Genomic DNA, 71,395 nt, shown 5'->3' on the forward strand with positions numbered 1-71,395 from the left:
TTCATAATTTTATATGTTTCTATAAAATCCCCCCTCATCCTTCTAAATTCCAACGAGTACAGTCCCAGTCTACTCAACCTCTCCTCGTAATCCAACCCCTTCAGCTCTGGGATTAACCTAGTGAATCTCCACTGCACACCTTCCAGTGCCAGTACGTCCTTTCTCAAGTAAGGAGACCAAAACTGAATACAATACTCCAGGTGTGGCCTCACTAACACCTTATGCAATTGCAGCATAACCTCCCTAGTCTTAAACTCCATCCCTCTAGCAATGAAGGACAAAATTCCATTTGCCTTCTTAATCACAATAGCCTGGGTAATGTCTACTTCATAGAACATAGAACAGTACAGCACAGAACAGGCCCTTCGGCCCTCGATGTTGTGCCGAACAATGATCACCCCACTTAAACCCACGTAACCCGTATACCTGTAACCCAACAATCCCCCCATTAACCTTACACTACGGGCAATTTAGCATGGCCAATCCACCTAACCCACACATCTTTGGACTGTGGGAGGAAACCGGAGCACCCGGAGGAAACCCACGCGCACACGGGGAGGACGTGCAGACTCCACACAGACAGTGACCCAGCCGGGAATCGAACCTGGGAACCTGGAGCTGTGAAGCATTGATGCTAACCACCATGCTACCGTGAGGCCCCAATGACCTTTCCTTGGTAAAGACTCTACTTCCTTGGAGAGTCAGTACTGAGAGAGCGCTGCACAGTCTTGGGGATAGTACTGAGGCAGTGCTGCACTCAGAAGGCAGTACTGATGGAGTGCTGCACTGTCAGAGGGTCAGTACTGATGGAGTGCTGCACTGTCAGAGGGTCAGTACTGAGGGAGTGCCGCACTGTCAGAGGGTCAGTACTGAGGGCGTGCTGCACTGTCAGAGGGACAGTACTGAGGGAGTGCTGCACTGTCAGAGGGTCAGTACTGATGGAGTGCTGCACTGTCAGAGGGTCAGTACTGATGGAGTGCTGCACTGTCAGAGGGTCAGTACTGAGGGAGTGCTGCACTGTCAGAGGGTCAGTACTGATGGAGTGCTGCACTGTCAGAGGGTCAGTACTGAGGGAGTGCCGCACTGTCAGAGGGTCAGTACTGAGGGCGTGCTGCACTGTCAGAGGGACAGTACTGAGGGAGTGCTGCACTGTCAGAGGGTCAGTACTGATGGAGTGCTGCACTGTCAGAGGGTCAGTACTGATGGAGTGCTGCACTGTCAGAGGGTCAGTACTGAGGGAGTGCTGAACTATCAGAGGATCAGTACTGAGGGAGTGCCGCACTGTCAGAGGGTCAGTACTGCGGGAGCGCCGCACTGTCAGAGGGTCAGTACTGAGGGATTGAGGGGCAGCACGGTGGCGCAGTGGGTTAGCATTGCTGCCTACGGCGCTGAGGACCTGGGTTCGAATCCCGGCCCTGGGTCACTGTCCGTGTGAAGTTTGCACGTTCTCCCCGTGTCTGCGTGGGTTTCACCCCCACAACCCAAAAAGATGTGCAGGGTAGGTGGATTGGCCATGCTAAATTGCCCCTTAATTGGAAAAAATAATTGGGTACTCTACATTTATTTAAAAAAATTTTTTTTAAAGTACTGAGGGATTGATGCACTGTCGGACAGTCACGACCGAGGGGGAGCTGCAATGTTGCATGACTGTCTTTCAGTTTAAGCTGAGGCCCGGAATGTCCTCTCAAGTGCACATGACTAACTAGTTGTTTGTGGGATCTTGTTGTTCATTCATTGGCTGTCATGTTTCCTGTGGTATAACAGGGACTACACGTCAAAAATACTTCACCGGCTGTGAAACACTGAGATCAGAGGATATGAAAGGCACTATATAAATGCAGCGCTTTTCTTTAATCACCTTGGAATGTTATATTATTAGTGGTGCTCGATAAATGTAAGTTGTTGATGATCAAGAGTATAAATGCTGGATATCTCTGGCTGTCTCCCCCTCCCCTTCCATTCATTACCCAAATGTAACAGTTCTGTTGAGGTCCCAGCTTTTTAGTATCAGGAATCACAGCGCAGGTGAGGAATGTAACAGGGGTCCCACCCTCACAAACTCGACCCCAGCTTTTCCCCACGCATATCTCACTCTTCAGGGGCCATACTCTGAGAGGACTTTGATGACCATGGATTTCCATTGGGTTGGAGATGCTTGACAAAGTACTGCAGTGATTTACTGTTACCTTCTGCAGCCTGGCTGATCAGGAAACTCCCACTCTTTCCGCCTGCCATCAGCTGTGTTGGAGTATCTACAGGCTTATCACATGGGGAAGATATTAGGAAATTGGGTCCAGATGTAGTCGGCAATTTAGGGGTTAAACAGACTGCGGGAGGGAGGGGTGAAACGTACTAGCATAGAGTCAGGATAAGCTTGGCATGATTAACATTGTCCCATTCAGACTTAAGCTTCAATAAGTCCCCCCATATCCTTCTAAACTCCAACGAGCACAGACCCAGAGTCTTCAACCGTTCCTCGTATGACAAGCTGTTCATTCCAGGGATTAACTTACTTAACAGTCTCCTATGCAGCACCTTGTCAAAGGCGTTCTGGAAATCTAAATAAATCACGTCCACTGATTCTTCTTTGTCTAACTTCCTTATTACCTCCTCAAAGAACTCTTAACAGATTTACCAGACATGACCTCCCTTTGACAAAGCCGTGCTGACTCAGTCCTATTTTACCATGCATTTCCAAGTACTCCACGATCTCATCTTTAATAATAGACTCTAAAATCTTACCAATGACCGAAGTCAGGCTAACCGGCCTATAATTTCCTGTCTTCTGCCTCTCTCCCTTCTTAAACAGTGGTGTTACATTAGCCACTTTCAGTCCTCTGGGACCCTTCCTGCCTCCAGTATTTCCTGAATGATCATCATCAATGCCTCCATAATCTCCTCAGATATCTCTTTTAGGATCCTGGGGTGTAGTCCATCTGGTCCAGTGATTTATCCACCTTCAGATCTTTCAGTTTCCCCAGAACCTTCTTAGTAATGGCCACTGCACTCACCTCTGCCCCCTGGTTCTCCTGGAGCTCTGGCATCCCACTGGTGTCTTCCACCGTAAAGACTGATGCAAAGTAACTATTCAGTTCCTCTGCCATTTCTTTGTTTCCTATTATTACTTCTCCAGCCATGTTTTCCAGTGGGCCAATGCCTATTTTTGCCTCTCTCTTACCTTTTATATATTGAAAGAAACTCTTCCTATCTTTTTTTATATTATTAGCTAGCTTGATATTTCATCTTCTCACCCCTTATTGCTTTTTTAGTTGTCCTCTGCTTGCTTTTAAATCCTTGCCACTTTGTATGCTTTTCTTTAGCTTTTAAGCTGTCCTTGACTTCCCTCGTCAGCCATGGATGCCTTGTCCTGCCCTTAGCATGTTTCCTCCTCCTTGGAATTTCTGCTGTGCCTCCCGAATAACCCCCAAAACTCCTGCCATTGCAGTTCCAGTTTTCCCTGCTCGTCTCCTTTTCCAATCAACTCTGGCCAGCTCCTCCCTCATGTCTTTGTAGTTACCCTTATTTAATTGTAATATTGTTACATCTGATTGCAGCTTCTCACTCTCAAACTGCAGGGTAAATTCTATCATATTATGGTCACCGCTTCCTACGGGTTCCTTCACCTTAAGTTCCCTAATCAAGTCTGCCTCATTATACATCACCAAATCCAATATTGCCTGTTCCCTAGTAGGCTCTGTCACAAGCTTCTCCAAAAAAGCATCTCTAACATTCCACAAATTCCTTTTCTTAGGATCCACTACCAATCTGATTTTCACAGTCCACGTCCATATTGAAGTCCCCCATGATTATTGTGATATTGCCTTTATACATGCTTTCTCTACCTCCTGATTTATTTTCTACCCCACATCCTGACTACTGATCGGGGGCCTGTACATAACTCCCATCAGGGTCTTTTTACCTTTGCGATTCCTCAACCCTACCCACAGAGATTCTATGCCTTCTAATCCTATATCGTTCCTTGCTATCGATTTAACTTCATTCCTCACTAACAATGCAACCCCGCCCATCTGCCTGTCCTTTCGATAGGACACATATCCTTGGATATTTAGATCCCAGCCCGGTGTTCCAGCACCTTCCCTGCGGGAGTCACCAGCACGGGCTCCATCACCTCCTCCCCCCTCAGGGTGCTCGATGACCCCCCGGGCTACTCCGTTGGATGGGGGTGCGAGCGGAGCTATCCCCTGAGGCTCCCCTGCCACCTGGTACTGTCAGTCCTGGAGGCCCCCTGCCATCTCAACCAGGTCTGCATGCTCGCCGTCATGGAGCAGATCATCTGTGTCTGTGCCACATTGGCCAGTGCCTGGGCAATACCACTGATGCTCTCAGCCATGGCCTGCTGTGACTGGGCCACGCTGAGGAGCTCCGCAGCAATGTCCAAGTGACCCTGGCACATGGCTGCCCATGAAATGAAATGAAAATCGCTTATTGTCACGAGTATGTTTCAATGAAGTTACTGTGAAAAGCCCCTGTTCGGGGAGGCTGGGAAGGGAATCGAACCGTGCTGCTGGCCTGCTTTAAAAGCCAGCGATTGAGCTCAGTGAGCTAAACCAGCCCGTGTGAGTGTGCAGCCTTCCTAGGCCTTGGCCACTCCCGCACAGAGTGCCTCTAGCCTTGGATATGCTGATCCATGGCCGAAACCCTCACCCCCAAGGCCTCCACCATGGACACCACCCGTGCGGTGTTGGCCTGGGTGGAACATTGTCGGCTCCACCTCCTGCTGCTGCACCCGGTTGGACTCCTCCAACTGCACCTGCAGGTACTAGTTGCTCGCTGACATCCTCTCATGTAGTCCCTCGCTCTGCGACTGCATCTCCACAATGAATTGGACTGTCCGTTCCAGAAGTCCGAAACCCATCTGGACGGCAGCTAGTCCCTGGCATTGACCTGCCCTCCGACCATCCACCCCTTCGGGTGTTCCTACCTCCACCTTCTATATCGGATCAGCTGTGTGGTGCGCCCCAGGAGCCGCTTCACTAAAGTGTTAAATCGCGGTGAGAGTCTCTGGGATGGAAGAAGATGTTGGAGACAGCTGTGACGGAAAATCTGCATCTTCCTCGGACTCGAGCTCTGGGTGTCAGATCTATGACTCGTGCCCGTATCATTATCATTGTCGCTGGTCAGCACCTGGGGTTGTGGCTGTGGGTGGGTTGGGGGATACCAAAAGGGCCCGTCCCACCAACAGCAAGTCCTGAAAAACAGGACGACGCATGATTAGACCAGGGGCCAGTGTTTGGGAGGGGGGAATAGGGGTGGTGGAGCAGGATGACAAGGGTGGAGCAGGCGTGATGTGGGGGTGAGAAGACTTCCGCCGCAGAAACATTTTAAGGATTTTATTTGTGAGGGTAATGTTTACTCATGTGTACAAGGTGGAGTAGGTCAGGAGATTAAGATACAGGAACAAGTCAATCTTTAATGGTGAGCGATAAGGAGATGTGGGGTTTGGAAGGCACATTGTCAGAAAAGGTGGTAATATGTGGGGCTGGTGGTGAGAGCAGCAGTGTGTCACTATGTAAGGTAAGATTAGAGAGTCTGGTGAAAAGTAATGAAGTGGTAGTAGGAATAGTAGAGAACATATCAGTGACGGGTACAATTCATCCTGGGTAATGATGTAGCTCGATCACAGGTGGGAGTCTGCTGTAGTTGAAAAGCTGGTGGAAAGTCAAACAACAGAGATGTTGCAAGAAGTGTATCCAGGAGTATTTCCTGATTTTGTGGTCACCCGATCACAGGCTGAGACAGGAGGAAGAGAACTCCAGGATTACTGATAGGCTGAGATCCAATTGTCAGACACCAACTTTTATGTCTTTAGTTTAAGCAAGTTGGTTGAATTACAACAAAAACATTCAGAGATAAAGAAGTTATACCAGAAAGCATACATGGAAATGGAATGTGAGTGTATACTGGAATGTTATTACATTATAAATAAGGTATTGATGTGAAAATGGAGACCTGTACATAATCAAGCAGATGAAAAATGGGCAGAAGTTCATCAAGTCAGATTATTAGTGGTTATAGAAAGGAAGTTTTGAGTGGGGCACATGAATTCCAGTAGAAGGTCATTTAGGGGTGAGGAAGACTGAAGCAAAAATACAAAAAATTTCATTCGCCTGGACTGCATAAGGATGTAGTTGAATTTTTCCATAAATGTCACGTCAGGTAATAGGGAAACCTCACTCGGTATTAAAACCAGCACTTTTAGTGCCCATTCCGCATTTGATGAACCATTAAAAGATTTAGTGGACCTTAGCAGATTGAAAGAAATCTGAGTGAGGTGAGTTATTTGAAAGAACGCCAGACAGAATGAGGTCGCACAGTGTGTCAGGTTCATAAAGTTATTTTGATAGAGAAAGGACGGAGGAAGTATTCATCGTTGTAACTTAGGGAGGAGATAAATCAAGACAATTCTGAATTTCACATTCCTCAAATTAGATTGGAGAATGAGGAAACATTCAAAAATTGGGATAGATTATGGAGTTACCTTCTGGAGGAAAATCAAAATGACCTAAAACAGTCATTAAAATCACAGAGCTGTGTGGGGGGAGGGTAACCTGGGATGTACAAAAGTAATTACGCAGGATATAGTTATCTGAAAAGATGTTCCCATTAAACAACACCTATGCGAGCTCAATCTGCTAATCAGGTACAAACAGAGCTGGCTGATTCGCGTAAACAAAAAATAGAACTCCTTGACAGAGTGAATGGAGAACTTGAAGGCTACGGAAGCAGCTGACATAGGAACTTCATCCAGTAGGGTGCTGTTTCCAAGGGCCAGTGCAGACCCGATGGGCTGAATGGCCTCCTTCTGCACTGTAAATTCTATGAGAAAGCTAGTCTGGAAAGGTAGATTCTGATGAAAGCCGAGATCCAGCACCAGATTGCACAGGAACTCAAACCTACCAGCAATGACCTGCATGAGATCGAAGAGCAGCAACCACAGCAAGATGGAGAGCTACTCTCAAGGTAGCAGGTTGTAATGAAAGGAATTGTGGAGCTCCAGGAGCACTCAAATTCCGATCATATTGGTGACACAGGAAGTGATGAGACTGGGATCTGGTCAGGAGGAACGGGTGAAGGATTAAAGCTGTCTTCCCGTTTCAGTGAGAGCCTCGTCCGTGGTGGAATACCGAATCTGGAGGCTGAAGAGCTGATACAAATGTAGCCAGAATAATCAGCAAACCTTTCAACATGCAATGACTGGTGTTTGACACTGTCCAAATAGACCACCTTTCATCAATTATTTTGCTTAGCCTCAACGGACAGCAAAAGAAGCTAGAAACAAAACCTTTGATGATTGTGATGGACTGATAATGAATGCTGCAACAATGATCAACAATGTTATGCGATCAAGTGGGAAACTCAGCTGGTAAAACCAGACAACTGTATGTGACAGAGTTATTGATGAAGTTTTGTTGAGTAAAAGTATGGAGACTGTCACCGAGACCACGTTTAGGTCTGATAGCACCAAGAGTACGTGGACAGAATTAACGCAAAGTGTCTGAAAGAAAATGTGATTGCTGATACCCTATCATGACAGTGAGATGGAAAAAGACTATATTGGACTATATTCATGTGAAGTTTGCTTGTTTCAAAATGAAAAAAATAATGCGTACTGTATTTGCCACGCTAAATTGCCCCTTAATTGGAAAAAATAATCGGGTACTCTAAATTTAAAAAAACAGAAAAATAATTGATGGTTCATTTTTTCCTCTAGGAAGGGAGGTATTAGGAAATTGGGTCCAGAAACGAGATTCCAACGTAGCAGGCAATTTAGGGGTTAAACAGGCTGGATTGGGGGGGGGGGGGGGGGGGGGGGGGAGAAGAGAAAATCTGCTAGCAGTCAGAGATATACACCCACACCCCAGTTACACAGTCCCGTTCAGATTTAAACTCGTTAGTGGGAATACACGGGATGGCCTGGTTCAGAAATGGTGAGTCACTCGAGATCCATTGTTCTTCGGGACACGCCTGTCTGACCAGCCATTAGTCTATTACAGAGTCCGATGGCATGTTTGTCCATCAATGGGAGGTTAGTTGCATATCAATAGCATGGCTCTGTTGTATATATGGGAGTAGGATATCAGCCAAGATAGCGATAATAGGTTCAAGCTTGGAAACCCCAGAGAACCTTTGGTTGAGGGGCTGGGCAGAGCTTAGAGAGAGAAGGAATGCTGTTTTAAACAGTTACAGGAGAAGGCTTCGGAAATCAACCAAGAAGGTCATGAAAGCTTTGGAAAAGGGGTTCAGAACGACTGTCCCGACCGCAAGAAAAATTGCTTTGGAAATGCAAGTATTGCCTTTGTCTACCTGTGAAAGTGACACGTAAGCTGCATGTTCTGTTACAGTGGTGTTTAATGGGAACTAGTGTTACGATTAAGAAACTGCATGTAATTTGCTATTGTCAGGGTTGAAGTTTGAAAGTTTAAATGTTTTATTTTTTTTTAAAATTTAGATCTTTTTCCAATTAAGGGGCATTTTAACGTGGCCAATCCACCTACCTGACACATCTTTGGGTTGTGGTGGTGAAACCCACGCAAACACGGGGAGAATGTGCAAACTCCACTCGGACAGTGACCCAGAGCCGGGATCGAACATGGGACCTCGGAGCCATGAGGCAGCAATGCTAACTACTGCGCCACCGCGCTGCCCTATTTTCTTTTGTTTTAATAAAGTTTGTTTATAAAATAACCAAACCCTCTTTCTTATATTATCACTCCTGGAACGAATCGATCTTTCCACTCCAGCTTAAAACTTAAAAACGTTGGGGTCCTTGATCAGTCTCGTGGCCACTGTTGAGAGCTGACCAGACATCCATAACAGGCAATGTTATGTTTGCTGCTCCCCATGCTGGTTCTTCCTAACCAACCCACATTTCTCCAGGTGGCTTCTAATTCTATCCTGAATAATTGTTTCTCGAAGCTAGTCTGCTACTAATGTTAAACTGACTGGTCTGTAATTACTGGGGCTAACCGTACAACTTTTTTAAACAAGGGGGTAACATTTTCAATTCTCCAGTCCTCTGGCACCGTTCCTCAGTCTAGAGAAGACCAAATATAATAATCTTTATTAGTGTCACAAGTAGGCTTACATTAAGACTGCAATGAAGTTACTGTGAAAATTCCCCTAGTCGCCACATTCCGGCGCCTGTTCGAGTACACAGAGGGAGCATTCAGAATGTCCAATTCACCTAACAGCACGTCTTTCGGGACGTGTGGGAGGAAACCGGAGCACCCGGAGGAAACCCACGCAGACACAGGGAGAACATGCAGCATCCGCACAGACAGTGACCCAGCGGGGAATCGAACCCGGGATGCTGGAGCTAACAGTGCTAACCACTGTGCTACCATGTCACTCACAGGTAAACAGTGATATGCATCATACCCAGTCTTTGGCTTTCAGTTCCAGAGACGATACATCTGCAAACACTATGAAACCAGTTTCTTTAATTATTTGGAGAAGGGCAGCCACTAACCACAGGAAGGATATTCAGCGTTTAAATGGTTTCTCAAAGATATGTCCCAAAAGGTCATTTGTATTTAAGACATGTCCAGACCATTCAGCTGCAATGGTGCAAAATAGTTTTTTTAATAAATAATTAATAACAATTTAAAACTTTTATAAAGATGCTTATTGGATTCTGACCCAGGCAATTCCAAGACTCAACAGTGTCAGCGTTTTTCCTTTCACGATTCCGGAGCAGACGCAAAATATGCAAAGGCACCGTCTGATAATAGAATTCAGACACGACCCCCTGTCTCAAGCTGGGATATCGAAGGACCATAACAGATCCCCAACCCTATTGAAGGGTCAGTCAGTCGCACAATGACAGGGCCGCACTATCGAGGCGCCAGTCAGTCAGTGACACAGTGACAGGGATGCACTATCGAGGGGGTCAGTGACACAATGACAGGGCAGCACTATCGAGGCGCCAGTCAGTGACACAGTGACAGGGTCACACCATCGAGCGGTCAGTCAGTGACACAGTGACAGGGCAGCACTATCGAGGGGTCAGTCAGTGACACAGTGACAGGGCCGCATTATCGAGGGGTCAGTCAGTCAGTGACACAGTGACAGGGATGCAGGGATTGAGCAGGAAGCCGAGAGATTATCAGGCTGTGTTATGATCCACCCAATGCCAGACGTGGAGGGAGCAGTCATCTGCGGTTGAGAGTAGGACTCGCCGCTTCCACGGGTGCCAGGCGTGTCTCGTGATCAGTGGGATCTTTTCCTCAGCCTCTGGAGCGATGACACTGTGACCTCGATGGACAAAGGTCGGCTCCGCCTGGCCGGCTCCTGCCAACCACGAGCTGGTGTCGTAAACGTGAACTGTCCCATTGAAACCTGCGACAGTCAGAAAAATAACAATCACCATGACTGAACGGAGACATCAAATGTTCATGAACAAAGAACAAGAACAAAGAAAAGTACAGCACAGGAACAGGCCCTTCAGCCCTCCAAGCCTGTGCCGACCATGCTGCCCGTCTAAACTAAAATCTTCTACACTTCCGGGGTCCGTATCCCTCTATTCCCATCCTATTCATGTATTTGTCAAGATGCCCCTTAAATGTCACTATCGTCCCAGCTTCCACCACCTCCTCCGGCAGCGAGTTCCAGGCACCCACTACCCTCTGTGTAAAAAAAAACTTACCTCGTACATCTACTCTAAACCTTGCCCCTTGCACCTTAAACCTATGCCCCCTGGTAATTAACACCTCTACCCTGGGGAAAAGCCTCTGACTATCCACTCTGTCTATGCCCCTCATAATTTTGTAGACCTCTATCAGGTCACCCCTCAACCTCCGTCATTCCAGTGAGAACAAACCGAGTTTATTCAACCTCTCCTCATAACTAATGCCCTCCATACCAGGCAACATGCTGTAAATCTCTTCTGCACCCTCTCTAAAGCCTCCACATCATTCTGGTAGTGTGGCAACCAGAATTGAACACTATAGAACAAAGAAAATTACAGCACAGGAACAGGCCCTTCGGTCCTCCCAGCCTGCGCCGATCCAGATCCTTTATCTAAACCTGTCTCCTATTTTCCAAGGTCTACTTCCCTCTGTTGCCGCCCGTTCATATACCTGTCTAGATGCCTCTTAAATGATGCTATCATGCCCACCTCTACCACCTCCGCTGGTAAAGCTCTTCTGCACCCTCTCTAAAGCCTCAGCATCCTTCTGGTAGTGCGGCGACCAGAATTGAACACTATACGTGGCCTAACTAAGGTTCTATACAGCTGCAACATGACTTGCCAATTCTCATACTCAATGCCCCAGCCAATGAAGGCAAGCATGCCGTATGCCTTCTTGACTACCTTCTCCACCTGTGTTGCCCCTTTCAGTGACCTGTGGACCTGTACACCTAGATCTCTCTGACTTTCAATACTCTCGAGGGTTCTACCATTCACTGTATATTCCTTACCTGCATTAGACCTTCCAAAATGCATTCCCTCACATTTGTCCGGATTAAACTCCATCTGCCATCTCTCCGCCCAGTCTCCAAACAATCTAAATCCTGCTGTATCCTCTGACAGTCCTCATCGCTATCCGCAATTCCACCAACCTTTGTGTCGTCTGCAACTTACTAATCAGACCAGTTACATTTTCCTCCAAATCATTTATATATACTACGAACAGCAAAAGGTCCCAGCACTGATCCCTGCGGTCACTGAAAGGGGCAACACAGGTGGAGAAGGTAGTCAAGAAGGCATACGGCATGCTTGCCTTCATTGGCCACTAGTCACAGCCCTCCAATTAGAAAAGCACCCTTCCATTACTACTCTCTGCCTTCTATGACCTAGCCAGTTCTGTATCCATCTTGCCAGCTCACCCCTGATCCCGTGTGACTTCACCTTTTGTACCAGTGTACCATGAGGGACCTTGTCAAAGGCCTTACTGAAGTCCATATAGACAACATCCACTGCCCTACCTGCATCAATCATCTTTGAGACCTCTTCGAAAAACTCTATCAAGTTAGTGAGACACGACCTCCCCTCCCATGCTGACTCTCACTAATACATCCATTTGCTTCCAAATGGGAGTAGATCTCGAAGAATTCTCTCCAGTAATTTCCCTACCACTGACGTAAGGCTCACCGGCCTGTAGTTCCCTGGATTCATCGGACGGGGTATTGAGTACAAGAGTAGGCAGGTCATGTTACAGTTGTATAGGACTTTGGTTAGGCCACATTTGGAATACTGCGTGCAGTTCTGGTCGCCACATTACCAGAAGGACGTGGATGCTTTGGAGAGGGTGTAGAGGAGGTTCACCAGGATGTTGCCTGGTATGGAGGGTTCTAGCTATGAAGAAAGGCTGGATTATCCTTGCTACCCTTCTTAAACAAAGGAACAACATTGGCTATTCTCCAGTCCACTGGGACATCACCTGAAGACAGTGAGGATCCAAAGATTTTTGTGAAGGCCTCAGCAAATTCTTCTCTAGCCTCCTTCAGTATTCTGGGGTAGATCCCATCAGGCCCTGGGGACTTATCTACAGTAATATTTTTCAAGACGCCCAACACCTCGTCTTTTTGGATCTCAATGTGACCCAGGCTATCTACACACAATTCTCCAGACTCAACATGAAATGAAAATGAAAAATGAAAATCGCTTATTGTCACGAGTAGGCTTCAATGAAGTTACTGTGAAAAGCCCCTAGTCGCCACATTCCGGGGAGGCTGGTACGGGAATTGAACCGTGCTGCTGGCCTGCTTGGTCTGCTTTAAAAGCCAGCGATTTAGCCTGGTGAGCTAAACCAGCCCCTGAACATCCACCAATTCCTTCCCTTTGGTGAATACTGATGCAAAGTATTCATTTAGTGCCTCGCCCATTTCCTCTGGCTCCACACATAGATTCCCTTGCCTATCCTTCAGTGGGCCAACCCTTTCCTGGCTACCCCGTGTAGAAAGCCTTGGGATTTTCCTTAACCCTATTTGCCAATGACTTTTCGTGACCCCTTCTAGCCCTCCTGACTCCTTGCTTAAGTTCCTTCCTACTTTCCTTATATTCCACACAGGCTTCGTCTGTTCCAAGCCTTCTAGCCCTGACAAATGCCTCCTTTTTCTTTTTGACGAGGCCTACAATATCTCTCGTTATCCAAGGTTCATGAAATTTGCCGTATTTATCCTTCTTCCTCACAGGAACATGCCGGTCCTGAATTCCTTTGAACTGACACTTGAAAGCCTCCCACATGTCAGCTGTTGATTTATCCTCAAACATCCGCCCCCAATCTAGGTTCTTCAGTTCCTGCCTAATATTGTTATAATTAGCCTTCCCTCAATTTAGCACATTCACCCTAGGGCCACTCTTATCCTTGTCCACCAGCACTTTAAAACTTACTGAATTGTGGTCACTGTTCCCAAAATGCTCCCCTACTGAAACTTCTCCCACCTGGCCGGGCTCATTCCCCAATACCAGGTCCAGTACAGCCCCTTCCCTAGTTGGACTGTCTACATATTGTTTTAAGAAGCCCTCCTAGATGCTCCTTACAAACTCTGCCCCGTCTAAGCCCCAGGCACTAAGTGAGTCCCAGTCAATATTGGGGAAGTTGAAGTCTCCCATCACAACAACTCTGTTGTTTTTACTCTTTTCCAAAATTTGTCTACCTATCTGCTCCTCTATCTCTCGCTGGCTGTTGGGTGGCCTGTAGTAAACCCCCAACATTGTGACTGCACCCTTCTTATTCCTGATTTCTACCCATATAGCCTCGCTGCCCTCTGAGGTATCCTCCCGTAGTACAGCTGTGATATTCTCCCTAACCAATAGCGCAACTCCTCCACCCCTTTTACATCCCCATCTATCCTGCCTGAAACATCTAAATCCTGGAACGTTTAGCTGCCAATCCTGTCCTTCCCTCAACCAGGTCTCTGTAATGGCAACAACGTCATAGTTCCAAGCACTAATCCAAGCTCTAAGTTCATCTGCCTTACCTGTTATACTTCTTGCATCAAAACATATGCACTTCAGGCCACCAGACCCACTGTGTTCAGCAACATCTGCCTGTCTGCTCTTCCTCAGAACCATACTGGCCCTATTCCCTAGTTCTCCCTCAATGCTTTCACCTTCTGACCTATTGCTCCGGTGCCCACCCCCCGCCATACTAGTTTAAACCCTCCCATGTGACACTGGCAAACCTCACGGCCAGGATATTTATGCCTCTCCAGGTTAGATGCAACCCGTCCTTCTTATACAGGTCACATCTGCCCCAGAAGAGCTTCCAGTGGTCCAGATAACTGAAACCCTCCTTCCTACACCAGCTGTTTAGCCACGTGTTTAGCTGCTCTATCTTCCTATTTCAAGCCTCACTGGCACGTGGCACAGGGAGTAATCCCGAGATTACAACCCTAGTGGTCCTGTCTTTTAACTTTCTTCCCAGCTCCCTGAACTCCAGCTGCAGGACCTCATGCCCCTTCCTGCCTATGTCGTCAGTACCAATATGTACAACGACCTCTGCCTGTTTGCCCTCCCCCTTCAGGATGCCCGCTACCCGTTCGGAGACATCCTGGACCCTGGCACCAGGAAGGCAACATACCATCCTGGACTCTCTTTGACGTCCACAGAAGCGCCTATCTGTGCCCCTGACTATAGAGGCCCCTATGACTATTGCTCTTCTGCACTTTGACCCTCCCTTCTGAACATAAGTTGCCACGGCTCTGGCTGCTGCTGTTTTCCTCTGATGGGCTACACATCCGCCCCCCTCCTCATTCCTCTAGCCACACACCCCCGTCTTTGTGAGGGTGCAGATCCCTCACTCCCATCCTCCAGCAATTCAAGTGCTAACCATGAAATGGGACAGTGAGAGTCATCGTATTATTACACATTCTCATCGCCTCATTTCTCCTCGGCCTCTCGGCGAAGGTAAGAATGATAAAAGCGAGACATTGTTCTGGAGTTCAGGGGTCATTGGTTGAGTTAGATTTGGGTACAGAAGCAGCGGGCTGTTGGGATTTGCACCATCCCAGATGCCTTTCTAATCAACATTTTACATTTCTCACGGTCACAATTCCCAACAGTAGAGAGTGAGGGGAGGAGGGGCAACAGTCCCACTGTCCAAGGTTGACTATGTTTTTCTTTGGGAATATCTGTGTTCCGCTCCGGGCACAGCATCGCAGGAAGGAGATGTTGCCCGTGGTACGATCTGCATGTTTTCACTGATCCCATTCACCACCGATTTGGCAAATTAAGAGTTTTGCTGAGGACGTGACTAGTAAGGCGGGTAGGGAGGAACCAGGAGATTGTATTTACTGATATATGTTGGATTTCCAAGTCTCTCGATAAGGTGTCACACAAGACGTTAATGAACAAGATGCGGTTTTTTAGAGTCGGGGATGATGTTAATAACATGGATAAAGGAGTGGTTAACATATAGAATCAGAGCGTGGGCAGTGGTGGCTCATTTTCACTCAGGCAGGGAGTAGCAGAGAGCTAGAGGGATCAGTACTGAGACCTCAGATATTTACAATCCACATTAATGACCTCAACGAAGAAACAGAGTAAAATCTCAAACTTTGGTGATCACGTCAAGCCAAGTAAATGGGGAGATATGGGACACAGAGGCTGCAAGGGCAGGTTAAGTGAGTGGGTGACAAGATGACATGTGGAGTATACGATAGAGAAGTGTGAAATTATTCATGTTGGTCTTAAGAATAAAATAAAAAGCAGAATATTTAAAGGTGGGAAACTTGTAAGTGTCGCTGTTCAGAGAGAGTTGTGTGTACTTGTACAAGGAACACAGAAATTTAACAGGTGCAGCAAGCTTAGCCAGAGGGTGGTGAATCTGTGGAACTCTTTGCCGCAGAAGGCCGTGGAGGTCAATTCACTTTAAGATAGATAGGTTCTTGATTAATAAGGGGATCAGAGGTTATGGGGAGAAGGCAGGAGAATGGGGATGAGAAAAATATCAGCCATGATTGAATGGCGGAGCAGACTCGATGGGCCGAGTGGCCTAATTCTGCTCCTATGTCTTATGGGATTGGAGAACAAGAATGACGAGGTTTTGCTCCAGTTGTCCAGGGTTTCGGTGAGACCACATCTGGAACACTGGCCGCAGTTTTGGTCTCCACATTGTGGAAATGTCTTGGAGTCGGGACAGCGAAGGTTCACGAGGTTGGCCCCTGGGGTGAGGGAGGTGTCCTATGAGGAGAGGCTGAGTAAATGGGGTTTAGATTCTCTGGGGTTTAGAAGAATGATGATGATCTGAATGGAACATTCCGGATTCTGAGGGGGTTTGACGGGGGAGGGGGGAATTGAGGGATTGTTCCCGCTGGCCGGGGAATCTAAAACACGGGGTCATAGTCTCAGGATTCGGGGCCGATCATTTAGGACCGAGATGGGGAGAGATTTCCTCACTCCGAGGGTTGTGAATCTTTGGAATTCTCTATCCCAGAGGGTTGTGAATTTTGGGAAATCTGTACCCTGGAGCGTTGTGGATGCTCCATCGTTCAGGCTGGGATGGGCTGTCAAGAGAATTAAGGGATATGGGAAGTGGACAGGAAAGGACAGTTGAAGCCAAGATCAGTATTGAATGGCGGAGCAGGCTTGATAGTCCCGCTCCTGCCCCTGTTTCTTGTGTTATTGTGAAGGGGGCTGCAGGGCAAATCCACCAGAATACCCTGTACTACAGAAAGGGTGGAATTATATGGACGGATGGGAAAGACTGCCTGGATTGCTCTGACTATTATTCAGATTGAGGGATGATCAAATTGAGATGTTTCAGATGATTAAGGATTTGATAGGATCAACAGCTATTTTCTCTGATTGGCAGAGTTCAGAGCAAGGGGGCAGAACCTTCACCTTCAAAGCATACAAAGTGGCAAAGATTGGTATGAGAATAGAGGACTGGGAAATCTTTAGGGGGCAACAGAAAGCTACTAAAAAAGCTATAAAGAAAAGTAAGATAGAGTATGAGAGTAAACTTGCTCAAAATATAAAAACAGACAGTAAAAGTTTTTACAAATATATAAAACAAAAAAGAGCGGCTAGGTAAATATTGGTCCTTTAGAGGATGAGAAGGGAGTTTTAATAATGGGAGATGAGGAAATGGCTGAGGAACTGAACAGGTTTTTTGGGTCTGTCTTCACAGTGGAAGACACAAATAACATGCCAGTGACTGATAGAAATGAGGCTATGACAGGTGAGGACCTTGAGAGGATTGTTATCACTAAGGAGGTAGTGATGGGCAAGCTAATGGGGCTAAAGGTAGACAAGTCTCCTGGCCCTGATGGAATGCATCCCAGAGTGCTAAAAGAGATGGCTAGGGAAATTGCAACTTACTAATCAGACCAGTTACATTTTCCTCCAAATCATTTATATAGGAAATTTATGGAATTTAGGAAGATGCACTAGTGATAATTTACCGAAATTCACTAGACTCTGGGGTGGTCCCAGTGGATTGGAAATTAGCAAACGTGACACCACTGTTTAAAAAAGGAGGTAGGCAGAAAGCGGGTAATTATAGGCCAGTGAGCTTAACTTCGGTAGTAGGGAAGATGCTGGAATCTATCATCAAGGAAGAAATAGCGAGGCATCTGGATAGAAATTGTCCCATTGGGCAGACGCAGCATGGGTTCATAAGGGGCAGGTCGTGCCTAACTAATTTAGTGGAATTTTGTGAGGACATTACCAGTGCAGTAGATAACGGGGAGCCAATGGATGTGGTATATCTGGATTTCCAGAAAGCCTTTGACAAGTTGCCACACAAAAGGTTGCTGCATAAGATAAAGATGCATGGTATTAAGGGTAAAGTGGTAGCATGGATAGAGGATTTGTTAATTAATAGAAAACAAAGAGTGGGGATTAATGGGTGTTTCTCTGGTTGGCAATCAGTAGCTAGTGGTGTCCCTCAGGGATCCGTATTGGGCCCACAATTGTTCACAATTTACATAGATGATTTGGAGTTGGGGACCAAGGGCAATGTGTCCATGTTTGCAGATGACACTAATATGAGTGGTAAAGTGAAAAGTGCAGAGGATACCGGAAGTCTGCAGAGGGATTTGGATAGGTTAAGTGAATGGGCTATGGTCTGGCAGATGGAATACAATGTTGACAAATGTGAGGTTATCCATTTTGGTAGGAATAACAGCAAACAGGATTATTATTTAAACAATAAAATATTAAAGCATGCTGCTGTGCAGAGAGACCTGGGTGTGCTAGTGCACGAGTCACAAGAAGTTGGTTTACAGGTGCAACAGGTGATTAAGGCGAATGGAATTTTGTCCTTCATTGCTAGAGGGATGGAGTTTAAGACTAGGGAGGTTATGCTGCAATTGTATACGGTGTTAGTGAGGCCACACCTGGAGTATTGTGTTCAGTTTTGGTCTCCTTACTTGAGAAAGGACGTACTGGCACTGGAGGGTGTGCAGAGGAGATTCACTAGGTTAATCCCAGAGTTGAAGGGGTTGGATTACGAGGAGAGGTTGAGTAGACTGGGACTGTACTCCAGGGAATTTAGAAGGATGAAGGGGGATCTTATAGAAACATTTAATATTATGAAGGGAATAGATAGGATAGATGCGGGCAGGTTGTTTCCACTGGCGGGTGAAAGCAGAACTAGGGGGCATAGCCTCAAAATAAGGGAAGTAGATTTAGGACTGAGTTTAGGAGGAACTTCTTCACCCAAAGGGTTGTGAATCTATGGAATTCCTTGCCCAGTGAAGCAGTTGAGGCTCCTTCATTAAATGTTTTTAAGGTAAAGATAGATAGTTTTTTGAAGAATAAAGGGATTAAGGGTTATGGTGTTCGGGCCAGAAAGTGGAGCTGAGTCCACAAAAGATCAGCCATGATCTCATTGAATGGCGGAGCAGGCTCGAGGGGCCAGATGGCCTACTCCTGCTCCTAGTTCTTATGTTCTTATGACACACACCCCCCCCCAGCCGCAATGACCCGCCCCCCCCCAGCCGGACTGACCCGCCCGCCCCCCTAAAGCCAGACTGACCCGCCCGCCCCCCTAAAGCCAGACTGACCCGCCAGCCCCCCTAAAGCCAGACTGACCCGCCAGCCCCCCTAAAGCCAGACTGACCCGCCCGCCCCCCTAAAGCCAGACTGACCAGCCCGCCCCCCTAAAGCCAGACTGACCAGCCCGCCCCCCTAAAGCCAGACTGACCCGCCCGCCCCCCTAAAGCCAGACTGACCCGCCCGCCCCCCTAAAGCCAGACTGACCCGCCCGCCCCCCTAAAGCCAGACTGACCCGCCCGCCCCCCAGCCAGACTGACCCGCCCCCTCCCCAGCCAGACTGACCCGCCCCCTCCAGCCAGACTGACCCGCCCCCTCCAGCCAGACTGACCCGCCCCCTCCAGCCAGACTGACCCGCCCCCTCCAGCCAGACTGACCCGCCCCCTCCAGCCAGACTGACCCGCCCCCTCCAGCCAGACTGACCCGCCCCCTCCAGCCAGACTGACCCGCCCCCTCCAGCCAGACTGACCCGCCCACCCCCCTAAAGCCAGACTGACCCGCCCACCCCCCTAAAGCCAGACTGACCCGCCCACCCCCCTAAAGCCAGACTGACCCGCCCACCCCCTCTAAAGCCAGACTGACCCGCCCACCCCCCTAAAGCCAGACTGACCCGCCCACCCCCCTAAAGCCAGACTGACCCACCCCCCTAAAGCCAGACTGACCCGCCCACCCCCCTAAAGCCAGACTGACCCGCCCACCCCCCTAAAGCCAGACTGACCCGCCCACCCCCCCTAAAGCCAGACTGACCCGCCCACCCCCCTAAGCCAGACTGACCCGCCCCCCCCCCCAGCCAGACTGACCCGCCCCCCCCAGCCAGACTGACCCGCCCCCTCCAGCCAGACTGACCCGCCCCCTCCAGCCAGACTGACCCGCCCCCTCCAGCCAGACTGACCCGCCCCTCCAGCCAGACTGACCCGCCCCTCCAGCCAGACTGACCCGCCCACCCCCCTAAAGCCAGACTGACCCGCCCACCCCCCTAAAGCCAGACTGACCCGCCCACCCCCCTAAAGCCAGACTGACCCGCCCACCCCCCTAAAGCCAGACTGACCCGCCCACCCCCCTAAAGCCAGACTGACCCACCCACCCCCCTAAAGCCAGACTGACCCCCCACCCCCCTAAAGCCAGACTGACCCGCCCACCCCCCTAAAGCCAGACTGACCCACCCCCCTAAAGCCAAACTGACCCGCCCACCCCCTCCAGCCAGACTGACCCTCCCCCTCCAGCCAGACTGACCCGCCCCCTCCAGCCAGACTGACCCGCCCCCTCCAGCCAGACTGACCCGCCCACCCCCCTAAAGCCAGACTGACCCGCCCACCCCCCTAAAGCCAGACTGACCCGCCCACCCCCCTAAAGCCAGACTGAACCCGCCCACCCCCCTAAAGCCAGACTGACCCGCCCACCCCCTAAAGCCAGACTGACCCGCCCACCCCCCCCAGCCAGACTGACCCGCCCACCCCCCTAAAGCCAGACTGACCCACCCACCCCCTAAAGCCAGACTGACCCACCCACCCCCTAAAGCAGACTGACCCGCCCCCTCACCAGACGACCCGCCCCTCCAGCCAGACTGACCCGCCCCCTCCAGCCAGACTGACCCGCCCCCTCCAGCCAGACTGACCCGCCCCCTCCAGCCAGACTGACCCGCCCCCTCCAGCCAGACTGACCCGCCCCCTCCAGCCAGACTGACCCGCCCCCTCAGCCAGACTGACCCGCCCCCTCCAGCCAGACTGACCCGCCCCCTCCAGCCAGACTGACCCGCCCCCTCCAGCCAGACTGACCCGCCCCCTCCAGCCAGACTGACCCGCCCCCTCCAGCCAGGACTGACCCGCGCCCTCCAGCCAGACTGACCCGCGCCCTCCAGCCAGACTGACCCGCCCCCTCCAGCCAGACTGACCCGCCCCCTCCAGCCAGACTGACCCGCCCCCACCAGCCAGACTGACCCACCCCCTCCAGCCAGACTGACCCACCCCCCCACCAGCCAGACTGACCCGCCCCCTCCAGCCAGACTGACCCGCCCCCTCCAGCCAGACTGACCCGCCCCCCTCCAGCCAGACTGACCCCCCCCCCCCCAGCCAGACTGACCCGCCCCCCTCCAGCCAGACTGACCCGCCCCCTCCAGCCAGACTGACCCGCCCCCTCCAGCCAGACTGCCCCGCCCCCTCCAGCCAGACTGCCCCGCCCCCTCCAGCCAGACTGACCCGCCCCCTCCAGCCAGACTGACCCGCCCCCTCCAGCCAGACTGACCCGCCCCCTCCAGCCAGACTGACCCGCCCCCTCCAGCCAGACTGACCCGCCCCCACCAGCCAGACTGACCCGCCCCCTCCAGCCAGACTGACCCGCCCCCTCCAGCCAGACTGACCCGCCCCCTCCAGCCAGACTGACCCGCCCCCTCCAGCCAGACTGACCCGCCCCCTCCAGCCAGACTGACCCGCCCCCCTCCAGCCAGACTGACCCGCCCCCTCCAGCCAGACTGACCCGCCCCCTCCAGCCAGACTGACCCGCCCCCTCCAGCCAGACTGACCCGCCCCCACCAGCCAGACTGACCCACCCCACCACCAGCCAGACTGACCCGTCCCCTCCAGCCAGACTGACCTGCCGCCCCAAGCCGGACTGACCCCCAGCCGGACTGATTCGCCCCCTCCAGCCAGACTGACCCGCCCCCTCCAGCCAGACTGACCCACCCCCTCCAGCCAGACTGACCCACCCCCTCCAGCCAGACTGACCCACCCCACCACCAGCCAGACTGACCTGTCCCCTCCAGCCAGACTGACCTGCCGCCCCAAGCCGGACTGACCCCCAGCCAGACTGACCCGCCCCTCCCCAAGCCGGACTGACCCCCAGCCGGACTGACCCGCCCCTCCCCAAGCCGGACTGACCCCCAGCCGGACTGACCCGCCCCTCCCCAAGCTGGACTGACCCCCAGCCGGACTGACCCGCCCCTTGCTGGTCCTATATATCCTCCCAACATCCAGAATCCACGTACCAGACACTGCGAGATGATCCTGAAGATAGGGTGCCCAGGTCAGGCTGAGGTAGTCACTGTTTGATACAGCAGTGGGAATCACCAGCTCTGCAAGGCCCAGGGTTCTGCTCAGGTCTCGATAATCACTCAGCAACACTCGCCCATCCGAACACAGCCTGGCCACCTTCGAGTGGCCAGGTGCCCACCCCATTGTCCAATGGCAGCCATCTTCCCTACTCACAGGTACATCAGAACATCCAATCAGGCTTGGGCGCTGCCGGCTATCAGCCAACCACAGGTGACCTTTCCGGGAGCAGACTGAAAAGGTGAAATGATCCAGAAACTCCAGGTCACTGATTGGCTCTGGTTCACAACCACCTGCCCCTGAGGAGACAATTAACAAACATCCCCATTAGATAGGATCCAACATCAGTGTTCATTCCATAATCTAACCCCAACCAGCAAGTCAGTCTTCAACTACTTCACTCCCACGGTATCGACTCGCAGTGGACACAAACCCTTCCCATTCTTTCCCACTGTACACAATCCCAATAGACACAAACCCCTTCCCATTCTTTCCCACTGTACACAATCCCAATAGACACAAACCCCTTCCCATTCATTCCCATTGTACACAATCCCAACAGACACAAACCCCTTCCCATTCTTTCCCACTGTACACCTTCCCAATGGATCAAACCCCTTCCCATTCACTCCCACTGTACACAATCCCAATAGACCCAAACCCCTTCCCATTCATTCCCATTGTACACAATCCCAATGGACCCAAACCCCTTCCCATTCATTCCCATTGTACACAATCCCAATAGACACAAACCCTTCCCATTCATTCCCATTGTACACAATCCCAATGGACTCAAACCCTTCCCGTTCACTCCCATTGTACACAATCCCAATGGACCCAAACCCTTCCCGTTCACTCCCATTGTACACAATCCCAATGGACCCAAACCCTTCCCGTTCACTCCCATTGTACACAATCCCAACGGATCAAACCCCTTCCCATTCACTCCCATTGTACACAATCCCAATGGACACAAACCCTTCCCATTCACTCCCATTATACACAATCCCAATAGACACAAACCCCTTCCCATTCATTCCCATTGTACACAATCCCAATGCACCCAAACCCTTCCCGTTCACTCCCATTGTACACAATCCCAATAGACCCAAACCCCTTCCCATTCATTCCCATTGTACACAATCCCAATAGACAACAACCCCTTCCCTTTCATTCCCATTGTACACAATCCCAATGGACCCAAACCCCTTCCCATTCATTCCCTTTGTACACAATCCCAATGGACCCAAACCCTTCCCGTTCACTCCCATTGTACACAATCCCAATGGACCCAAACCCCTTCCCATTCACTCTCATTGTACACAATCCTAATGGACCCAAACCCTTCCCGTTCACTCCCATTGTACACAATCCCAATGGATCAAACCCCTTCCCATTCATTCCCATTGTACACAATCCCAATGGATCAAACCCATTCCCATTCACTCCCATTGTACACAATTCCAATGACACAAACCCTTCCCATTCACTCCCATTGTACACAATCCCAATGGACCCAAACCCTTCCCGTTCACTCCCATTGTACACAATCCTAATGGACCCAAACCCTTCCCGTTCACTCCCATTGTACACAATTCCAATGACACAAACCCTTCCCGTTCACTCCCATTGTACACAATTCCAATGGACACAAACCCCTTCCCATTCACTCCCACTGTACACAATTCCAATGGATCAAACCCCTTCGCATTCACTCCCATTGTACACAATCCCAATGGATCAAACCCCTTCGCATTCACTCCCATTGTACACAATCCCAATGGATCAAACCCCTTCGCATTCACTCCCATTGTACACAATCCCAATGACACAAACCCTTCCCATTCATTCCCATTATACACAATTCCAATGGATCAAACCCCTTCCCGTTCACTCCCATTGTGCACAATCCGAATGGACACAAACCCCTTCGCATTCACTCCCATTGTACACAATCCCAATGGATCAAACCCCTTCCCATTCACTCCCATTTTACACAATCCGAATGGAGTAAAACACATTTCCCATTTACTCCCACTGTACACACACACATTCAATGCCCAAACACGCTCTCCATTCACTTGTTGGCCAACTACTTTTTAAACCCAACAATACTCAGCCTTATTTTATCTTTCCATTGCTCTCCCTCACAATCCTGTTTGGTGTAAGAATCATCTCCTATTTTCAATGCCTGAGCGTTGCAGGGAGCTGCCCCCAGTATTTACTCCAAATCTTCCCCCAGGATACACAAGTCTCCAAACCCGGGGCTCCATTACTGCCCCAACTTCATTCCACATTCAGCCCGGGTTGAAACCCAGTATTCTCCGAGGAAGAATGTCTCCACTCGCACCCCTGGAGGTCAGGGAATCCTAACCATCACCATCTTCCATCAGGGAGCTGTCCTCCAGGTGTGACCCTCAATCAGATGTTCAGACAGACAGAGACAGAGAGAGACAGAGACAGAGACAGAGACAGAGACAGAGACAGAGACAGAGAGAGAGAGAGAGAGAGAGAGAGGAGAGAGAGAGAGAGGAGAGAGAGAGAGAGAGAGACCCACCTGTGGTAAACAGCACTTTCTGTGATGCAATTTCCTGGATTGTGAGGTTGCTGACCTTTGAACCATGAAGTACCCGAGGGGTCGGAGAGCAGTTGACGGAGATTTTGGACCACTGGTCTCCTGCAGTCTGATGCTGGACCGTGTTTTCCAAAATTATGGCATCTGTCACAGAAAGCAGAGGGTTAAGGATGAAATCATCATTACACAGGTGATTGGGTCATAGCATCTGCAGCATCCAGTAACTCAGCAACATTCTCCAGGCATTCATCCAATTGCCCTTCAAAAGGGAAATCCTGTTTTCACACACCTTTCCGACACTGCATCCCACTGTATTCAAAATAAAACTCTGCTCATCTCCTCTCAATCCTTTTGTTAGTTGCTCCCAAGGAGAACAATCCCACCTTGAGGTGACCAGGCATGTAGATGAGGGTAGTGCAGTTGATGTAGTTTACATGGGTTTCAGCAAAGCCTTTGTCAAGGTCCCATATGGGAGACTTGTAAAGAAGGCAAATGCACGTGGGATACAGGGGAACCTGATAAGGTGGATTCAAAGCTGGCTGCAGGAGACAGAGGGTGATGGCAGACGGCTGCTTTAGTGACTGAAAGCCAGTGTCCAGTGACGTACCACAGGGATCTGTGCTGGGTCCCCTATTATTCGTCATTTATATAAATGACTTAGATGATTAGGTGGGGGGTAGGATCAGTAAGGTTGCGGATGACAGAAAGATTGGCCGGGTGGTTAACAGTGAGGTTGAGAGTCTTGGGTTACAGGAAGATAATAGACGGGATGGTCAAATGGGCAGAAACGTGGCAGACGGAATTTAACCCAGAAAAGTGTGAGGTGATACACTTTGGAAGGAGTAATTTAACAAGCAAGTATACTAGGGCAGCAGGGTAGCACATTGGTTAGCACAGTTGCTTCACAGTCCAGGGTCCCAGGTTCGATTTCTGGCTTGGGTCACTGTCTGTGCGGAGTCTGCACGTTCTCCCGTGTGTGCGTGGGTTTCCTCTGGGTGTTCCGGTTTCCTCCCACAGTCCAAAGATGTGCAGGTTAGGCGGATTGACCATAATAAATTGCCCTTTGTATCCAAAAGAGATTAGGTGGGATTACAGGGATAGGGTGGGGGTGTGGGGATAGGGTGGAGGTGTGGGGATAGGGTGAAGGTGTGGGGATAGGGTGGAGGTGTGGGGATAGGGTGAAGGTGTGGGGATAGGGTGAAGGTGTGGGGATAGGGTGAAGGTGTGGGGATAGGGTGAAGGTGTGGGGATAGGGTGAAGGTGTGGGGATAGGGTGAAGGTGTGGGGATAGGGTGAAGGTGTGGGGATAGGGTGAAGGTGTGGGGATAGGGTGGAGGTGTGGGGATAGGGTGAAGGTGTGGGGATAGGGTGAAGGTGTGGGGATAGGGTGAAGGTGTGGGGATAGGGTGAAGGTGTGGGGATAGGGTGAAGGTGTGGGGATAGGGTGAAGGTGTGGGGATAGGGTGAAGGTGTGGGGATAGGGTGAAGGTGTGGGGATAGGGTGAAGGTGTGGGGATAGGGTGAAGGTGTGGGGATAGGGTGAAGGTGTGGGGATAGGGTGAAGGTGTGGGGATAGGGTGAAGGTGTGGGGATAGGGTGAAGGTGTGGGGATAGGGTGAAGGTGTGGGGATAGGGTGAAGGTGTGGGGATAGGGTGAAGGTGTGGGGATAGGGTGAAGGTGTGGGGATAGGGTGAAGGTGTGGGGATAGGGTGGAGGGGTGGGGATAGGGTGAAGGTGTGGGGATAGGGTGAAGGTGTGGGGATAGGGTGAAGGTGTGGGGATAGGGTGAAGGTGTGGGGATAGGGTGAAGGTGTGGGGATAGGGTGAAGGTGTGGGGATAGGGTGAAGGTGTGGGGATAGGGTGAAGGTGTGGGGATAGGGTGAAGGTGTGGGGATAGGGTGAAGGTGTGGGGATAGGGTGAAGGTGTGGGGGTAGGGCAGATGTACGGGCTTAGGTAGGGTGCTCTTTCCAAGGGTCGGTGCAGACTCGATGCAAATTCTATGATTCTATGGAAGGTCTGACATTGGGAAGTTCCGAAGAACAAAGGGTCCTTGAGTGTTTGTCTACAGATCTCTGAAGGTAGAAGGGCAGGTTAATAGGGTGGTGAAAAAGGCACATGGGACACTTGCTTTTATCAATCAGGGCATAGATTACAAAAGCAGGGAGGTCATGTTGGAGTTGTATAGAACTTTGGTGAGGCCACAGCTGGGGTACTGTGTGCAATTCAGCCTCCGTCCGTCAGGGGCTGGTTTAGCACACCGGGCTAAATCGCTGGCTTTGACAGCAGACCAAGGCAGGCCAGCAGCACGGTTCGATTCCCGTAACAGCCTCCCCGAACAGGCGCCGGAATGTGGCGACTAGGGGCTTTTCACAGTAACTTCACTTGAAGCCGACTCGTGACAATAAGCGATTTTCATTTTCATTTCATTTCAATTCTGGTCGCCACATTATAGGAAGGATGTGATTGTACTGGAGGGGGTGCAGAGAAGATTCACCAGGATGTTGCCTGGGATGGAACATTTAAGTTATGAAGAGAGGTTGGATAGACTTGGGTTGTTTTCGCTGGAGCAGAGAAGACGGAGGGGCGACCTGATCGAGGTGGACAGGATTTTGAGGGGCATGGACAGGGTGGATAGGGAGCAGCTGTTAGTGGAGGGGGCACAAGTTCAAGGTCAGAGGCAGGAGGTTTAGGGGGGAATTTGAAGAAAACCCTTTTTACCCAGAGGGTGGTGATGGTCTGGAACGCACGGCCTGTAGAGGTGGGCTGCCTCACATCCTTTAAAAGGCACCCGAATGAGTACTTGGCACGTCGTAACATTCATGGCCAAGGGCCGAGTCTGGTAAACGGCATTAGGTGGGCAGGTCAGGTATTTTACAAATCTATCGGTGCAGACTCGATGGGCCGAAGGGCGGTTTCTGCAGTGTATTTTCTGTGATTCTCCAGTCTCTCCGTGTAACTCAAATCCCTGATCCCTGGAACCGTTCCAATAAATCCCTCTGCAGACTAGACTAATTATTCCAGCTGGGACTCACACCACGCACTCAAACCAGGCTGGAGATCAGGCTGAACGAAAGCAATTTGATTAGGGCCAAATAAAGCAATGGGAGAACAATCAGATCTGATCGGATTAGAAGACAGAATTAAACACAGAATTGCAAAGTGATGCATTTTGAATAGAAGACCGAAGAGGTAATATAAACTAAAGAGTACGATTTTAAAGAGGGCAGGAACAAAGAGATCTGCCGGACGGAGGACATGCACATATTTGAAGGTGGCAGGACCAGTTAAGAAGGCAGACGGAATCCTTGGCTTTATAAATAGAAATAGAAATAGTACAAAAGAAAGGATGTTGTGCTAAACATTTCTAAATCACTGGTTAGAGCCCAGCTGGAGAACATTCCCGGGCCCCACACTCCAAGAACGATGCCAAGAACTTTGTGGAGAGGATTTACCGGAATGGGAGCAGGGATAAGATGAGGGATATCAGTTAATGCGGAGAGACTGGGAGAAGCTGGGATTGTTCTCTATGGAGCAGGAAAGGTTAAGGGGGTGATTTATTCGAGACGTCAAAGTCATGAAGGGTTTTTTAGGGCTAGTAACCAGAGGGACACAAACTTCAAGGTGATTGGGTAAAACACTCATCTTTCGTCTGGTTCTTTGACACAGAGTTGTTGTGATCTGGAAGGTGCTAACTGAAAGGCCAGTGGAAGCAGATTCAATAACTTCAAAAGGCAACTGGATAAATAAAGGCATGTAGGGCTATGGGAAAAGAGCAGGGCAGTGAGAGGAATTGGATAGATCTTTCAAACTACTTGCACTGGCACGATTACTGAATGGCCTCTTTCTGTGCAGTTATTCTGGAAATTATACTGACAACAGCTCCTCAGCCACAGAGGTTCTCTGGTGGTGACAGAATTAATGGCAGGTGGCTCCCAGTGAGTGGGAAGAACAGAGGCTCCACCATCATGTTCCCCACAGTAACAATAATAATAATAGCTTATTGTCACGAGTAGGCTTCAATGAAGTTACTGTGAAACGCCCCTAGTCGCCACATTCCGGCGCCTGTTCAGGGAGGCTGGTACGGGAATTGAACCCGCGCTGCTGGCCTTGTTCGGCATTACAAGCCAGCTGTTTAGCCCACTGTGCTAAACCAGCCCCGGTAAACAAGCTGGACATGGGAAAAGATGTTGCAAAATCTGTTCACGAGTAGTGGAGGTGGTTCAATAGCAGCTTTCAAAATGAAATGAGATGAGATGAATATTTGCGCAAAAATAAAGATATAGCTACAGGGGCAGATGGGAGTGGGATTAATTGGACAACTCTTTCAAAGGACTAGCAGACACTGAATGGCCTCTTCCTGTGCTGCAACATTTACCATTCTCCTGAAGTGCAGCCCAGGTGTTGGGATGAACATCTGACTGAGAGAGCTCATCCCCACTCTCCGGTATTTCACAGCAGCGTTTTTAACAGCACCTCACAAACCCACGACCACTACCATCTAGAAGGACAAGAGCAGCAGATACCTGGGAACCCCACCACCTGGAGGTTCCCCTCCAGGTCACTCACCACCCTGACTGGGAAATATATCGGCCGCTCCTTCACTGTCGCCGGGGCAACAGCCTGGAACTCCCTCCCTAACAGCACAGTGGGTGTACCTACACCTCAGGGACTGCAGCGGGTCAAGGTAGCAGCTCACTTCTGAAGGGTGATGAAGGATGGGCAATAAACACTAGGGTAGCCGGCGACGCCCACATTCCGGGAACAATTTAAGACCAAGAATGATAGATTTTTGTTAGGTGAAGGTATCAGAATGTGGAGCTACGGTAGGTAAATCGAGTTAAGATACAAATCAGATGGAACTGAACTGAACAGACTCGAGGGTCTGAACAATCTGTCACTGGCTGGATAAGGGGTTAGTGCTGGGAATGCAGCAGGGCGAGGGATTGGAATTCTCGGCCTTGCTGGAGCAGTGCTAAGGGGAGGGGCTGCAAGCTGTGCTCAGCATCTCCTGGTGACAGCCCCTCACCCCCGAATGCCCCTCTGCTCATCACAGCAGGACCAAGAACACAACGCAATCAACTTGCTTACCGCTCTCATCTGTTGCCAAGCGCCAGACCTGTAGTGAGGTATCAGGGGGTCCACTGCTCACCAATAGGCTGTAGGGAAAGAATCAGAGCTACTGAACACAACATCAAATTTCCAACAAAGAAGCAGGCTGTTGGCCCCACTGCTCCCTGCTGGCATTTCTGCTTTATACCAACCTCCTCCTAGCCCCTCTCCATCTCAGCCTATCACTATATCCTTCTGTTCATTTCTTCCTCATGTGTTAATCTAACTTCCCCCCTTTGTATCCACTATTCACCACCATATCTCTCGCTGTGGTAACAGTCGCTCCACCCTCTGAGTGAAGACGTTTCCCCCGAATTCCCAATTTGATTATCAGTGACTGTTTTATATTTATGGTCCCTGGTTCTGGCCTCCCCCATAAAGTGGAATCTGCTCACTGTGTTTAGTTTTAAAGACCTCCATTTGCTCACAGCTCACCCCTCAACTTTCCCCCTTTTCAAAAATGGAACTGCTCCACTCTGAGAGATACAACCCATCAATTTTGGCGTAACCTTTGTACTTCTGGGCCGTCTCAGATTTCTCTCCACCCTCATCCTCAGGGGCAGTACTGAGGGAGCAGCACGCTGGGTGTGGGGTGAGATTTGGGGGGGGGGGGGGGGGGGGGGGGGGCGTGCTGTGAAACTGGAGGCCCTTTAAAGTGGAGGTGGATAAATATTTGCTAGCTCAAGGAATAGTGGCCTATGGGGAAATGGCACAGAGAAGGTGCGGAGGCCGTGATCGTGTTGAATATCTGGGGAGGCTTAAGGGCCTAGCGGCCCATTCCTGCTTCTAATTCTTGTGATCTTGTGCTTAGCCCATTCACATCAGGGGTTAGGTCGCCCAGTGGAAAATGCAGACAACTGTCCTTCCCTCACCCACCCACCCTGCCTGGGTCTATTGTGGCTAATTGATTCATGTCTCTATTCTCATTGTAACACAAATACTTTTCTCGGGGCGACTCCCAGGTGTCCCGGCAGACAATGTACCCAGAAACACAGACTTGTACTCTACCTGGTTCCTGCCACGTGTTTCAATTCATAAATGGGCCTCTCTGAGAAGCTGCCGTGTTTCACGGTGAAGTCCCTCTCAGGGCAAAGTCCCTACAGGTAAAAACATAGAGGTTAAAGGTGTTTGGAGGCTCCCTGGCCTCACCCCCAGCCGGATACCCCAGCCAAGGGGTAACAGAAGCCCTGGTTTAAAATTAGGATCGGCCTTTTTAGGACTGCAATGAGGAGATTCTTTTCTCTCCGAGGACTGTGCAACTTTGGAACTCTGTCTCAGGTGACGAGATCATTGAACCGTTTTAAGGCGGAGATGATGGATTCTCGTTAAGCAAGTGAATCAAAGATTATCAGGGGTAGATGGGAATGTGGAATTTGAAACAAACAGATCTTATTAAATGATAGAGCGAGCTTCAGCTCCTCATTCATTTGGCCATCAGCCAAGTGGAGGGCGGTGTCAGACCTGTTCAGGCAGATGAACGAGGATTGGCCGTCAGCCGCTCACCTGGTTTCCTTTAGCATATAGTTTCTGGGGGAGCGAGAGCTCCAGAATTTCATTCTTCTTCCCCATGGTGCATCCGGCGACGCAGATGCCTAGCAGACAGGGAAGGGTACAGTCAGGATATAGATCAACTCTGACATTACGCCAGCCAGTCTGCACAAGAACATTAACTCCTCAGAGCCCCTCACTAATGAACTGGGGGCACATGAACACTGAACTAATAATAATCTTTGTTAATGTCACAAGTAGGCTTACATTAACACTGCAATGAAGTTACTTTGAGAATCCACTAGTCGCCACATTCCGGCACCTGTTGGGGTACACAGAGGGAGAATTCAGAATGCCCAATTCACCTAACAGCACGTCTTTCGGGACTTCTGGGTGGAAACCGGAGCACCCGGAGGAAACCCACGCAGACACGGTGAGAACGTGCAGACGCCGCACAGAAGTGACCCAAGCCAGGAATCGAACCTGGGACCCTGGCGCTGTGAAGCAACAGTGCTAACCACTGTGCTACCCTGCCACCCAGAGACAGTAGATCAGGAGGGGTGACCAAACAGCTGGGTCATTAAACATAGAGACTGGTGGCCATTCAGCCCCTCGAGCCTGTTCTGGTAGCTAATTCGATTATCTTTTCGTTATCATCTAAACATTGATTCTCTAACACCTAATATCTAACAAAAATTCTGAGTCTCAGTCTCAACTGACCCACAGCATTAAACTCAGTCTAGTCTATACAGCTGGTCTTCATTTTAACCGTTAGCCCCAGTATCATCCTGATGAATCTGCACTGCTTCTCCCCTCCAAGGCAAAGATCACATTATTTTGGAAAAGGACATGCCGTGCAAGAAACCGAGAAAGACACAGAATAACATACTTCTGTCCTGAATCCATTCTATAACACGTGTTGATTCCTGAAGCTCAAACACATGAAGGTCTTTGTACCTGAAACAGACAGCTAAAATAGAGTGATCCACAGCCATCGTAATGGAAACACCAAGATCTATCTCAGCCACAACTTGCATTTGGCAAATGGGAGCAAAACATTATAAACTTAAAATTTAACACTGAATTGCACAAGGACAGGTGACCAAATGAGGCAGGGAGAATCTTAAAGAATCATTTCTCCAGCATCATTCACAACCTCATCCCATAATCCTGGTTTAACACCTAGAACATCCGGGACAAATATTCTGTCTAATCCGCCACCTTCACTTCTGAGCCTCAGCCGAAATTCAACACGGAGAAAGAGGGAACAAGAACAAAGAAAATTACAGCACAGGAACAGGCCCTTCAGCCCTCCCAGCCTGCACCGATCCAGATCCTTTATCTAAACCCGTCTCCTATTTTCCAAGGATCTACTTCCCTCTGACCCCGCCCGTTCATATATCTGTCCAGATGCATCTTAAATGATGCTTTCGTACCCGCCTCTACCACCTCCGCTGGCAAAGCGTTCCAGGCACCCACCACCCTCGGTGTAAAAAAACTTTCCACGCACATTTCCCTTAAACTTTCCCCCTCTCACCTTGAAATCATGACCCCTTGTAATTGACACCCCCACTCTTGGAAAAAGCTTGTTGCTATCCACCCTGTCCACACCCCAATTTTGTAGGCCTCAATCAGGTCCCCCCTCAACCTCCGTCTTTCCAACAAAAACAATCCTAACCTACTCAATCTTTCTTTATAGCTAGCACCCTCCATACGAGCAAACATCCTGGTGAACATCCTCTGCACCCCCTCTAAAGCATCCCCAACACCACTGTCAGTGGCAGAGGGAGGCTACTCTTCCAGTTTCCCACCCTGCCCTCCACCCACCCCACATTCCTCAGCCATGGGGGCGGGCGGCCGGGCACCCGGGGGGGGGGGGGGGGGGGGGGGGGGAGAAGAGAGACCCGGGGTGCGGGGGGAAGAGATCCGGGGTGCGGGGGGAAGAGATCCGGGGCGCGGAGGGTGGGGGAGACCCGGGGCGCGGAGGAGGGGGGGGGGGGGGAGAGACCCGGGGCGCGGAGGAGGGGGGGGGGGAGAGACCCGGGGTGCGGAGGGGGGGGGAGAGAGAGACCCGGGGTGCGGAAGGGGGGGGGGGAGAGAGACCCGGGGTGCGGAAGGGGGGGGGGGGGGGGGGAAGAGGAGAGACCCGGTGTGCAGAAGGGGGGGGGGGGGAGAGAGACCCGGGGTGCGGAGGGGGGTGAGAGACCCGGGGTGCGGAGGGGGGTGAGAGACCCGGGGTGCGGGGGGGGGGGAGAGACCCGGGGTGCGGAGGGGGGGGGAGGGGGAGACCCGGGGTGCGGAGGGGGGGGGGGGGAGACCCGGGGTGCGGAGGGGGGGGGGGGAAGAGACCCGGGGTGCGGAGGGGGGGGGGGGGAAGAGACCCGGGGTGCGGAGGGGGGGGGGGGGGGAGAGACCCGGGATGCGGAGGGGGGGGGGGGGAGAGACCCGGGATGCGGAGGGGGGGGGGGAGAGACCCGGGATGCGGAGGGGGGGGGGAGAGAGCCGGGGTGCGGAGGGGGGGGGTGGGAGAGGAGACCCCGGGGGGGGGACGCGCCCTCCCCGCCTCCCAGCCGTACAGCCTGAGGGACTCCACCATCCAGCAATCCCACTCGCTCTCATCCTCCGCCATCTTCGCGCGTTACCACGGCGACGGCCCCGCTTCCGGCGCCCTCCCATCGTCACTTCCGCTCTCTCGCCCCCCTCTGCCTGGAGACAAGATGGCGCCTCAGCGACCGCCTAACCTTACAATTACAAAGAAAAGAAAACCTGTATTTGTGTTCCCCGAGGCCTTTCCTGACGACTCCAAATAACCCGGAAAGCCTCGGAAAATAAAAAGGGGCAGGAATCTCAACTTTTGCTCGCATAATGGGAACGTCACTTCCGGAGATGTGACCGTTGGGCTCTTCTTGCGTCTTAAGCGAATAATTTTTATTCACTCCCAGCCTGAGGTTATTTTCAAGTCAAACCGAAAGGAAATCCCTCAGCAGATCCAAATTTAACATGTTATCTGTGTCTGTGCGAGTCACGTGGTGAGGCTGTGACCAATGGCAGCGCTCATACTGATGGGCGGTGCGGCAATGGCGTATCTGAAATACGCCTCCCAGCGGCTGGCTGAACAGCTCGGGTTCCGTGGTGTAATGGTTAGCACTCTGGACTCTGAATCCAGCGATCCGAGTTCAAATCTCGGCGGAACCTGACTTTTTTTGGCCACTTTTTCACCCTCCCATTTATACACAGCTCAGGAACCACCTGACACAGTCCAATGTGGCTACTATTACACAGCATGGAAGGAAGGCCATTCGGGCCATCTTGTTCGTGCTAGCTAAAAAAAGATAAATTAAAGAAAGGTATAAAATAAAATAAAACAACGCTGGAAATACTCCACAGTATATTTCTTTGAAAATATTTTATTGAAGCATTTGTCATTTTCACAGTTTAACACATTAACATTTCTTAAAAGAAAAACCCGCGTGGGTCGATACATGCAAAAAAAGCCTAAAAATCAATTTATTTTTAAATTTAAGCAACATATTTTTAAAGCTCAATTTGATAGACAAGGGAAGAACAAAGAAAAGTACAGCACAGGAATAGGCCCTTCGGCCCTCCAGGCCCGTGCCAACCATGCTGCCCGTCTAAACTAAAATCCTCTACACTTCCTGGGTCCGTATCCCTCTATTAAAGAACAAAGAAAAGAGTCAAAGGTTATGGGGGGGTCAGTGGATTATGGAGTTGAGGCCACAGTCAGATCATACATAATAAAAACAGCAAATGCTGGAAGATCTCAGAGGGTCAGCTGCAACCTTTCGAGTCCAACACGACTCTCCTTTGAACCTCTCCAAATAACCCTCCGGACTTCATATTCACACTAAAGGCAGTGGTCTACTTTCATATCAGACCAACGTGGCTCAGGCTGGAGATGCCGAATAGCCTAATCCTGATCCAAATGTGTATGATCCACACTCTCGGGCAGCAGGGTAGCATGGTGGTTAGCATAAATGCTTCACAGCTCCAGGGTCCCAGGTTCGATTCCCGGCTGGGTCACTGTCTGTGTGGAGTCTGCACGTCCTCCCCCTGTGTGCGTGGGTTTCCTCCGGGTGCTCCGGTTTCCTCCCACAGTCCAAAGATGTGCGGGTTAGGTGGATTGGCCATGCTAAATTGCCCGTAGTGTCCTAATAAAAGTAAGGTTAAGGGGGGGTTGTTGGGTTACAGGTATAGGGTGGATATGTGGGTTTGAGTAGGGTGATCATGGCTCGGCACAACATTGAGGGCCGAAGGGCCTGTTCTGTGCTGTACTGTTCTATGTTCTATGTCTATGTAGCATCTGCAGGGAGCGAGGAAGAGAGTTAATGTTTCAGGTCAAGGTAACCTGCCATCAGAACAGAGGTCAGGTCATCTCCAGCTGCTGTCAACTCCGTTTCTCCCCCGAGAATACTGCCCAGCCTGCTGAACGTGTCCAGCCTGTTTTATTTCACATTTCCAGCAACTGCGGTATTTTGCTTTCTTGTTAGTCTTGTCCAACTTAATAATAATCTTTATTGTCACACATGGGCTGACATTAACACTGCTGTTAACTAACACTGCTGTGACTAACAGGGGCTGGTTTAGCTAGGGGCCGGTTTAGCTCACTGGGCTAAATCGTTGGCTTTTAAAGCAGACCAAGCAGGCCAGCAGTACCGTTCGATTCCCGTACCAGCCTCCCCGGACAGGTGCCGGAATGTGGCGACTAGGGGCTTTTCACAGTAACTTCATTGAAGCCTACTCGTGACAATAAGCGATTTTCATTTCATTTCATTTCAATGAGGTTACTGTGAAAAGCCCCTAGTTGCCACACTCCGGCGCCTGTTCGAGTACACTGAGGGAGAACTCAGAATGTCCAATTCACCTAACAAGCACGTCTTTCGGCACTTGTGGGAGGAAACCGGAGCACCCGGAGGAAACCCACTGATGCGACCATCAATTCACTCAAAGACTCATGTCGAAGTAAACAGTGGTTTTAATCAACTTACAACTGTGCCTGCCTGCGACCGGTACAATACTGAAGGCGGTCCCGCAGGTCTGCTGCTTTTATACTTCCTCTAAAGGGCGGAGCCATGGGCGGAGCCTGTACATGCTCCAAAATCTCCCCCTGTGGGTGAAGCCACACAATGGCCCATAGATGGAGCCCACAGGGTTAATAACATAGTATAACGTAATACAGTATACTGGTGAATTAACAGTATTTATACATTCACCACACCCAAGCAGACACGGGGATAATGTGCAAACTCCGAACAAACAGTGACCCAAGCCTAGAATCGAACATGGGACCCTGGCGCTGTGAAGCAATAGTGCTAATTACTGTGCTACCGTGCTACCCCATTCCACTGTCCAGCTCTTTCTCTGTGGCTACAGGGCTGTCAACCCTCCCCGATTTGCCTAGAGCCTACTGGAATCGGTGTGAATCTCCCAGTGGCCAAATAAAGCAGTCCGGGATATTTTAAAATGATATTTTAAACAAATTGGCCCCAGATCTTGACATCACCAACTACCAAGAAGGGGGGCTGAATTCCCAACTCCCAGCATGAGGCGTTGCCACACAGTGAACAGATGTACAGTTAGAACTGTTCTCCTTGGGGGCTGAGAGGAGATTTGATAGATTTGTTCAAAATCATGAGGGACAGAGTGATGCAACCATCAATTAACTTGAGACATGAGTAGAAGTAAACTGTGGCTTTAATCAACTTAGAACAGTGCCTGCCTGCGACTGAACCAATGCTGAGAACCGCCTACAGGTCGACTGCTCCATGGGTTGAGCCCATACAGGCCCCAACATGTTCCCCGATGGATAATGCCACACAATGGCCCATAGGAGAAGCCCACAAGGGCAACAGCACAGATACAAATACACTGGTGGATTATTGGTATAACACATTCACCACACAGAGGTAGATGGGAGAAACTGCTCCCGTTTGTGAAAGGCCCAAGAATGAGAGGACACAGGTTTAAAGTGATTTGCAAAAGAAGCAAATGTGATGTGAGAAAAACCTTTCCCACACGCGTGGTTTGGGCCTGGATTACGCTGCCTGGCAGTGTGGCGGAGGCAGGTTCAATCGAGGCTTTCTGGAGGGCATTAGATGATTATTTGAATAGAAACAGTGTGCAGGGGAATGGGGGGAATTGGCAATGGCACCAAGTCATGATGCTCGATAGAACTCCAGCTGAGGACGTATTAGAGGAACATCAGCTGCTGCTGCAAATCCGGGTGAAGAAGGATTCCTGTCCAACCTCAGTGACGATGCCATCACCACCATCTTCAAGGTGGCAGGGCCAACAGTGGGAACTACCGAGGAATCTCCCTACTCGCCATTGCCGGGTATATCATCACCCAAACCTTCCCTAACCACCTTCTCCCAATCGCTGAAGAAATCCTTCCGGAACACCAATGTGACTCCCAATCAAACCATGAAACAGCAGACATGGTTTTTACTGCTTGGCAACGAGAAATTTCAGGAGCAACGACAGTCTGCCTGGCCTTCATCGATCTGACTCAGTCAATGGGGAAGTGCTATAGAAGGTCCTGTGAAAAGGCTGGCTGGCCAGGGAAATTCATCAACATCCTCTGACTCCTCCACAACGTAACTGAATGACTTTATAATATAATATATTATAATAATAGCATAATAATATATTATTATTATGTTATATTGTATTATTATATTTCCAAGTCGGGGTGGTGAGTGACTTGGAGGGGAACCTCCAGGTGGTGGGGTTCCCAGGTATCTGCTGCCCTTGTCCTTCTAGATGGTAGTGGTCTGAGGACCCTTGGTGAGTTCCTGCAGTGCATCTTGTAGATGGTACACACTGTTTGTCGGTGGTGGAGGGAGTGAATTTTGTGGATGGGATGCCAATCAAGCGGCTGCTTTGTGCTGGATGGTGTCGAGCTTCTTGAGTGTTGTTGGAGATGCACTCATCCAGGCAAGTGGAGAGTATTCCATCACACTCCTGACTTGTGCCTTGTAGATGGTGGACAGGCTTTGGGGGGTCAGGAGGTGAGTTACTCGCCGTAGGGTTCCTAGCCTTTGACCTGCCCTGGTAGCCACAGTATTAATGTGGCTGGGTCCAGTTCAGTCTCTGATCAATGGTAACCCCCAGGATGTTGATTGTGGGGGATTCAGCGATGGTCATGCCATTGAATGTCAAGGGGCAATGGTTAGATTCTCTTGTTGGAGATGGTCACTGCCTGGCAGATCCCCACACCACAAGGACTGCAGTGGTTCAAGAAGGCAGCTCGCCACCTCCTCAGGGGTAATTAGGAATGGTCTCGCCAGCAATGCCCACATCCTGTGAAACAATAACAAAACTCCTGTAATCATCCGAGAGGTGCCCTGTTCTGCTCATTTAGGTTGAATTTTGAGCTACCTTCTGGAGCTGCTGCAGTCCATCTGTTGTAGGTACACCCTCAGTGCTGTTAGGGAGGAATTTCCAGGATTTTGCCCCAGTGACAGTGAAGGAACGGCGATATATTGTCATGTGAGAGTACCTTTAAGAAATGGATGTTTATGCAATGTACCTTTAAGAAAATAGTGATGTCAGAGAGTGGGTGGAGCTGAGCTCAGTTCGGCCATTTTGAGGTTAGTTCTGGGTTTTAGTTTCAGTTTGAGAAAGCAGCTTGGGTGTGACTGTGTTTTTGGCTGTGAGCTGCATGAAGGAAAAAGCAAGGTGCTGGAGCTGAAGTCAACCAAGCTGATATATCTCTGCCATCCAACAGAAAATATATATTAACCTTAGCCTGGTGTGTTACTGTTTTTGTGGTGAAGTCTTTTGGATGTGTAAAGGAACAGTTTGCAGGATTGGGTAGTGTTGTATTATTTTCGGGGTTATCTTTGAAGTAAGGGGTTTTAAGAGATCCAATGTTCATTTAAAAGGTTAATTCCATGTGGAGTTTGCACATTCTCCCCGTGTTTGCGTGGGTTTCGCCCCCACAACCCAAAAATGTGCAGGTTAGGTGGATTGGCCATGCTAAATTGCCCCTTAATAGAAAAAATAATTGGGTAATCTAAATTTATTTTAAAAAATTAAAAAATAAAAAAATTTAAAAGGTTAAGTTAAATTCATGGAATAAACATTGTTTTGTTTTAAAACCCACGTGTCCATAATTGTAATACTACACCTGGGGAACAAGCCGTGTGCTTCAAAAGCAACAATCCATTAAAGGTGGAAGTTGGTTGAACTCCATGATACATTTTGGGGTTCTGAAAACACCTCTCCCATAACAATATTTCCAAGTCGCGATTGCGAGTGACTTGGAGGGGAACTTTGAGGTGGTGATGATCCCAGGCACTGGATGTCCTTGTTTTTTGAGATGGTAGTCATCATGGGATCACTACAGTGCAAAAGGAGGCCATTCAGCCCATCCAACCCTCTGAGAAAATACTCTACCTCGGCAAACTCCCCAACCGCATTATGCACATCCCTGGACACCAAGGGCAATTTAGTGTGGCCAATCCACCAAACCTGCGCATCTTTGGACTGTGGGATGAAACCCACACAGACACGGGGAGAAAGTGCAAACTCCACACAGACAGTCACCTGAAGTCGGAATTGAACACCGGTCCGTGGCGCTGTGAGGCAGCAGTGCTAACCACTGTGCTACAGTGCCATCATGTGATTGGAAGGTGCTGCCTGAGGAGCCCTGTTGCGATGCTGTGGTGTACCTTGTACATCTTGTGGATACACCTCCTAATTGGCCAGCAAATGGCTGTCACTTATTTTGCTTAGCTGAAACAGGCGCAATGTGTGTACATGTTCTCTCTGTCTGCAAAGCACAGAGTCCTGTGTATGAATATCTGTAGCTTTTGGTACACGTAAGTGCATCACACTGTGAGCTCGACTGACAATCTTAAACTGGTTACCAGGGTAACTCTTGCCACACTGAGGCTTATTTAGCAAATGATATCCAATCGCGGAATAACATCTCGTGTTGGTCACTGTTTTGAGTTTGGAAAGTATGGGCTGTTGGGGACAGTCTGTACATTGCCCATTGTGACCAGCTGAAGGGATATGCTGTTTGATACTATCCGCTGGTCTTTCGGACGTACGGCCTCCGTGCCTAGTGATGAAATTCATTTATCACATTACATATATGTGTGATAGGCAGAATATTTTTTTGGCAGCATCCCGTTAGTAGCGAGCACCACCCATGTTGTTACTGCACAGTAACAGGGTAAATCAGCTAGCTTCACCTGTTGCTCACATTTTTGAGATACCCCTCACCCTTCAACTGAGGTAGACTGGGAACTTTTCAGGGTCAAAAATGATGACCTTCGGCCCGTTCATGAGTTTGTGTGATATACAGCGAGCGATGATCCGGTCAGGGCAGCCATTATCCTGCAGGATGATCTTGATGCTCCCTACTTCAGCATCATGCGTGCATGGTGAGAAAATAACCCGGGGCCTAATTGCAAGGTTGCCAATAAGACCAACCTTACAGCGCGTGGAACTGTAAGAATCCCAACGTGTACATTGACCAGTGAAGGTGAGCTTGTGATCGACCAAGGCAGAGAACTGCCTGGCAGATTCATCAATTAGTACGTCAAGGAAAGGGAGCAGTGACAAATGGTGCTGAACATTGTGCAATGGTCAATGTGCATCCCAATTCTGACCTTATGATGGAAGGAAGGTCCTTGATGAAGCAGCTGAAGGTGGTTGGGTCGAGGACACTACCCTGAGGGACACCTGCAGTGATGTCCCAGGACTGAGATGATTGACCTCCACAATCACAGCCAGTAATAAGGGACGCATGAGGAGACAGGACACTACACCCGAGTGTGATGGAGACCGAGTGAACAGTGAATTAGGTTTATATGGGTGTTTGGTGCATGGGATGAGGTCAATTGCAACTGGAAGTGTATTGAGCGTTAATCGGATTTATCAGTAACAGTAGGATTCATCAATAGTTGTAAGGTTTCATTAAACTAAGGCCAAGTAAAGTTAATAAAGTAAACCAAAGTAAAATAAAGTTAACATTAGTGAAGTAAAGTGAAAACATGGCAGGACAGCGCGGTCTTGTGGAATGCCTGTCCTGTAGTATGTGGGAGGTTGTGGATGCTGTCAGTGACATTGACGACCGCATGTACAGGAAATGTCACCAGCTCCAGAAATGTGAGCTCCGGGTTTTGGAGCTCAACTGGTAGTTGGGGATCTGTGGTGCATCCATGAGTTGAAGCTTCTTATTGGCACGTTCAGAGAGATGAGAGCATGGAGGCAGAAAGGAAAAGGGTGACCGGCAGGTATTCCGAGAATCAGGCCGCTAGTTCAGGAATCCCTCGAGGTCCCGTTCGCTAATCAGTTTTCCATTTTGGAAGCTGATGACTGCAGGGCCGGGGATGGGGCACCAGGAGAGGCTCGGCCAAACGGGAGGGCAGGACGAAGAAGGGAAAAGCAATAGTGACAGGGAATTAGGGGAACAGACGGGCGTTCCTGTGGAAGTCGCTGTGACTCCAGGATGATGTTTCAGCTTCCTGGGTGTGCCAGGGTCAAAGATGTCAGCGAGCACCTGCAGGACGTTCTCCTTGGGACGGGTGAACAGTCAGAGGTGTGGTCCACATTGGCACCAATGACTGAGGCAGGAAAGGGCGTGAGGTGCTGAAAGCAGATCTCAAGGAGCTGTGAAGGAGGTGCACAAATAGCGGCTCGAAAGCTCAGGATTAACCCCAGTCCCACCTGCAATCAGATATAGAAATAGGAGCATTGAGGGATTCAACTCGTGGCTAGGAATCTGGCACAGGAGGAGAGGGCATCAGATTTCTCAGGCACTGTGGCCGGTTCTGGGGAAGGCGGGACGTGTACAAGCTGGACTATCTATACCTGAACAGGACTGGGGCGAACATTCTTGCAGGGGAGAATTGCCGGTGTTGTTTGGGGGGGGGGGGGGGGGGTTGGAGTATGCTGACAGGGGGGGGGGCCTGAGTGCGGATTTGGAGTAGGGAATGAGAGATGGAGAATTAGTGAGTGATTCCGAGAGACAGAAGCAGCGTAGGTTAAAAAGTGTACAGCACGGCGGCGCAGTGGTTAGCACTGCTGCCTCACGGCGCCGAGGTCCCAGGTTCGATCCCGGCTCCGGGTCACTGTCCGTGTGGAGTTTGCCCGTTCTCCCCATGTCTGTATGGGTTTCGCCCCAACAACCCTAAAAATGTGCAGGGTAGGTGGATGGGCCATGCTAAATTGCCCCTTAATTGGAAAAAAGGAATTGGGTACTCTAAATTTATTTTTTTAAAAGTGTACAGCACAGCAACTTGGCTGTGTTAAAATGTAGATATGTACATTCAAAGGGAATGGTAATAAAGCTGAGGGTGCAGATCGACACATGGCAACATGATATCATCACAAGGAAGGAAATTTGGCTTAAAGGGGGCAAAAATGACAGTTTAATAATCCTGGATATAACAGTTTCAGGCAGGATACGGGGTGGGGGGGGGGGGGAGTGAGACATTATTGGCTAAAGAATCAATTGGAGCTGTGAGGAGGGAGGATATACTAAATGAAGCATCAAATGAAGCCATGTGAGTTGAGCTCAGAAATACACAAGGGACAACCACACAGCCAGGGGCGCACTATAGGCTCCCAAATAGTGTGAGGGGGGTTAGAAGAGCAAATATTAGGCACATTTCTGAGAACAAAAACAACAGGGCAGTAACCGTTGGGATGTGAACAGTGTGAAATCCACAGAAGGTGCAAAATTCTCGAACCGCATGTGCAACCAAATTGGAGAGGGTTAAACCCTCAGCTGCTGAAGGTAACCATGTCAAAGGACAAGAGAGAATGTAAAGCTGGAGGGGCTGGTTTAGCTCACTGGGCTAAATCGCTGACTTTGAAAGCAGGCCAGCAGCACGGTTCGATTCCCGTACCAGCCTCCCCGGACAGGCGCAGGAATGTGGAGACTAGGGGCTTTTCACAGTAACTTCATTGAAGCCTACTCGTGACAATAAACGATTTTCATTTTTCATTTCATTCATTGAGGAACGTCTATTGGTTAATCATGAACCCAATCTTTCCCTCAACATTGACAACACCCCTTGTGGTTTAACTGCAGAAGATCTTCAACATTTGGTTAAATATCCATTGGACAATCAGAAAAGACTGACTGCGTGACATGAGAGACAGAAAGAGTGTAGGCGGAGTTCTAGGGAATCACCAGGGGGCTCTCTGCTGCCTAATCAGGATGCAGACATAAGAAACTCTGAACCAATCAAGCCACATCCGCCTTGACTAAAACCACAGAGACTGGCTCAGTTAGAGACGGAAATACAGTGCATGGTGGACATGTTGTGGAACAAGCGAAACTGCTGTGGTCCACGGAAAGTCAAGTGGAGTTTGGGAGATCAACGGCCGTGTTGGAGAACAAATCGGTGCTGGCCGCCCCAGACGTTTCCAGACCATATTCCACTTGCATTTATAAAGATGTTTAAGACCCGGAATGCAAGATGATTTTGTTGGAATTTATTATTCCAACAATTCAGTGTTAAAATTGTACATGTCTCCAGAAAGGATAATGTGATTGCGGATGCTTTTTCACGTGTTTAAAGGCGGACCAATAGGGGAAGGGCACATTAATAACAGGGATGATTTAGATGGGTATATGTTTGTGATTGGTGTCTTGCTTACCTCATAATGCAACGTCAGTGCCCTGAAGTTTCATTCTTTAAGGGGGTAAGATATGTAAGGGTTCCTCCTGTTTGTTTCCTGTTTACCCCCTTATTTCCCCTTTCCTTTATTTTGCTGTTACATTTGTGACCCACGGATAATTAAGGGACCTGTGACTTTAAGGCAAAGCAACTTGTAAGTGGCCTGTGCCTTTAAATTCAAGACGAGGATTGCAACAGCGGGAGAGACCAGTGATGACTCAATTTGATTGATTTGGCTGATAGCCAATGAATTGACAAAAGGGGGCGGTGCTCTGCCGGGTGGCAGGAAGTGATTGGATCGGTCACACTTCTCTGGCTTTCAGCGTCACGAGGTTTGTGTTTTCACTTTCGATTCTGCAGACTGGGTGGAGGAATTTAACCAGCACCCCCCCCCCCCCCCCCTCCCCCCAGGAGTATCCAGTTAATTATGACCAAAAGGCCACTGTCAGGACAATCTCTCTCTGCAGAACCGGCTGTGCAAACAGAATCCAGAATCTGAGAACTCTCTCTGCAGAACAATCTGATGTGAAGCCAGAGAGTGGCAAGGTGGCACAATGGTTAGCACTGCTGCATCACAGTGCCAGGGGTACGGGTTTGATTCCAGCCTCGCACCACTGTCTGTGCAGAGTCTGCACGTCCTCCCCGTGTCTGCGCGGGTTTCCTCCGGGTGCTCCGGTTTCCTCCCACAGTCCAAAGATGTGCACGTTAGATGGATTGGCCATGCTAAATTGCCCCTTAGTGCCTAACTATGTGCAGGTTAGGTGGGGATAGAGTTGGGGAGTGGGCCTAGGTAGGGTGCTCTTTCAGAGGGTCAGTGCAGACCCAATGGGCTGAATGGCCTCCTCCTGCTCTGTAGGGATTCTACGATTCTCCTGGAAACTCTGTGAGATGTGCTGCCGAACTGCAAGAAAGATCATTACAGGTGTCATAATATACACCAGTATATCACAGTGCAGACACACACTGATGGACACACAGGGACCAATCGACATGTACAAACAGCGCAGCCAATCACCAGTTAGAATACACACACTATAAAGGCAGAGGGCACCACGGTTCCCGCTCATTCTGGGTGCTGCCTCTCAGTGTAACAAGAACTCATCCAGCCCAGCACAGACTCACACCACGCGCTGAGAGAATCAACTGGTTCGGACAAGGCTTAGGTCTCTAGTTTAAGTTAGCATCATTTAGACCCACAGTCATCGTGTGTTAGTTAGTTAGAAGTAGTTAATAAAATTGAGTTGAACCTTCATCAGTGTTGGAAGTGTCTGTTCATCTCTCAAGCCTACAGTAGCCAACACTTCAACAGGCTGTAGAACAGAGACTTTAAACTACACACATACTGTGAAGAGAGTGTACTGATGAAATCATCATCTGTAACAAGGACGCTTGGCCTTAACATTATTATTTTTCACCCTTGTCCTTCCTTTTTGTGTGTGTTTGTCTTGTGTGTGTGTGTGGGGGGGGGGGCTAGAGGTTGGGGCAGTAAAACAGGGAGTCAGGTGTTAAAGGACATTTAACCAACTGTATTCACTGCATATTTCATATTTGTTCAAGTAATAAATAAACAGTAATGGTGTTTAAACTTACAAACCGGGTGACTGTAATTATTGGGCAGCCAAGGACCAAAGATTTGGGGAGTATTTGTTCATGAATTATTGGTTAATTCAGTTGTGTTGTGACTCCAGGACGAGTGGGGCTGGAATTGACCGCGCCCTGGTCCAGGGATTTGTAACATCACCTAATTTAAGGAAAGATGTAAATGTGTCAGAAGCAATTCAGAGAAAGTTTACGAGACTAACCCCTGGAATGGGAGGGTTGTCTTATGAGGAAAGGTTGAGCCTGTATCCAGTGGAGTGTAGAAGAGTAAGAGGCGACTTAATCAAAACCTTTCAGATCCTGAGGGGTATTGACAGGGTGGATGTGGGTGTGGAAAGGATGTTTCCTCTTGTGGGAGAATCTGGAACAAGGGGGTCACTGCTTAAAAATCAGGGATCGCCCAATAATATAATAATAAATATAATAATATTAATAATATTCAAACAGAGATAAGGGGAATGTTTTCTCTCGGAGGATGTTGAGTGTCTGGAACTCTCTTCCTCAAATGGCAGTGCAAGCAGAATGTTTTTAAGGCAGAGCTAGATAGGATCTTGATTAACAAACGGGGTGAAAGGTTATCGGGGGGGGCAGGAACGTGGGGCTGAGGTTACAAACAAATCAGCCATGATCTTATTGAATGGAGGAGCATGTTTGAGGGGCCGAGTGGCCTACTCCTGATTCACATGGTCATATGTACGTTCGTGCATATAAGAACATAAGAACTCGGAGCAGGAGTCGGCCATCTGGCCCCTCGAGCCTGCTCCGCCATTCAATGAGATCATGGCTGATCTTTTGTGGACTCAGCTCCACTTTCCGGCCCGAACACCATAACCCTTAATCCCTTTATTCTTCAAAAAACTATCTATCTTTACCTTAAAAACATGTAATGAAGGAGCCTCAACTGCTTCACTGGGCAAGGAATTCCATAGATTCACAACCCTTTGGGTGAAGAAGTTCCTCCTAAACACAGTCCTAAATCTACTTCCCCTTATTTTGAGGCTATGTCCCCTAGTTCTGCTTTCACCCGCCAGTGGAAATAACCTGCCCGCATCTATCCTATCTATTCCCTTCATAATTTTAAATGTTTCTATAAGATCCCCCCTCATCCTTCTAAATTCCAATGAGTACAGTCCCAGTCTACTCAACCTCTCCTCGTAATCCAACCCCTTCAGATCTGGGATTAACCTAGTGAATCTCCTCTGCACACGCTGCAGCGCCAGTACGTCCTTTCTCAAGTAAGGAGACCAAAACTGAACACAATACTCCAGGTGTGGCCTCACTAACACCATATGATTTGCCTTCTGTGAGCACGTTCATGTTCATAGAGTGGAAACCTTCTCTATGGACGAATGTGACTGGCTGTTACCAGGGAGCTCTCAAGGTCACGTGTGTGCAGTCAATGGCCCCTTGTACGGCTTTCGGGATCCAAGCAGAATTAGACAAATTGGTGCACATTCCTGCACAGGACATCTGTCCCTTCTCGGATGCACTTGTGTGTGGCTGACTGGGAGATACCACACAGGTTCCCAGTGGAACTCTGAAAGGACATTTAAGGAAGCAGTGGTACATTCACATCACCGGCACGGGAGTCCCTCCAAGGCCCCAGGTCATCGTGGAGGAGCTGACAGATGTGAGCAACCACATTCTGGGACATGCTAATGTGGCTATGGCATTGCGTTTGGCTTAACTGTAGCTAGCTGCACTGCCCACGATACGCTGTATGGTCACAACAATGCTTGCCGTTGCAATGGGCATCCTACTTGAGGCCCCTCTCCCTCTTGCTGCTCAGGCCCAAGCCCCTCCTGGTCCTGTGCCAACCTGCAACAGGCTCTCACCCTCCTCATCTGGACAGGAACCAGGCAAAAGGCTGGACCGCCTGCATCATCCAGGCCTGTGGATCTGGGAACGAATTGAAGTAATAAATCAAGTGACCATAGTCATGACAGACTCCCGTCCATCTCGGAACCAGCAAAGTCATTACTAACCCCTTCGCCTGTCCATTTACACATGACATCGCCACCCCATCCCTTCCTGGTGAAGGATATCTTAGAGGACCAGCGATGGGAGTTCCTCTCGTTCAAACTGTGACTGGAGACATTGCTCTTTGACCAATGCGATGAGAGCCATGTGTACCATTGGCATGGGCAGCACGGTAGCATTGTGGATCGCACAATTGCTTCACAGCTCCAGGGTCCCAGGTTCGATTCCCGGCTTGGGTCACTGTCTGTGCGGAGTCTGCATGTTCTCCCCGTGTGTGCGTGGGTTTCCTCCGGGTGCTCCGGTTTCCTCCCACATTCCAAAGATGTGCAGGTTAGGTGGATTGGCCGTGCTAAATTGCCCTTAGTGTACAAAATTGCCCTTAGTGTTGGGAGGGGTTACTGGGTTATGGGAATAGGGTGGAGGTGCTGACCTTGGGTAGGGTGCTCTTTCCAAGAGCCGGTGCACAACCGATGGGCCGAATGGCCTCCTTCTGCACTGTAAATTCTATGTAAGAACCTCGCTTCTGACATTATTCTGCTTCTCTCCACCACCACTGAGATTCTAAAGAGAGACCATTGCCCTGGAGCAGAGAAAGACGACCACATGGGCCCTTTGTCAGCCACAACCATTCACTCGGGAGGATGGAGGTTTGGATTTGGGAGGTGGCTACCATCTCCAGCTGAAGCCCCACGGAGGAATCCCCCTCCCTCACCCTGCCCCTGACAGCAGATAGTAAACGGCACAGAATGAACGGCCCATCTGGGGCCTTGAGGCAATGAGGTCCACGATCCGGGATCAAACCTGTCGCTGTGTGGGCTTCACCATCGAAAGAAGAACAAGGTGGTTCTCATCCAATTGCCTGTTAATTATTAAAGTGCCTCTTTTGGAGGCCAATTGTGTTCACCATGAACTCCACCCAACTGAAAAGATCCTCCTCCCACTTTGAGGGATCGCAGTTTCAGAGTGACAGTGTTCAATTCAGCAGCACGGTAGCATGGTGGTTAGCATAAATGCTTCACAGCTCCAGGGTCCCAGGTTCGGTTCCCGGCTGGGTCACTGTCTGTGCGGAGTCTGCACGTCCTCCCTGTGTGTGCGTGGGTTTCCTCCGGGTACTCCGGTTTCCTCCCACAGTCCAAAGATGTGTGGGTTAGGTGGATTGGCCATGCTAAATTGCCCGTAGTGTCCTAAAAGTAAGGTTAAGGGGGAGTTGTTGGGTTACGGGTATAGAGTGGATACGTGGGTTTGAGTAGGGTGATCATGGCTCGGCACCGAGGGCCGAACGGCCTGTTCTGTGCTGTACTGTTCTATGTTCTATATTCTAATTGGCACCCAATCTGAGTCAAAGGAATGGTTCAATTCCGACTTTGGGTCACTGTCTGTGCGGAGTCTGCACGCTCTCCCAGTGTCTGCGTGGATTTACTCCGGTTTCCTCCCACAGTCCAAAGACGTGCAGTTTAGGTGGATTGGCCATGATAGCTTACCCTTAGTGTCTAAAGGTTGGGTGGAGTTACTGGGATAGGGTGGGGGATTGGCCCTAGGTAGGGATGCCCTTTCGCAGGGTCAGTGCATATAACCACTGTAGTGATGTGTACTTGCAGTAGCCATGATGTGGAGATGCCGGCGTTGGACTGGGGTGAGCACAGTAAGAAGTCTGACACCAGGTTAAAGTCCAACAGGTTTGTTTCAAACACGAGCTTTCGTACCGAAAGCTCGTGTTTGAAACAAACCTGTTGGACTTTAACCTGGTGTTGTAAGACTTCTTACTGTACTTGCAGTAGTGGGATGTATGCCTGTACCTGTAATACAGGTTCCTCCGGTCAGCCCCTGCCGGCTAGCTCCGCCCACAGGGAGCTTGTGTATAAATATGCATGAGAGCCACTCAGACCCTAGTCTACAGTTGCAAATGGAGGAATAGCATTGCACAGCAATAAAGCCTGTATTGTACTACTCTCTCGGCTTTGAGTATAATTGTTAGCGCTACAATTTATTGCTGTACGATTTCCCGTTCACCATGGACATCAGAGTCAAGCCTGACCGTCTGCAGCTGGATCCGCAGTCGCCTCACGCCAGAAAAGACTTTGATCACTGGCTCGCAGTCTTCGAGGCCTACATCTCTTCAGCAGACCCTCCCCCGACGGAGGCTCAGAAAAAGCAACTCCTGTACTCCAGACTTAGCTCCAGCGTCTTTCCGCTCATTCGAGATGCGACCGACTACACCGCAGATATGGAACTGCTCAAGGAGAATTATGCACCATCGACGAACACCCTGTTTGCGAGGCATCAACTTTCTACTCACGTCCAGCAGCCGGGTGAGTCGATTGAGGACTTCTGGAGGGCCCTTATACCTCTGGTACGAGACTGCGACTGCCGGGCCCTCACAGCCGCGGAACATTCGGACTTACTCATGCGCGATGCCTTCGTTACAGGCATTGCATCGGACCCCATCCGGCAACGACTGCTGGAAGGGGCCGCCCCCGACCTCGCGGCCGTAAAGGCCCTGGCGCTCTCCATGACTGCCACCTCCCGTAGTGCGCGATCATACTCCGCTAGCCGCTCGGCCCACCCGTCCTACCCCTCATGGACCCCACAAACGGCCCCCCCAGCAGCCGCCCCCGCGCACTATACCTGCGCTGCCCGCCGCACCACACCCCCTGGGGGTCCCCACTGTTACTTCTGCGGTCAGCAGAAGCACCCCCGCCAGTGCTGCCCGGCCCGCACAGCGACCTGCAAAGTTTGTGGCAAGAAAGGCCACTTTGCAGCGGTGTGTCAGTCCCGGACGTTCGCCGCTATCGCACCGCAGGTCCCCTCGCCTCAGCCGCTCCCTCAATGGGCCCCGCCGTCCACTTCCCCCGACCCCACGTCCGATCAGTGGGCGCCGCCATCTTTTGCCGACCCCGCCACGTGCGCTCCATGGGCGCCGCCATCTTCATCCACCACCACCGCCATGTGCATTCTATGGGCTCCGCCATTTTGTCCCGACCCCACAACGTGCGCTCCATGGGCGGCGCCATTTTACCCACAGGTACTCCAGACGCCGCCATTTTGTCCTCCCCCCGGGACGGGGCCACGGGACACGGGTCGCTACCGCTCCTCGCCAGACTCATCTGACTCGACCGCCGATCGCCCGCTACTCGCCTCCGTTACGCTCGACCAGTCGCGTCCTCGCAACCTGGCACCCTCTTCCACATCGGTGCTGGTCAACGGCCACGTGACCTCCTGCCTCATTGACTCCGGGAGCACCGAGAGCTTCGTCCACCCGGACACGGTAAGGCGCTATTCCCTTGTGGTCCATCCCGCCGACCGGCAGATCTCTCTCGCCTCCGGGTCCCACTCTGTCCCAATCCGGGGTTTCTGCCTGGTTAAACTCACTGTACAGGGCGTGGAATTCGACCGTTTCCGTCTGTACATTCTCCCCAACCTCTGCGCGTCACTCTTACTAGGCCTGGATTTCCAATGCAATCTCCAGAGCCTCACCCTCAAATTCGGCGGACCCCTACCTCCCCTCACCGTTTGCGGCCTCGCGGCCCTCAAGGTCGAGCCTCCCTCACTCTTTGCCAATCTGACCGCAGACTACAAGCCCGTCGCCACCAGGAGCAGACGGTACAGCACCCAGGACAAGGCCTTCATCAGGTCCGAAGTCCAGCGGCTGCTTCGGGAGGGTATCATCGAGGCCAGCAACAGTCCTTGGAGAGCCCAGGTGGTAGTGGTTAAGACCGGGGAGAAGCACAGGATGGTCATGGACTACAGCCAGACCATCAACCGGTACACGCAGCTCGACGCGTACCCCCTCCCTCACATATCTGATATGGCCAATCAGATTGCACAGTACCGGGTCTTCTCTACTATTGACCTGAAATCCGCCTACCACCAGCTCCCCATCCGTAAATCGGACCGTCCCTACACTGCCTTTGAGGCGGACGGTCGTCTGTACCAATTTCTGAGGGTTCCCTTCGGCGTCACGAATGGAGTGTCGGTATTTCAACGAGAAATGGACCGAATGGTTGACCGGTACGGACTGCAGGCCACCTTCCCGTACCTCGACAATGTCACCATCTGCGGCCATGACCAGCAGGACCATGATGCCAACCTTACTAAATTCCTCCACACCGCATCGCTCCTTAATCTCACGTACAACAAGGAGAAGTGCGTGTTCCGCACAGACAGCTTAGCCATCCTTGGCTACGTAGTCCAAAACGGACTACTGGGGCCCGATCCCGACCGCATGCGCCCCCTCATGGAGCTCCCCCTCCCTCACTGCCCCAAGGCCCTCAAACGCTGCCTTGGGTTCTTTTCGTACTACGCCCAGTGGGTCCCACAATACGCGGACAAGGCCCGCCCACTTATCCAGTCCACACATTTTCCCCTCACGGCCGAGACACAACAGGCCTTCGCCCGTATTCGCTCGGACATAGCCAGGGCCGGGATGCACGCAGTAGACGAGACACTGTCCTTCCAAGTAGAAAGCGACGCTTCAAATGTCGCACTTGCCGCCACGCTGAATCAGCCAGGCAGACCCGTGGCATTCTTTTCACACACCCTCCACGCCTCCGAAATTCGGCATTCCTCTGTTGAAAAGGGGGCCCAGGCTATCGTTGAAGCGGTGCGGCACTGGAGGCATTACCTGGCCGGCAGGAGATTCACTCTCCTCACTGACCAACGGTCGGTAGCCTTCATGTTCAACAACACACAGCGGGGCAAGATCAAGAATGACAAAATCTTGCGGTGAAGAATCGAGCTCTCCACCTTTAACTACGAGATCTTGTATCGCCCCGGCAAGCTCAACGAGCCCCCAGACGCCCTCTCCCGAGGTACATGTGCCAGCGCACAAGTGAACCAGCTCCGTGCCTTGCACGAGAGCCTTTGCCATCCGAGGGTCACTCGCTTGTACCATCTAATCAAAGCCCACAATCTGCCCTACTCCGTCGAGGAAGTACGGACAGTCACCAGAGACTGCCAGGTCTGTGCCGAGTGCAAGCCGCACTCCTACCGGCCAGATCGCGCGCGCCTGGTGAAAGCGTCCCGCCCCTTTGAACGCCTCAGTGTGGATTTCAAAGGGCCCCTCCCCTCCACCAACCGCAACACGTACATCCTTAGTGTGGTCGATGAATTCTCTAGGTTCCCCTTCGCCATCCCATGCCCGGATATGACGTCTGCCACCGTCATCAAGGCCCTGGATTCCATTTTCGCTCTGTTCAGTTTCCCCGACTACATCCACAGCGACAGGGGACCCTCATTCATGAGCGATGAGCTGCAGGGGTATCGCCTCCAGCAGGACGACCAGCTACAACCCCCGGGGAAACGGGCAGGTAGAGAGGGAGAACGGGACGGTTTGGAGGGCCATCCAGCTGGCCCTACGGTCCAGGAACCTCCCAGCCGCTCGCTGGCAGCACCCCTCCCTGACGCGCTCCATTCGAGGCAGCACGGTAGCACAGTGGTTAGCACAATTGCTTCACAGCTCTAGGGTCCCAGGTTCGATTCCGGCTTGGGTCACTCTCTGTGCGGAGTCTGCACGTTCTCCCCATGTGTGTGTGGGTTTCCTCCGGGTGCTCCGGTTTCCTCCCACAGTCCAAAGATGTGCAGGTTAGGTGGATTGGCCATGCTAAATTCCCCTTAGTGTCCAAAACTGCCCTTAGTGTTGGGTGGGGTTACTGGGTTACGGGGATAGGGTGGAGTTGTTGACCTTGGGTAGGATGCTCTTTCCAAGAGCCGGTTCAGACTCGATGGGCCGAATGGCCTCCTTCTGCACTGTAAATTCTATGTAAAATTCCATTTGGTCGCTACCGTGCACCGCAACTAACAGTACACCCCATGACCGTGTTTTTGCCTTCCCTCGGAAGTCTCCATCCGAGGTGTCGCTCCGACGTGGCTCACGACTCCGGGCCCAGTCCTTCTCCATAGGCATGTCCGGCACCACAAGGCGGAACCCCTGGTGGACAAAGTACGCCTTCTCCACGCCAACCCTCAGTATGCCTACGTGGAGTTCCCCGACGGCCGCCAGGACACAGTCTCGCTCCGGGACCTGGCTCCCTCAGGTGCCGATCCCATGCCCACGCCCCCTTTTCCCCCCGCGCCAACCTCCTTTTCCCCGGCGCCCCCCTATTCGTCCCCACCAGGTCCATCCCTCGTCCCCCTGCCCACACTGGAGGACACGGAAGATTTCGGCTCGCTCTCGGAAGATTTCGGCTCGCTCTCGGAGTCATCCCGCCAGCAGCCAGCACCAACACCGCCAGCACCTGCACCGACATCGCCACCTCAGCTACGCCAATCACAGCGGAACATTCGACCGCCGGTTCGGCTCAACCTGTGACCTGCTGACCAGATGGACTCTTGGTTTTCTTTGTTTGGACCCTCTTGTAAATAGCTCATCCTTTGTTTTATAGTTACACGTCACCCCCGCCGGACTCATTTTTATAGGGGGTAAATGTGGTGAGATAACCACTGTAGTTATGTGTACTGCAGTAGGGGGATGTATGGCTGTACCTGTAATACAGGTTCCTCCGGTAAGCCCCTGCTGGCTAGCTCCGCCCACAGGGAGCTTGTGTATAAATATCCATGTGAGTCACTCAGACCCGAGTCTACAGTTGCAGCCGGAGGAATAGCATCGCACAGCAATAAAGCCTCTATTGTACTACTCTCTCCTCTTTGGGTATAATTGTTAGCGCTACAAGGGCCGAATTGATTCTATGATGATGATGATGTGTGAGTGGTTCTCATGAAAGGCCACAGCAGCAACAGCTCATTTCCAAGTTGTTGGAAGAAATGAAGCTCACCAGGTACAGGCCACAGACAGGGAGCTGAATTTGGAGAGAGCAAATGTAATTCCAGTGACGGCGACGTCACATTAGTATGCATGAGACGCTCATGAATATGCATGAGATGCTTATAAAAATGCTAATGCTGCAAAAGTGCTTCCCAATTCGTCAGGAAGCTACCCCTGCATTTAACCACCTTCAAAACCGTCCATAGAATCCCTACCCTAACCCTTCCGCCCATCAGGCCTGCACCAACTCGGCCCACTCTCCCGCTCGACCCCTGTAACCCCACCTAACCGGCTCATCTTTGGACTGTGGGAGGAAACCGGAGCACCCGGAGGAAACCCACGCAGACACGGGGAGGACGTGCAGACTCCGCACAGACATTGACCCAGCCGGGAATCGAACCCGGGACCCTGGAGCTGTGAGGCAACTGTGCTAACCACTGTGCTACCGTGCTGCCCTATTCACCCAATGATGTGAAATCTCTGCCCTCTCCACCCACTCGCCACATGGTGAGTTTCTCCTCACTCTACCCAATCAAAACTCATCGTTTTGCAAGCTTCTGCTGGGTCACCTCTGAACCTACACCGTCCCACGGAGAACAATCCCAACTGTACCAACCTCTCATCATAACTGAAGTCCCTCACCCTGTTTTTTAAAAATGTATTCTTTGATGGGGTGTGGGCATCGCCGGCTTGAACCGATCGGTTTGCTCCGCCCATTAGGGGTCAGTTAAGAGTCAACCACATTGCTGTGGGTCTGGAGTCACGTGTAGGCCAGACTGGGTAAGGGGGGCAGATTTCCTGAGAGCTTTAATTCCTAAAGTTCATCCCACCTTTGGGAAATTGATTTTTGGCCTAGCTGCTAGTCAAAGCCCCCCAGCCACCAAGCATCATGATGCTGTTCTGCAATGTGATTCACACCCACATACATTAATGGTTAATGTATAGTCAGTACAGTTAAATGATCACTAAAGGGCAACACGAACAGGGGGTATAAATACAGGCTCAATCTGTTTTCCCGCTCACTTCAGGTGTGTTGTGATTAGAGAACAGAGGTGAAGAGTTAGCTCAGAGTGCAAGTATAAATATGCATAGTTTAATCTAGTTCTATCTTGTTAAATTTAATACCTAGTAAAAGTATTAAAGAATCGAACTCACAAGTTCATTGATTAGTTACTCAATACATTATTTGTTTTCACCGGACAACTTTGAGTATTCATCATCATCAAAGTTAAGAACTTCTCGGCATAAACAAATGAGCGACATATATTACTGAGACGAGTAATGAGTAACATAACAGGGCTCAGAGATGAGGTTCCACCCATTGAGCCAGCTCGAGTAAAACGAGAGGACGTCAGTCGTTCATGATGAAAGGAGACTCAAAACAAATCTCCATGATTAATACCTCAGTGAGTGAGTGGTCACTCTGCACACTTCACCAGGGAGAGGGGGAGGACAGAGAATCCCTCACACTGTCCCTCCCTCACTCCCCTCACCCAAACCCTGAACCGCATTCCACAGTCTGAATGCGACCATCAATTCACGCGAAACAGAGAGTGGATGTAACCTGTGGCTTTAATCGACTAGAACAGTGCCTGCCTGCGACTGCTCTGCTACTGAGAGCCGCCTACAGGGCTGCTGCTCTTTATACCTCCCCTCAAGGGGCGGAGCCAGGGGCGGAGCCCACAAAGGCACCAACATTTTACATTCCAGGTAATATCATACAATGGTCCATAGGTGGAGCCCACATGGGCAACAGCGTGATACAGAGTAATACATGGTGAATGGTTAATGCAATACGTTCACCACAAGTCACCATCCCATTGACTGGCAGGCCAGATTCAATGGGTCGAATGGCTGACTTCTGGTCTTAGTTGGCCCACACACAGCCCCATCCACATCATCCTCCCACACATCTCCTCCAAACCCTTACCCACCTCCCTCACCATTCCTGCATGCCATTGCACTCCAGCTCACCCCATCCCCTCCAGCCACAGAGCTCCGTTGTTACTGTCACTCCCTCACCCCCCAACCCTGTGGTGGTATGATTTGCATAGCTGTCTGCCATTGGTGCAGAACACCGGCTTACCATTGGCCCTGGTCAGTCATGTGCCTCTCGACCGATTGGTTGAGACCAGTCATGTGACAGCTCTCCGATTGGTCGAGAGGATGAGTTAACCACGCCTCCATACCGAGGTATAAATAGTCGGAACGCCCGGCGGTCGTCCATTTTATTGTAGTCGACCGCAGGGCTAAGTTCTAGCTTATTAAAGCTTAACTTTTGTACAGCAACTCGTCTCTCGTGCAATTGATGGCTCATCAATTTAATAAGCTAGATTTTTGAAGATGGAGTTCCGGATCAAGCCTGAATGCCTCCGCATCAGCCCGCAAACTCCGAACGCTGCAGAACTTTTTCAACATTGGCTGGCATGGTCTCGAAGGATACCTGGAGTCTGCAACCAGCCCCCCCACCCCCACCATGGCACAGAAGCTTCACATCCTCCACTCCAGCGTGGGTATAGCAGCCTACGCGATGATCAAGGAGGAGAAAGATTACGATGCCGCCATGCTAAAGCTGAATGGACAATTCCTTAAACCAGTCAACAGAGTATTCGCCCGACATCTGCTGGCCACCAGACAACAGCTCCCCGGTGAGTCATTAGACCAATTTTACCAGGCCCTCGCTATCCTGGGGAGGAATTGCTCCTGCCTCACAGTCTCAGCTACGGAGCACATGGAACTGCTGATCAGAGACGCTTACGTGTGGCTGGGATGCAGTCCCCCGCTATCCGCCAGCGGAGGCTGGAGAAAGACGACCTCAGCTTAACTGAGGCACGGACTCTCTCCACCTCCCTGGAGGTCGCCGATCTAAACGCCCGCGCCGATGTCCCCAGCCGCACTGCACCACCCTGGGCCTCCTGGCACGCTTCCCCACCGCCATCCGCCGCTCCCGACCTCCCTCAGGCCTGTGCCACGGGACGCCCCGACAAGTCCGCGGGGCCCCCGCTGCTACACCCTCGCCCGCGCTGCCCAGCCCGCTCCGCCCTCTGTAAGAGCTGCGGGAAGAAGGGCCACTTCTCCACTGTCTGCCAGGCCAAAACGGTCGCTGCTGTTCCGCGCAGCGACCAGGGATCCCCACCTCCGGGCCCTTGCTGGCCCCTCCTGGACGCTGCGCAACTCTCTCTCCCCCGCCCCCGGGTCACTGCGCCCGGCCTGCGCGCCGCTCTCTCTCCTCCGGGCCTCCCAGTCCCCTCCTAGATGCCGCGCAACTCTCTCCCCCCCGCCCCCGAGCCCCCGCGCCTGGCCTGCGCGCCTCTTTCTCTCCTCCGGGCCCTTCCGGGTCCCTCCAGCGCACCGCGCTACTCTCCACTCGCCGCCCCCGCGCCTGGCCTACGCGCCTCTCTGCCCCCGCTCCCAGCCGCTCCGATCGGCCCGCCGGCACCGCTAACCCCGCCCCTAGCAACCACGAGGGCCCCACGGGCGCCGCCATCTTGGGGCGCTGACTCCACGTGCGGGTCCTGGGCGCCGCCATCTTGGGGCCCCGACTCCACGTGCGGGTCCTGGGCGCCACCTTCCGGGACTGGCACGCAAGGTTCTTCCAGCATCTACTTGGACATCGACGACGGATACGGATTTTCCCCACGGCTCGCGGCCATTCAGCTCGACCAGTCACGTCCACGCACGCTCGCCAAAACGACAACGCTGATCTACCTCAACGGCCACGAGACGGGCTGCCTGCTGGACTCCGGGAGCACGGAAAGCTTCGTTCACCCTGACACGGTAAGACGCTGCGCGCTCCCTGTCCATCCTGTAAAACACAAAATCGGGTTAGCCTCAGGTTCGCACTCCGTCCACATCACCGGCGTATCTTGATAATGTCACCACCTGCGGCCACGATCAGCAGGACCATGACACCAACCTCCAGCAATTCCTCCAAACCGCAAAACTCCTTAACCTCACGTACAATAAGGATAAGTGCGTGTTTAGCACCGACCGTCTAGCCATCCTCGGCTACGGAGTGCGTAACGGAGTGATAGGCCCCGATCCCGAACGCATGCGCCTCCTGATGGAACTCCCTCTCCCCAATACCCTCAAATCCCTCAAACGCTGCCTGGGGTTCTTCGCTTACTACGCCCAATGGGTTCCCAACTACGCTGACAAAGCCCGTCCCCTCATTGAAACCACGACCTTCCCGCCGTCGACAGAGGCCTGCCAGGCCTTTAGCCGCATCAAAGCGGACATCGCAAAGGCCACGATGCGCGCCATCGATGAGTCCCTCCCCTTCCAGGTCGAGAGCGATGCATCAGAAGTTGCTCTGGCGGCCACCCTGAACCAAGCGGGCAGACCCATGGCCTTCTTCTCCAGAACTCTCCAGGCTTCCAAACTCCGCCACCCCTCTGTGGAAAAGGAAGCCCAGGCCATAGTCGAAGCTGTGCAACATTGGAGGCACTATTTGGCCGGCAGGAGGTTTACCCTCCTCACAGACCAACGGTCAGTAGCCTTCATGTTTGATAATGCACAAAGGGGCAAGATTAAGAATGACAAGATCTTACGGTGGCGGATCGAGTTGTCCACGTACAACTATGATATCTTGTATCGTCCTGGGAAGCTCAATGAGCCTCCTGATGCCCTGTCCCGCGGTACCTGCGCCAGCGCGCAGATAGACCACCTCCACTCCCTCCACGCGGACCTCTGCCATCCAGGGGTGACCCGTCTCTACCATTTCATAAAGGCCCGCAACCTGCCTTTCTCCATCGCGGAAGTCAGGTCAGTAACCCGTGACTGCCACATCTGCGCAGAGAGCAAACCGCACTTCTACCGCCCCGAGCGCGCACACCTGATCAAAGCATCCCGCCCCTTCGAACGTCTCAGCATTGACTTCAAGGGGCCCCTTCCCTCTAACAACCGCAACATTTACTTCCTGGCGGTGATCGACGAATTCTCCCGCTTCCCCTGCGCCATTCTGTCAGAGGGTCAGTACTGAGGGAGTGCTGCACTGTCAGAGGGTCAGTACTGAGGGAGTGCCGCACGTCGACCGTCATTAAGGCCCTCCTCTCCATCTTCTCCCTGTTCGGCTACCCCACGTACATACATAGCGATCGGGGGTCCTCCTTTATGAGCGACGAGCTGCGTCAATTCCTGCTCAACAGGGGCATCGCCTCTAGCAGGACGACCAGCTATAACCCCCGGGGTAACGGACAGGTCGAGCGGGAGAATGGTACCATCTGGAAGACCATACTACTGGTCCTCCAGTCCAGAGATCTCCCTATTTCCCGATGGCAAGAGGTGATCCCCGATGCCCTACATTCTATCCGCTCACTCCTCTGTACCGCAACAAATCAGACACCTCATGAACGTCTTCTTGTCTTCCCCAGGAAGTCATCCTCCGGATCCCCTCTCCCGACGTGGCTGGTCACCCCCGGACCCATCTTGCTCCGGAAGCACGTGCGGGTGCACAAGTCCGATCCGTTGGTGGAACAAGTCCAGTTACTCCACGCTAACCCGCAGTATGCGTATGTGGAGTACCCCGACGGTCGGCAGGACACGGTCTCCCTCCGGGAACTGGCACCCGCTGGCGTGCGGCCTCCCCCCCCCTTCACCACAGACCCCCCCCCTGTTTTTTCCCCCCAGCGCCCCACCCAGGTCACCCCTTCCCCATCCATGGCGTCTCCACAGCCAGCTCGGGTGACGGAGACTGTTCAAGGACCATCGCTCCCGGACTCCAGCACGTCAGCGGAACCACCACCATCGGCCGAACTGACGTCACCTCCTCCACTGCGGCGGTCTGCCAGAACGTCACGGGCCACAAAAAGACTGATCGAATCGATTTAAATTACAACAGCTCCATGGACTTTGTTGGGACTTTGTGTAATATTGCTAATTGTCTGGGCCAGTGGGAAGCCAAAAATGTAATTAAAGAAAAGAAGAGAAAATGTTTGTTCTCCCGGCTGCTACTCATACCACCAGTTCTCCCCCCCCCCCCCCCCCCCGCCCCCGGCTCTCATTGATAACCCCCCCCCCCCCCCCGGCTTCTTTCTCCGCAAGGGGTGAATGTGGTGGTATGATTTGCATAGCTGTCTGCCATTGGTGCAGAACACCGGCTTACCATTGGCCCTGGTCGGTCATGTGCCTCTTGACCGATTGGTTGAGACCAGTCATGTGACGGCTCTCCGATTGGTCAAGAGGCTGAGTTAACCACGCCTCCATACCGAGGTATAAATAGTCAGAACGCCCGGCGGTCGTCCATTTTATTGTAGTCAACCGCAGGGCTAAGTTCTAGCTTATTAAAGCCTAACTTTTGTACAGCAACTCGTCTCTCATGCAATTGATGGCTCATCAAACCCTACCCTCCGTGAGTCCTGCTTGTGGGTCAGAGAAACAGGTTGAATGGAAGTAAACAATCTCGGAGAGAGACAAAGGTTTCTCTGTTTGAGAGGAGCCACAATCACCGGAGGCAGAGATATCCCAGAACCTGTCTTACAACATTCTCACCTTTGTTGGTTTTGATTTCCTGCCTCAGCTGAAGACACCAACTCACAGAGGGAGTGCAGCCCTGTCAGAGGGTCAGTACAGAGGGAGTGCTGCACTGTCAGAGGTCAGTACTGAGGGAGTGCCGCACTGTCAGAGGTTCAGTGCTGAGGGAGTGCCTCACTGTCAGAGGGTCAGTACAGAGGGAGTGCAGCCCTGTCAGAGGGTCAGTACAGAGGGAGTGCTGCACTGTCAGAGGGTCAGTACTGAGGGAGCGCTGCACTGTCAGAGGGTCAGTACTGAGGGAGCGCTGCACTGTCAGAGGGTCAGTACTGAGGGAGTGCCGCACTGTCAGAGGGTCAGTACTGAGGGAGTGCCGCACTGTCAGAGGGTCAGTGCTGAGGGAGTGCCTCACTGTCAGAGGGTCAGTACAGAGGGAGTGCAGCCCTGTCAGAGGGTCAGTACAGAGGGAGTGCTGCACTGTCAGAGGGTCAGTGCTGAGGGAGCGCTGCACTGTCAGAGGGTCAGTACTGAGGGAGCGCTGCACTGTCAGAGGGTCAGTACTGAGGGAGTGCCGCACTGTCAGAGGGTCAGTACTGAGGGAGTGCCGCACTGTCAGAGGGTCAGTACTGAGGGAGTGCCGCACTGTCAGAGGGTCAGTACTGAGGGAGTGCGGCACTGTCAGAGGGTCAGTACTGAGGGAGTGCAGCACTGTCAGAGGGTCAGTACTGAGGGAGTGCTGCACTGTCAGAGGGTCAGTACTGAGGGAGTGCTGCACTGTCAGAGGGTCAGTACTGAGGGAGTGCTGCACTGTCAGAGGGTCAGTACTGAGGGAGTGCTGCACTGTCAGAGGGTCAGTACTGAGGGAGTGCTGCTCTATCGGTGGGTCAGTACTGAGGGAGTGCTGCACTGTCAGAGGGTCAGTACTGAGGGAGTGCAGCACTGTCAGAGGGTCAGTACTGAGGGAGTGCTGCACTGTCAGAGGGTCAGTACTGAGGGAGTGCTGCACTGTTAGAGGGTCAGTACTGAGGGAGTGCTGCACTGTCAGAGGGTCAGTACTGAGGGAGTGCTGCTCTATCGGTGGGTCAGTACTGAGGGAGTGCTGCACTGTCAGAGGGTCAGTACTGAGGGAGTGCAGCCCTGTCAGAGGGTCAGTACTGAGGGAGTGCTGCACTGTCAGAGGGTCAGTACTGAGGGAGTGCTGCACTGTCAGAGGGTCAGTACTGAGGGAGCGCCGCACTGTCAGGGGGTCAGTACTGAGGGAGTGCTGCACTGTCAGAGGGTCGGTACTGAGGGAGCGCCGCACTGTCAGAGGGTCAGTACTGAGGGAGTGCCGCACTGTCAGAGGGTCAGTACTGAGGGAGTGCTGCACTGTCAGAGGGTCAGTACTGAGGGAGCGCCGCACTGTCAGAGGGTCAGTACTGAGGGAGTGCCGCATTGTCAGAGGGTCGGTACTGAGGGAGCGGCGCACTGTCAGAGGGTCAGTACTGAGGGAGTGCCGCACTGTCAGAGGGTCAGTACTGAGGGAGTGCTGCACTGTCAGAGGGTCAGTACTGAGGGAGTGCTGCACTGTCAGAGGGTCAGTACTGAGGGAGTGCTGCACTGTCAGAGGGTCAGTACTGAGGGAGTGCAGTACTGTCAGAGGGTCAGTACTGAGGGAGTGCTGCACTGTCAGAGGGTCGGTACTGAGGGAGTGCTGCACTGACAGATATGTTGTCTTACGGTGAGATATTAAATTAACTCTTGCTTCCTTCTCAGATAGACGGTTTGACTATTTGGAAGGAATAGGGGATTGCTCTCTGTTTCCTCTCCGCTATATTTGGTCATTATCACATTGCGGTTTATGGGATCTTGCTGAGCACCATTGAGCTGCTGATGTTTCTACATTGCAACAGAGACTACACCTGGAAAGTGGAAGGTGGATGTGAGGAAGGACATGTTTCCCCAGTGAGTGGTAATGAGATGGAACTGGCTGCCCGAGGGGCTGTGGGAGCCGAGGCGATGAACGATATCAAAGGAAATTGGATAACCTCTTGAGGGAAATAAACCTCCAGATCCATGGAGATGGAGCGGGGAAATGGAATTGATTGTTCCTCAGAGAGCCAGCATGGGATCGAGGGCCTGAATGGTCTCCTACTGACCATAATGACTTCATACACTTAGCAAAGCCTCAGTCGGAATGCTGGTCCCGATATTTACTGGGACAGGGCATCCTAACGTGTGGAGGAGGTGTCCAGTCGGAAAGGGGGAGGAAGCCTTCCTGAAACACTGGAGTTTGGAATGCCCAGCTGGAGGGTTTCTATCCAGGATGGAAACCACTCTGATTGGCTGGCCTGGCTCCTCCTGGGCAAGGAACAACCCTGCTGAGGAAAACAGCCCGTAAACATAGAACATAGAACAGTACAGCACAGCACAGGCCCTTCGGCCCACAATGTTGTGCCGACCATTTATCCTAATCTATGATCAACCTAACCTACACCCCTTCAATTTACTGCTGTCCATGTGCCTGTCCAAGAGTCGTTTAAACATCCCTAATGACTCTGACTCCACCCCCTCTGCAGGCCGTGCATTCCACACACCCACCACTCTCTGTGTAAGGAACCTCCCTCTGACATCTCCCCTATACCTTCCTCCAATCACCTTAAAATTATGTCCCCTCGTGACAGCCATTTCCGCCCTGGGGAAAAGTCTCTGTCTATCAACTCTATCCATGCCTCTCATCACCTTGTACACCTCTATCAAGTCACCTCTCTGCCTTCTTCGCTCCAGTGAGAAAAGCCCTCGCTCCCTCAACCTTTCTCCATAAGACATGCCCTCCAGTCCAGGCAGCATCCTGGTAAATCTCCTCTGTACCCTCTCCGAAGCCTCCACATCCTTCCTATAATGAGGCAACCAGAACTGGACACAATGGGTGGGATTCTCCGACCCCCCCGCCAGGTTGGAGAATCACCGGGAGGGGCGGCGTGAATCCCGGCCCGCCGCTCTGACGCCGGCTGCCGAATTCTCCGGGGCTGGGGTTTTGGCGGGGGCAGGAATCACGTGCGCCGGTCGGTAGCCGTTGGCAGCGGCCCCCCCCCGGCGATTCTCCGCCACATGGTGGATCGAGTGGCCGCCCGTTTTCAGCCGATCCCGCCGGCGTAAATCAAACCAGGTCTGTACCGGCGGGCACTGGCTCTACGGGCGGTCAGATGAGTCCTCAGGGGGGTTGCGGGGGGATCTGGCCCCGGGGGAGTGATTTTATAACTTACGAATCTGTACATTGCTGTAAAGGTGTAGTTGGGGTGAGGGAGTGTTTTATAATTCATCTTTTCTTCTTTTATAAGTATTTTTTCTTTTGTTAAAAGCTCATCTGCTGACTCCTGTGACTTTGTTCAGTAGCTCCCCTCTACGTTTCGAAACAAAATCTCAAAGTTAGGATCTATTAAGCTGGGTTTCACCCTGGGATCTGACTTGCCCGATGGGACTCCAGAATCCCATCTCTGTTAAAACCAGGTTAGAGGCAGAAATAAGACAGAAAATGCTGGAAAAACCCAGATGTGGCAGCATCTGTGGAGAAGGGAACAGAGGTAACGTTTTGAGTCCGGATGACTCTTCTTCAGAGAAGGCTTTTGAGGCAGGTTGGGTTTGGGTCTGGGATTCTTCGATTGACCAGAATTAGGAGCAGGAAAAGGCCACTCGGCCCCTTGTTCCTGCTCCACGACTCAATAAGATCACGGTTGTTCTGATTATGGCCCCAACTCCACATCCCGCCTGCCCCAGATAGACTTTGACTCTCTCGTTAGTCAAGACTCTATCTGCCTCTGCCTTAAAAACATTCAATGATGCAGCCTCTACCGCTCTCTGAGGAAGAGATTTCCACAGAATAACCACCCACTGGGTCTCTCCTCACCTCCATCTTCAATGGGAAACCCCTGATTTTTAAACCGTGCCCCCCCCCTCGTCTCCCTCGAGGGGAAATACCCTCGCAGATCCACCCAGTCAAATCCCCGCGGGATCTTATATATTTCAATAGGAGCCGGGATTCTGTGTTGTGAGTCCGCCCCTCCCCCACTGCGGGCGAGGATGGAGTATTTTGGCCCTCAGCCAAGTCTACCGTTCATAGAGGCGGGATTGGAGAATCCCGCTGCCGTGAACGGACGGCGAATCCCAGCCCACGATCGCCCCTCCTTCATCTGAACTCCAAATGGGGACGGGTCCATGTTGTCCAAGCCTTCGCCCCCTCATCCCAGGAGCCAGTTTCAAATGGAGGAGAGTCGGTAAACCAGGTAACCATTCACCTGAGGAAGGAGCAGTGCTCCCAAAGCTAGTGTTTGAAACAAACATGTTGGACTTTAACCTGGTGCTGTACGGCTTCCGACAGTAACCAGGGAGACACAGATTGGAGAACCAGAAATCCCTGCCGTGCAGAAGGAGGCCATTCAGCCCATCGAGTCTGCACTCGCCCTCACCTCAACCTGCACCTGCTTCGGACACTTTGGGGCAATTTCTAGCACCTAACTTAACCTTCACACCTTTGGAGATTTGGAGAATGTTTTTATTTCACCCAGTGAGTTGTGGGCGATCAGGAAGCTGCTGCCTGGAGGGGAGGTGGAGGCAGATTCAATAATAACTTACAGAAAAGGCGACTGGATAAATATTGTCAGGAAAAGGAAGTACAATTATGGGGGACAGAACAGGGAGAGGAGGGGACTGGGACTATTGGGACAGATCTTTCCAAGAGTTGGAACAGACTGAATCTGATGGGCTGAGTGGCCTCCTGTGCTCTTCTATGAAATGATTTGCGAAAGTGCCAAAAATATACATTAGAAAAACACACACGCACCCAGATTAAAATCAGCATGTTCCTGTCCAGACTCTCAGTCTTGGTGTTACTTGATGCGACAAAGTATTTAAAGCCAAAGGAAGGTGCTAGATCCAGGAGGGAGGGGAAAGCGGTGGTGGGGTGGGGGGGGGGGGAAAGAGGCGAGAGTCACATATTTTCATAGCTCCCTCCCATCGACTATAATATCCTCTCGTTATGCAAGCAGCATCCAGTCGGTGCCTCCGAGCCCGAGTTCCATGGCTTTCAGACACTGCCTCTCTCCCGGGAGGACAGGATGCGATGGGCAACGAGCTGAAGCCCCCTCTACCCCACTGAGCTGCCGGTCAACATTCAGGCAGGATTAAGGATTTCCTGTGACGAGCTCCGTGTTTCGAGGAGAGAGAGAGAGAGAGAGAGAGAGCCTTGCAGCTGCGGGTGAGATTTAATTTAACCCTTCGCTGTCCTCGACACCAGCCAAGACTGGAATGAATAGGGGGAGAGAATTGTTTCCCCTCGAGGGTGAGAACTCCAAGTCTCTCGGGGTGGGGGTGGGGGTGGGGGGGGGGGGGGGGGGGGGGCATCAGTACGGAACAGTCAGTGATAAATCCAACGGGAATTCAGGGGAAACTTCTTTATCCAGAGAGTGGGGGAGAATGTGGAACCCGCTCCCACAGGGAGTGGTGGAGGTGAAGAGTATCAACAAGGGGGTAGCTGACCGAACGAGAGGGAGAAAGGAATTGAGGGATACGGTGACAGGGCGAGACTGAGAGGGGTTGGGAGAAGGCTGGGCTGGTACAGAATCACCAATGCGTTGGGCCGTGTCTGTTATAAATTCTATGTAAGGAAAGAATGCGTTTCTGTCACACCTCACACAACATCAAGCCAACCCTAATTGCTTCAGACTGAATACTCCACTCTTGGGAGTGTAGTACAGTAAATGTACAGCATGATCCCACATTCAGCAATCGAACAATGGCAAAGTAATGTGCTTTTGGTGACGCTGGTTGAGAATTGAGTATTGACCTCGGGTTGTGGGGGGGAGGGGGGACATCACATCACTGTCCTTCTTCAAATGTTGACATGGGACCTTAAAATACCCACCTGGGAAGGAAGGTGGAGCCTCGGTTCAATGTCTCATTTCAAAGATGGCACCTCTGACAGTGCAGCACTCCCTCAGTACTGACCCTCTGACAGTGCAGCGCTCCCTCAGTACTGACCCTCTGACAGTGCGGCGCTCCCTCAGTACTGAACCTCTGACAGTGCGGCACTCCCTCAGAACTGACCCTCTGACAGTGCAGCACTCCCTCAGTACTGACCCTCTGACAGTGCGGCACTCCCTCAGTACTGACCCTCTGACAGTGCAGCACTCCCTCAGTACTGACCCTCTGACAGTGCGGCACTCCCTCAGTACTGACCCTCTGACAGTGCAGCACTCCCTCAGTACTGACCCTCTGACAGTGCGGCACGCCCTCAGTACTGACCCTCTGGCAATGCGGTGCTCCCTCAGTACTGACCCTCTGACAGTGCGGCACTCCCTCAGTGCTGACCCACTGACAGTGCGGCACTCCCTCAGTACTGACCCTCTGAAAGTGCAGCACTCCCTCAGTACTGACCCTCTGACAGTGCAGCACTCCCTCAGTACTGACCCTCTGAAAGTGCAGCACTCCCTCAGTACTGACCCTCTGACAGTGCAGCACTCCCTCAGTACTGACCCTCTGACAGTGCAGCACTCCCTCAGTACTGACACTCTGACAGTGCGGCACTGCCTCAGTACTGACCCTCTGACAGTGCGGCACACCCACAGTACTGACCCTCTGACAGTGCAACACACCCTCAGTACTGACCCTCTGAAAGTGCAGCACTCCCTCAGTACTGACCCTCTGACAGTGCAGCACTCCCTCAGTACTGACCCTCTGACAGTGCAGCACTCCCTCAGTACTGCCCTCTGACAGTGCAGCACTCCCTCAGTACTGACCCTCTGACAGTGCAGCACTCCATCAGTACTGACCCTCTGACAGTGCAGCACTCCCTCAGTACTGACCATCTGACAGTGCAGCACTCCCTCAGTACTGACCCTCTGACAGTGCGGCACTCCCTCAGTACTGACCCTCTGACAGTGCAGCACTCCTCAGTACTGACACTCTGACAGTGCAGCACTCCCTCAGTACTGACCCTCTGACAGTGCAGCACTCCCTCAGTACTGACCCTCTGACAGTGCGGCACTCCCTCAGTACTGACCCTCTGACAGTGCAGCACTCCCTCAGTACTGACCATCTGACAGTGCAGCACTCCCTCAGTACTGACCCTCTAACAGTGCAGCACTCCCTCAGTACTGACCCTCTGACAGTGCAGCACTCCTCAGTACTGATCCTCTGACAGTGCGGCACTCCCTCAGTACTGACCCTCTGACAGTGCAGCACTCCCTCAGTACTGACCCTCTGACAGTGCAGCGCTCCCTCAGTACTGACCCTCTGACACTGCGGCACTCCCTCAGTACTGACCCTCTGAGAGTGCAGCACTCCCTCAGTACTGATCCTCTGACAGTGCGGCACTCCCTCAGTACTGACCCTCTGACAGTGCGGCACTCCCTCAGTACTGACCCTCTGACAGTGCGGCACTCCCTCAGTACTGACCCTCTGACAGTGCAGCACTCCCTCAGCACTGACCCTCTGACAGTGCAGCACTCCCTCAGTACTGACCCTCTGACAGTGCGGCACTCCCTCAGTGCTGACCCTCTGACAGTGCGGCAGTCCCTCAGTACTGACCCTCTGACAGTGCGGCACTCCCTCAGTACTGACCCTCTGACAGTGCAGCACTCCCTCAGTACTGACTCTCTGACAGTGCAGCACTCCCTCAGTACTGACCCTCTGACAGTGCAGCACTCCCTCAGTACTGACCCTCTGACAGTGCAGCACTCCCTCAGTACTGACCCTCTGACAGTGTGGCACTCCCTCAGTACTGACCCTCTGACAGTGCGGCACTCCCTCAGTACTGACCCTCTGACAGTGCAGCACTCCCTCAGTACTGACCCTCTGACAGTGCAGCACTCCCTCAGTACTGACCCTCTGACAGTGCAGCACTCCCTCAGTACTGACCCTCTGACAGTGCGGCACTCCCTCAGTACTGACCCTCTGACAGTGCGGCACTCCCTCAGTACTGACCCTCTGACAGTGCGGCACTCCCTCAGTACTGACCCTCTGACAGTGAAGTGCTATTTAAACAGTCTCCATTTTTAGGCGAGGTAACTCAGCAGGGTTATTTGTGCTGTCCAATCAGACATGTGATTAAATCTGTGATACACCTGACACTAATAACGAAATTGTTTAAAAATAGTCAGAGAGTAGGCGAGATTTTGGGAGGAGGCTTAGAGTTTGGCAGCCCAGCACGGCGCTGTTCATCCAGCAGGGCAATGAATGTGGATCGGCGCGAGACTCCTACAATTGACAGCCTTTCAACACAGACTGCTCCCAGTATCAGGTTGCTGAATGAAACTCACATTTCTTCATTCCAGGGAGCTGGCCTGTCAGGATGAGCAGCCGGCAGCCTGACAGCCATTCTTTTTTTTAATTCAAACTTGCATCAAAGTAGGTTGCAGCAAATAAACACCCCGGGAAACATTCATCCCAACGATCAACTATACAGTTTGTACAGATCTTTCTCCTTTTTCACCCCCCTCCCCGCTGCGAGGAACAGCTCCTCAAACACGGTCACAAACATCCCCCACCTTATCTCAAACTCCCTGCTGAGCCCCCTAACTCATACTTTATCTTCTCTAACCGCAGGAAGTCGTATAGCTTACCCCCCCCCCCCCCCCCCACTCCCCCGGTGGCGATGCCGACCGCCACTCCAGCAAAATCCGTCGCTGTGCAATCAGAGAGGCGAAGGCCAAGCCATCAGCCTCCCTCCTCTCCATGGGCTCCGGCTTCTCTGAGACCCCAAATATCGCCACCAAAGGGTCCGGGTCCAACTCCTCCTCCAATATCCCGGCTCAGACCGCCAACACTCCAGCCCAGAATCTTCCCAATTTTTCACAACCCCAAAACATGTGCGCATGATTCGCTGGCCCCACCCACACCTCTCACACTCATCTGCTACCCCCTGAAAGAACCCACTCATTCTCACCCGAGTCATATGCACCCTGTGCACCACCTTAAACTGTATCCGGCTCATCCTTGCACAAGAGGAGATCCCGTTTACCCTTCGCAGTGCCTCACTCCATACTCCCCAATTGATCTCCATTCCCAACTCCGCTTCCCATTTCTCCTTGATCTTCGCCACCCGCTCGCCTCCCTGCTCCCCCAGCCATCAGGGGCTGGTTTAGCTCACTCGGCTAAATCGCTGGCTTTTAAAGCAGACCAAGGCAGGCCAGCAGCACGGTTCGATTCCCGTAACAGCCTCCCCGGACAGGCGCCGGAATGTGGGGACTAGGGGCTTTTCACAGTAACTTCATTGAAGCCGACTCGTGACAATAAGCGATTTTCATTTCATTTAATTTTCACTTATATATATCCCCAATTCTTACCCCCCTTCCACATCCGGAAGCAGCAGTCGCTCCAGCAGGGTGTATCCCGGCAATCGAGGGAACCCCTTCCAGACCTTTCGTGGAAAGTCCCTAACCTGCAGATACCTGAACTCACTCCCCCTCGGCAGCTCTACCCTCTCCCTTAGCTCCTCCAGACTGGCGAACCCTTCCTCCAAATACAAATCCCTCACCGTGACCAGCCCCACTTCCCTCCACCTCCTGTATACACTATCCACCCCCCCCCCCCCCCCCCCCCCCCCCGGCTCAAACCCATGATTCTCGCACAGCGGCGTTAGCACCGACATCCCTTCCACCCTAAAATGCCTCCTCAGCTGATTCCATATCTTCACCATGGACTGCACCACTGGGCTCCCTGAATACCTACTCGGAACCATTGGCATCGCTGCCGTCACCATAGACCTCAAACTCGGCCCCTCACAAGATTCCTCCTCCATCCTAACCCACTCTACCCCTTCTCCTTCCCACCACCGCCGCACCTTGTCCATATTCACCGCCCAATAATAATGAAGCAAGTTTGGCAACCCCAACCCCCCCTGCTTGACAGCCATTCTTCAGCGTGAATGTGTCCTGGGTTTTAATGAGCCGTCATTTCGATTTGCGATGAGTAACGGGACCCCTCTTACTCCAGCTCAGCCCCCATGAGAGACGGCAGTTTAAATTGACGGCAACTCGAGAATCTGGCCGGTTGCTCGCTGGATTCCTCACTTATTTTTGGATGTCGAGCTGTCACTGGAATCTTTAATGTTTGTCAAACGACCTCAACATTTCCACAGTTGCCCGCAACAAACAGGGCCAGGAAAGGTCAGTAAAGGTTCCGTCAAAGAGATGATGGTGGAGACGGGAACGAATTGTGTGAAACCGGAGCAGCGCTGAGGGAGCGCTGCAGTGTCAGAGGGTCAGTACTGAGGGAGTGCTGCAGTGTCAGAGGGTCAGTACTGAGGGAGTGCTGCACTGTCAGAGGGTCAGTACTGAGGGAGTGCCGCACTGTCAGAGGGTCAGTACTGAGGGAGTGCTGCACTGTCAGAGGGTCAGTACTGAGGGAGTGCCGCACTGTCAGAGGGTCAGTACTGAGGGAGTGCTGCACTGTCAGAGGGTCAGTACTGAGGGAGCCGCACTGTCAGAGGGTCAGTACTGAGGGAGTGCCGCACTGTCAGAGGGTCAGTACTGAGGGAGTGCTGCACTGTCAGAGGGTCAGTACTGAGGGAGTGCTGCACTGTCAGAGGGTCAGTACTGAGGGAGCGCCGCACTGTCAGAGGGTCAGTACTGTGGGAGTGCCGCACTGTCAGAGGGTCAGTACTGAGGGAGTGCTGCACTGTCAGAGGGTCAGTACTGAGGGAGTGCCGCACTGTCAGAGGGTCAGTACTGAGGGAGTGCAGTACTGTCAGAGGGTCAGTACTGAGGG

The 71,395-nt window shown here is 51.6% G+C and overlaps 2 protein-coding genes and 1 non-coding gene across 9 annotated transcripts in view; 2 read left to right on the top strand and 1 right to left on the bottom strand.

Moving 5' to 3' along the window:
- Window positions 1-9,445: 9,445 nt before the first annotated feature.
- On the bottom strand, window positions 9,446-33,874 carry wdr73 (WD repeat domain 73). Of its 4 annotated transcripts, XM_038818764.1 has the most exons (8): window positions 33,760-33,865; window positions 32,073-32,140; window positions 31,199-31,287; window positions 30,704-30,792; window positions 29,675-29,742; window positions 24,566-24,727; window positions 21,945-22,307; window positions 9,446-10,359 (listed from the first exon to the last, which is right to left on the bottom strand). In XM_038818764.1, the coding sequence occupies exons 1-8, from the start codon at window positions 33,810-33,812 to the stop codon at window positions 10,127-10,129; spliced, it is 1,125 nt and encodes a 374-aa protein (XP_038674692.1). In that variant the 5' UTR covers window positions 33,813-33,865; the 3' UTR covers window positions 9,446-10,126. The 4 variants fall into 4 exon arrangements, with proteins under 4 accessions (XP_038674692.1, XP_038674693.1, XP_038674691.1 ...); XM_038818765.1 differs by lacking the exon at window positions 32,073-32,140 and having other exon boundaries at window positions 33,760-33,874; XM_038818763.1 differs by lacking the exon at window positions 33,760-33,865 and having other exon boundaries at window positions 21,945-22,301; window positions 32,073-32,552.
- A 432-nt stretch (window positions 33,875-34,306) lies between these two features.
- Window positions 34,307-34,378, top strand: trnaq-cug. The gene has a single exon. It is a non-coding gene; the product is annotated as a tRNA-Gln (tRNA).
- A 28,195-nt stretch (window positions 34,379-62,573) lies between these two features.
- LOC119977638 (rho-related GTP-binding protein RhoG-like) overlaps window positions 62,574-71,395 on the top strand; it is a 10,461-nt gene continuing 1,639 nt past the window's right edge. Inside the window, exon 1 of one of the 4 annotated variants that reach the window (XM_038818790.1) lies at window positions 62,574-62,596. The gene's annotated coding sequence lies outside the window, so the exon portion shown is untranslated. Of the gene's footprint in view, window positions 62,597-65,649; window positions 65,886-65,917; window positions 65,970-70,695; window positions 70,795-71,395 lie in introns of those variants that run through there. The other 3 variants (XM_038818787.1, XM_038818788.1, XM_038818789.1) reach the window with 3 other exon arrangements.

Source organism: Scyliorhinus canicula, chromosome 14 (genome assembly GCF_902713615.1).
Source record: "Scyliorhinus canicula chromosome 14, sScyCan1.1, whole genome shotgun sequence".
Taxonomy (NCBI): Eukaryota; Metazoa; Chordata; class Chondrichthyes; order Carcharhiniformes; family Scyliorhinidae; genus Scyliorhinus; species Scyliorhinus canicula.

What these genes read in the sequence shown, in the direction of transcription:
- wdr73 (XM_038818762.1), bottom strand. Translation starts at nt 32,220, where the DNA reads ATGCAAGTTGTGGCTGAGATAGATCTTGGTGTTTCCATTACGATGGCT. An exon ending in TATATGCTAAAGGAAACCAG is followed by an intron (nt 30,793 to 31,198) that starts GTGAGCGGCTGA and finishes TTTTACCTGTAG; the next exon opens with GGACTTTGCCCTGAGAGGGA. An exon ending in CTTGGCAACAGATGAGAGCG is followed by an intron (nt 24,728 to 29,674) that starts GTAAGCAAGTTG and finishes TTTCTGTGACAG; the next exon opens with ATGCCATAATTTTGGAAAAC.